This window comes from Apium graveolens, chromosome 3 (genome assembly GCF_009905375.1).
Source record: "Apium graveolens cultivar Ventura chromosome 3, ASM990537v1, whole genome shotgun sequence".
Lineage (NCBI taxonomy): Eukaryota > Viridiplantae > Streptophyta > Magnoliopsida > Apiales > Apiaceae > Apium > Apium graveolens.
In genome coordinates, this window is record NC_133649.1 from 291,266,142 (window position 1) to 291,321,839 (window position 55,698).

Consider the following 55,698-nt stretch of genomic DNA (forward strand, 5'->3'; position numbering starts at 1 on the left):
GAGTGACATAGATGATTGATTCAGATGGGTGAGAGATGGTTGAGATAGATGAGCGAGAGATGGGGGAGAAAGAGACGGTCGAGGGAAAGATGAGCGGCTAAGAGAGAGATGCGATATAGAGATATGTGGTTTTCTAAAATAAAATTTATTTTGAGTAAACAAATATTTGGGGGCAATTATTATCCCGCTCCTTGAAAAATTTCAATTCCCGCCTAAAAATTTTAGTCAATTGTATTAAAAATGTAGCATGTATTGTAACACTTTTTTAATAGTATTGCAATTGTTTGAAATTGTGAAAATAAACTTTTCGTTTGCAACGCTTTCATATTTTTTGTAGCACTTTTTAAAAGTGTTGCAATATACTAGTAACTTCTGTGGCTATAGTAACACTTTATGCAACACAAATGTATATAGGGCTTGCAATATGTCATATATGGTGTAGTGTTAATGTATTGGTGAGTATTGTAAATTTTAATTTAGTTTTCTACTTTTTATAGTAAAAAAATTTTAATAAAAAAAAATTGGGTGAATTTTGGTGTGACTTTTTTAATTTTTTTTATAACTTAATGTTTATTGTGATTTTTGTATTTTTTTTTAGGTAGAGGATTGTAGAGAAGACTTGACCCAAAATAATTTTGGGCATAGTTTTTGAATTTTGAATGATAAGTGGCGGTTGTAGGAATTTTTCACTTACTTCGTAGGAATTATGAAGGTATTATATAAAAAATGTTTGAGAAATTTTTGGTTACATATATGCATTATCCTTATCCAATTATATTCGTTTTTACTTGTTTTACGGTCTTAGAAATTTTTCACTTACTCCGTGGGGATTATTAAGGCATTATAAAAAAAATTGTTTGAGAGAGTTATTTGTGTACGTATATACCTTTCTTTTCACATTTTCATTCATTTTTCCTTCTTTTAGTACACGACAATTTTCTAATCATATGATAGTCTAGAAATGTAATAAATGTTATATCAATTAGACGTAATACGGTCCAATAAAAAAATCCAACTAATGAGTCCCGAGCCCCTAACTTTTTATTAATTTAATAATTAATAAATATGATAAATTAACGGCTCAATAATGTGCCCAATAAAAGACATATATAATTCTGAGAAAAGTAGCTTTCAAGCACCTAAAACAACAATAAATCTGCTTCCTACGTCTTAGGACTCCAATGTTCACTCAAAAACGGAGACTTCACCAAGTCTCCTAACCCTAGTCCAATTCATGAACATTCAACGTCTATATAAAAGGTATTACCCCATCATTCAGAACTACGTTTTGGCTTGATTCTTTAAACTCATAGACATCCTGTGAAGGCAAATTTAAGTTAAGAAACACAAGCGCAACCATTAAAGGCCTTGAGCTCTCGAACCCTTGAATTAAATATCGTAATAATTATAACCTAGTTTTTTACCCATAACATTTGGCGCCATCTATGAGAAAATGACATTAATCATGGTAACCATACGAAGCGGAAACAACACTCCTGAAGAAGCATCAGTCGGAACAACTCAAACAATATCATCGACCATTGAGATATCGCCTCACTCAACCTAGTCTCAAGGGACGGCGAATCCTTTAATTCCCCAATCCGGATCTCAGTCAATCGCGACTTTAGGGGCGAACCCTCAGAAATCGAATCTAAACCCTTCTTTGGGGACACAATCTGCGAGTTTTGAGATGTTAACTGTGGTACACCATATGTCAATAAACCCTTCTATGGAATGCCATTGTACTCTGAGGCTGGAGGAAGTAGGCCGCCCCCACCGCCTCAACCGCAACCGTGGAACGACCCTAATTACATTAAAGGTCTACGACCAATCAATAATGAACGAGATGTCTTTGGACCCTATACAACTGAGAAAAGAGAAGAGTCAATCGACGAGGATGCTCATCACAGGATGAGACGTAAGGAGAAAGAGCCCGTTGGAGGAAGGCGCCTAGATCCCGCTAGAGGTGGGCGCCATGAATTTCAAGAAACTTAAGGGATGGCATCCCAGACTTTTGAAGAAAGGATACGTGCCCATGAAGCAGAAATCCTAAGTCTAAAGAGGGACAAGGAGATTAGTCAAGCTATGCAGCCACCGAGAACCAACCGAGCTAGAGGAGCTAGAGGAGCTACTCAAGTCATCGATGGATGTCCCTCGGGGAAACTCATTTGAGTTTCTCCTCCTCAGAGATCCGGATGATCCAACCCCGCCTTTCACAGTGGAGATTATGAATATCCATATTACAAAAAAGTTCAAGATGCCCGCCATAAAGGCCTTTGATGGGACTGGGGATCTGGCTAATCACGTCAGGACTTTCTCTAATGCACTACTGCTGCAACCCGTGAACGACACTATTAAATGTCAGATTTTTCTTCAAACCCTGTCGGGAATGGCTCAAAGGTGGTATAGCCGTCTGCCCCCAAACTTATTTGGATCTTTCAGAGATTTAAGTCACGCTTTCATCAAATATTTCATCAGCGAAAAAGTACATGAAAAAAGCTCAGCTTCCCTCATGAGCATTGTACTAGGAGCAAAGGAGTCTCTCAAGGATTACCTGAATAATTTCACAAAGGAAGCCTTGAAGAACCTGGATCTTGATGATAAGGTGGCCATGATTACTTTACAATACGGAACCAATGACGAGTTCTTTAAAATGTCTCTAGCAAAACGACCACCAGATAATATGCTATAGCTCCAAAGTAGGGCAAGAAAGTGTTGTACAAGACATGCTTGTGCTATAACAAGACTAAGTCAAATTGACAGCCCTAAGTAAGTTGTATAATAATCTAAGTTTTCATTTTGTATTGTATTACTTGAGTTTGTAAAAATGTAAATAGATTACACTGGAGTATTTTTCTGTAAATAGTCTCAAGCCTAAGAATAAACTCTGAAAGAAGATCATGAAGATCATGCCTCAGAGAAAGGGTGAAGAAGCTTGGAGTTGAATAAATCTGTTTTGGGAAAAATATTCTAAGTCAAGAAATCTACAAGTCACATATCAAGTCATATAAGGAAGTCATTAGAGAACTCCAGAATGACTTCTCGAGAAGTCAAGAAAAGCTACTTGAGAACTCAAAGATATCAATAAGCCACATGAAGTTATGAAGATTGGAGATATCGTCAAGTCAAATTATCATTAGAGATCTCAGATATATCGATAAGTCAAAATATCACTAGAGATCTCTAAGATATCGACAAGTCATTTCTGCACTAGAGAACTCAGAGATATCGACAAGTTAAAATGAAGACATGAAGATTGGAGATATCGACAAGTCAAAGTATAACTAGAGATTTCAGTGATATTGACAAGTCTTTTCTAAATGTAGAAATTCAGAGATCTTGACAAGCCAAATTCTCTTATAGAGAACTCAAAGACTTCGATAAGTCAAAATAACTATAGAGTAATAAGAGATCTCGATAAGTCATTATACTTATCGAGATGTCGAGTTCTCTATACAACAAACTGGAGATCTCGATGTAAAACTCAAGTACAAGATGCAGACCAGTTAAAGATCCAAGATTGTCAATCAACAAACAAATCAATCACTGATTTGCAAAGTCTACAAAAGCAGCTTGAAGAGTACAAGATCAAAGGCCAAGATTAACTGACAAAGTAAAGTCACAGACATGCACGATTTGCAAAGATACACTAAGCCAGAAATAGAAAGTTTTAGTTAACTTAAAGTAGTGTTTAGTACATGTTATTGCATGCTGTGTAAAATCAGTGTTTACTGTTCTATAAAGTAAACACTGGATGCTTTGTTTTAGAAGTAACAAATAAATTTAGAAAATCTTGTAACTCTCAAGAGAGGAGCTGAGTTTTTAACATACCAAGAACCCAGAAATTTGTAGCAAAATACTAGCTTGATTTTTATAAAATTAAGTGAGTTTTGAAATATTGTGTGCATTGTCTTTAGTTTAGTTAGCATAATATTGTTACAGTTCTTATCTACTTTGTTTACCAAGTTTAAGTAAATCAAAAAACCATTAAAATTGTCCAAAACACATTCACCCCCCCCCCTTCTGTGTTGTATTCATTACCTAACAAGTGGTATCCGAGCAAAATCTGAAAGCAAACAAATTAAAGATCTTGGAAGAATGAATACACAAAAGCTTATCAGTATCAAAATTCCTACCTTTGACAGATCTAACTACACACTATGGAAAAAGAAAATGATGTTGTTCATCATGATGGCCAATCCATTATACATTCAGATCCTCAAGAACGGGCCTTTCACCCCATGGTAAGAGTTAAGGAATCTACTAATGGAAACATGGTCATTCCATCACATTATGCTCCTAAAGATCCTTCATAATATAGTGAACCTGAAAAAGAAAAAGTCTCTCTGGATAGTGGCTTGCAGCTGATCTTAATAGAGTCACTGGACAATGTAATGTACAATAACATTATCAATTGTGACACATCCAAACAGATCTGAGAGAAAATAGAGATCTTATGCACAATTCTACGGCTAAAAATGGCAAGCCGGATTGGTTAACTAAGAATATTAATGAGGGGAAAGTGGATTACTTCTACTATTTTATTACAGTTTTAGGAGTTGTTAATATGGTTTATTTTCTGATTGTTTCTCGGACTTATTGCTACACAAGCAGTAATGTTCTTGGTGGAGAAGTTAAGGAGTATGATGTTGAGTTGAATGACGTCAAGAAATGAAGGCCCAAATTTGGTCAAGAAAGTTGTTCCACAGCAAGCGATTGTGATCAACCATTCATCAACTACAATTTTTGCGGAGATCAAAAATATATTAAACACGTATAGATCGAGACCCCTGCATTCACAAAACTTTTTAGTATTATCCGTGATAAATTATAATGATTAGATGATTGCAATAACCGATCCTTGGGGACATGGACCGATTGGTCAATTAGCTGAATGTATTCAGGAATCATATGAACATATAGTAAGTGTATAAATTGTTAATGTTATGTTAGTTCCTAAAAAGAGAAAAGGTGAAGCATTTCGTTTGTTTTTATGAAAGATGCATTGGGTAAGGTGAATAGAAGGTCTTGAGTTGGAATACAACTTGCATGCACATGTATTCATCTAAACTCTTCGACACTTGCTTCCTTCTCATTTTCATTATATATACCGCAGCACTAATTTTATTTCTTAGGCCGGTAAGCTCTTATATAAGTCATAAAAGGAGCTGAGTACACCTGTCAATTCAGCTATAATCTTTTTATTTAGACCAGGAAATTTTCATGGTGAGCCAACTATATTTGTCCATTCATTATTCTTTCAAGGAGTACAATAATTAACAGGATCAAATTCAACAATTCAAATTTAAATAAAGTCGCACATGTATGTAAAGTGATTAAATTATGGCTAACTAGCTGCCAAAAAAAGTCTTAAGAGCATCTCCAACCACACTCATCTGTTAGATATATATGTCAACGTGACATCTATTATAACTATTGTCTTAATTTCAAGCACTCCAACCGTAGCCACCTGTTAGGTAAAATTATAGCTATCCTGTTTTGGTCTTCTATATTTGTTGATGTTCTTCCCCATCCTCTATATTATTCCACGTCATTTCCCTTATTTTTTTAATTTGCTCAAACCCTAAATGTGTATCTATAACTCTTTTTTCATCAACCATATCTTTATATATTATTTTTATTATTTTTATGTAATGTCAATGGTGTGTGAAAATAGGTTTATACAACTAATTGATAAGTAGGTGTGTACATGTATATATTATATAATATTATAATATAAAAATTATTTATACATTTTCATCATTATTTTATTATATGTATAGATGCACTATTTATATTTATATTTAAAACATAATAAATATTATGTAATGTTAAGTATAAAAATTTTATTTTATTATTAAATAAATTTATAAAAATTCTAATATAAAAGATATATTTTTTAAGTATGTTATTATATTTTCAATCAATCTTAATAATTATCTATTTTTATTTTATTAATTTTACTTTAAAATATTGACATAAATATAAAAATGTTCTACTATTAGCATTAAATACATTTATTAAATATTATAATTTTATTTTAACTAATATATATTTGAATTTAATAAAAAAATTGAATATAGCTAATGATTATAGTTAATACCACTGAAGTAAAAGTGCTTACATGTTCAATAAAATTTTAGCTAACAGTTTTAGGTTATACCGTTGGAGATGCTCTAACGAAATTATAAACAAAATTTTAAAATCTACTCAACACCTCTTCATTTAACGGTATTTTAAAGAGATCTTTTACGATGTGTATATAATTTGAACCATATCAAAAATATGACAAGGTGAATGTGTAGAAATATGTATCTTCTACGACAGTGTATAGAATTCGAAAATTGTCAAAAAAACAGGCAAAGGGATACGTAAGTATGTGGAGTTTACACTAGTTGCTTCAAGTACATGATGTAAGTGGAGATTGACAGAATTTAATAATTCTATAAACACATAATTCTCTAAAATAGAGACAAGGACCGTAATCATCATATCTAATTATCGAGATTAAAACCGAAGACGGAAGCGTACCTGAATCCATAAGGCGATAATCGTAACGGTATCTGAATCTGTATAGTGTCCTTGATTATTGTCTTCCTCGACCAAGTACTCCTTAGGGTTTCTCAATGGCTCTCTCTGATGGGTAGAAGATAAGCCGTTACGTGTAGTTGATATATTGGGGAATATAACCCTTTTATATACCACATAATTAAATCTCCCATTATAATTTAATTGGGCCTGATATTAGGTATCCACTTATTAGGTCCATACAATAAATTAAAATCTAATTGGGCTTCTTATTTGATCACTTAATTTAACCCAATATAATAAATAACAAATATAATTGATATATTTATATGTAGCCCATAAAACAATTATTATTATTAAAAATAATAATAACAATCTCCCATTTGGGCTTCATATGAATCCAGAATCAATTATACAAAACTTTAGTGCGCAACTTTATGCTATTCATCGTCCTTAGATTTTACCAAAACAATTCGGTCCGTCTACTATATATGTATGAGATTCTGGCGGCATTCGTCATAAACTTTACGTGACTAAACCTTCCAGGGTCACCACACAAATATATTCAACGACATGAATCAATGCATGGATAAGTGACATGAAAATTGCATGTAATGTGATCCATATAATGTCTATTTCCAACTAGTCCTTAGGCAATCTCTAACGAGATTGATTCAAATTTCCTCAACTCAATGTTAAATCACAATAAGAAAATTGAACAAAAGTAGAGTGACATTTAATAAAATTCCATCAACTGTATTCTGCAAAACATAAACAACTCAATGTTCATTACATAAAACACCAAAATACAAACTCCAACTAAACCAAAGTATCACATAAGGTAACACCCATATGAGCAGTATGCTCGTGAAAGACCTTAGGTGTTAACGCCTTAGTGAGCGGATCCGCAATCATGGAGTTAGTGTCAATGTATTCTATCGAAATCTGTCCACTCTGAATCTTTTCTTTAACAACTAGGAACTTAATATCTATATGTTTTGCATCTGTAGTGCTCCTATTGTTGTTTGAATACTCCACTGTTGATTTATTATCACAAAATATCTTTAATGGTCTTTCAACACCATCAAGGATACACAAACTAGTGACAAAGTTTCGCAGCCATAAAGCTTGATTGGATGCCACAAAACATGCTATATATTCTGCAGCCATGGTGGATGAAGCTATGAGCGTCTTTTTGGCAGACCTCCATGAAATCGCTCCACCAGCCAGTAGATAAACATAGCCCGAAGTAGATTTTCTTTCATCTTTGCATCCTCCAAAGTCATAATCTGAATATCCAATTATTTCTAAATGATCTGATTTCCTGTATGTGAGCATATAGTCTTTTGTTTTCTTCAAATACCGTAAGACTCGTTTCACTGCTTTCCATTGCTCCATTCCAGGATTACTCAAATATCTTCCCAACATTCCAACAATGAATGCTATGTCAGGACGAGAACAAACTTGAGCATACATTAGGCTTCCCACTACCGATGCATATGGTATCCTTTGCATTTCCCTTATCTTAAGTTCATTCTTGGGATACTGTTTGAGACTAAATTTGTCTCCCTTAGACACGGGTGTATCCATTGGTGCACAATCTTTCATGCCATACCTTTCCAGGATCTTTTCGATATAGCTCTTTTGTGACAATCCAAGAATACCTCGAGAGCTATCTCGATGTATTTGAATTCCTAATACAAAAGAGGCGTTACCAAGGTCCTTCATCTCAAATTGACTAGTGAGAAATTTCTTGGTATCGTGCAATAAGCCTATATCATTAGTAGCAAGTAAGATGTCATCAACGTATAAGAGAAGAAAGATAAATTTGCTCCCACTGAACTTGTGATATACACAATGTTCCACCAAGTTCACTTCGAAACCATATGATGTGATTACATGATGAAATTTGTGATACCATTCACGAGAAGCCTGCCTGAGACCATAAATGGACTTCTTTAATTTGCAAACCACAATCTTTGGATCTCCAATGACAAAGTTTTCCGGTTGCACCATATAAATTGTCTCGCCAATGTTTCCATTGAGAAACGCCGTCTTTACGTCAATCTGATGTAGCTCTAGATTATAATGAGCCACAAGTGCCATAAAAATTCTAAATGAGTCTTTCGTGGAAACCGGAGAGAAAGTCTCATTGTAGTCAATACCTTTCTTTTGAGTGAATCATTTAGCAACTAGACGAGCCTTATATCTTTCGATGTTACCTCTCGAATCCCTTTTCGTTTTAAATACCCATTTACAACCAATAGGTTTTGAGCCTTTAGGCAACTCGACAAGATCCCAAACGTCATTATCTTTCATAGATTGCATCTCTTCATTCATGGCATTAATCCACTTTTGAGAGTTAGGACTCTGCATGGCTTGTTGAAGATTTACAGGATCATCTTCCCCAATTCCAATTCCATCTTCATGTTCTTGTAGAAAAACAACATAATCATCTGGAATTGCGCTCTTTCGCTCTCTAGTGGATCTCCTTAGTGACACTTCTTGTGATTCATGAGGTTGTTGAGTTTGCTCAATTGGTTCCTCATGGGGAATTTCAGTGTTGTCTTGAACCGGAGGACCTTGAACAATGATAGGTATCATAATCTGATCATTGCTCTAGGCATAGTCATAAATAGGATCATGACTATCTTCTTCAAAGACAATACTTTTACCTATATCTTCCCTCCCAAAATCAACATCCTCAAAAAATCTTGCATTATCAGTCTCAAAGAAGGATCTAGTAGCGGGATCATAAAATTTAAATCCGTGAGTACGTTCCGTATATCCAACAAAATAGCAACTGACCGTTCTAGAGTCCAGTTTCTTTTCATTTGGCCCATATGACCTTGCCTCAGCTGGACAACCCCAAACATGTAGATGCTTAATACTGAGTATTTTCTTAGTCCAAAGTTTGTAAGGAGTTCCGGCCACTGCTTTAGTTGGAAACCGGTTCAGGATATAAATTGCAGTCTTCAGTGCATCTCCCCAAAGTGATTCAGGCAAGGAAGAATGACTTATCATACTTCTCACCATATCTTTAAGAGTACGGTTTCGCCTCTCAGCAACACCATTCATATTTGGTTTTCCTGGCATAGTGTACTGAGTGACAATTCCACACTCCTTTAGGAAGTTAACAAAGGGTCCTGGACGTTGCTCACCTGATCCATCATATCTACCGTAGTATTCATCACCATGATCAGATCTGACAACTTTAATACTACTGTTTAGCTAAGTTCAACTTCAGCTTTATACTCTTTAAATACGTCCAGAGCTTGCGACTTGTCATGTATCAAGTATAGGTAACCATACCTAGAGTAATCATCTATGAACGTGATAAAGTACCGTTGACCGTTCCAAGAGGCCGCAGGAAATGGTCCACATATATCGGTATGAATCAGTTCCAAGACATTTGTAGCTCTATTGGCACCTAGCTTTCTCGAGTTTGTTTGTTTTCCCTTAATACATTCAACACAAACTTGAAAGTCACTTAAATTTAAGGGATCGAGAATTATATCATTCACAAGCCTCTGAATTCTCTGTTTAGAGATATGACCTAATCGCTTGTGCCACAACATAACAGAATTCTCAGTTAACTTACGCATTGTATCTATTGCACTTGAGTGCAAAATTTCATTATTAAAAGCAACAGTATCAAGCATATAAAGATTATCAATCAAAGAACCAGTGACAACCATATTTGAATTTAAAGAGAAACATACTTTATTATTTTCAAAAGAACAAGTGTAGCCATATTTGTCCAAACAGGAAATAGAAATAAGATTTCGTCTAAAAGACGGTGCAACAAATGTCTCAAATAAATCCAAATAAACACCAGTTTTTAATAATAATCTAAATGTTCCAACAGCTTCAACTGAAACTTTATTGTCGTCACCCACATAGTTGAATCTTTCGGCATCAATTGGCGGTCGGCTCCACAGGCAACCCTGCATAGATACACTTATGTGAGTAGTAGCACCAGAATCTACCCACCAAGTATCCTTAGGTACAGAAGCCAAATTAACTTCAGAACAAACAAAGACAGAAGTCTTGCCCTTCTTCACACGCCAAGCACTATATTTGGAACACTCTTTCTTCATGTGTCCATCCTTCTTACAAAAGTAGCAGGTTGTTCCCTTATCCTGCTTCTCTTGCAACTGATGCTTGGATTTTCCACTTGCAATATTCTTACCTCTCTTTCTTTTCTTATCATGAGAGCTTGATGCCAAGTGAGCACTCTCAGTCTTCTCTCGCAAAACCCTCTCTTCCTCTTGTACACAGTGTGAAATGAGCTCATTAAGAGTCCATTTTTCCTTTTGAGTATTATAACTCACCACAAAGTGTCTGAACTGAAGAGGCAGAGAAAAAAGAACCAAGTGAACAAGTAACTCATCCGAAAGTTCTAACTTGAGTTCCTTGAATTTGCCAGCAAGATTAGACATCCCAATGATGTACTCCTTTATGTTGCCCTTTCCTTTATACTTCATGGTCACGAGTTTTGACAGAAGATTACTCGTTTCCACTTTCTCATTCTTAACAAAATATTGCTCAATCTCGGAGAGGAACTTCTTGGCACTTGTGTTCTCAGCAATAGAGCCCCGAAAGCCAGTTGGAATCGTTCGCTTCATGATCGCCAGACACATGCGATTAGAGCGTTCCCATTTCTCAATTTGATTTGTCTTAGGATCATCAGTAGTGGGAACTGGTTGCTCATTCCTTAGCGCAAGGTCGAGATCCATACACCCAAGAACAATTTCAACATTCTCTTTCCACGTGACATAATTTGTCCCATTCAACATTGGAATCATGCTCAATTGAGCGGAAGCAGAGTTAACAGAAGCAGTAACTGAAAAAGAAAACAAATATACAACATAATGCTCAAAACTAGTATATACAATAATGTGATAAATTTTAAATATTGGCAACACCATCACAAGATACCTAGCACAACATTAAATTTTAGTCTTTGGACAGAAAATTTAATTTACAATTGGTACTCTTCATGCAATAATCAAGTATTAACAATTAATTTCTGTCAAATAATATGCCTTTCTTTGGACCGACTTATTATTCACATGAAAACTTAATATTGTTACATACTTATTATCACAAGAATATATTAATTTTGGCAAAACGATACCTTCCTTTGGGCCGATAAAATTTGCATAAAATTAAATATTCTATCGTCACAATAATATTTTTAAATTAATTAATCTACACAAAAGAGGTCACTTTGGCGACATATTGCTTCAACCAATTAACTTAAAAATATTTGACCACTTAAATAAATAAGTTAATATTTATTTGCCAATAAATAAAAAAAATAACACACAAGCATACATAAATTCTTTATTTTGCAGTCAAACTCGAATAATTATTTTGCCAATAATTAAATTACAATAATGGTTTGACATGTCAAATAGCACACTTACAAGACAAAAAATACCATCTAATGCCAAGACTACAAAATACATGTAATAGGGTTATAAATCATGGATATGAAATATTAACAAAATATGTACAAAGTCCACTAAACTACTTATCGATACTAAAGATATACACGGGGTATAGTACATAGCTCGAATCAAAATTAAGTTACATCTAATAGCAAATCAACCGTGTCATTGGCTAAATCAATCTTTAGTCATGCAATTTAGTGTCCTATCAGATCACACAATTCAATCCGAAATAAGACTGTCAACATTATATTAAATAAGAAGGTTTTAGATGATAACCAAAAAATTGTATCCATTTTGATTCCTCCCAGAACGTAACAATCAACTGAATCCATTATCATGTTCATAATTACGAATCAACGATGTTCAAAAATAATAATCAAATAAATTACATAAACACTACGAATTAATTTCGCAAAAATTAATTCCCAATAATCAAATATGAAGAGGCTCTGATGCCAATTGACAGAATTTTATAATTTTATAAACGCATAATTCTCTAAAATACAGACAAGGACCGTAATCATCATATCTAATTATCGAGATTAAAACCGAAGATGGAAGCGTACCTGAATCCATAAGGCGATAATCGTAACGGTATCTGAATCTGTATATTGTCCTTGATTATTGTCTTCCTCGACCAAGTACTCCTTAGGGTTTCTCAATGACTCTCTCTGATGGGTAGAAGATAAGCCGTTACGTGTACTTGATATATTGGGGACTATAACCCTTTTATATACCACCTAATTAAATCTCCCATTATAATTTAATTGAGCCTGATATTAGGTATCCACTTATTAGGTCATACAATAAATTAAAATCTAATTGGGTTTCTTATTTGATCATTTAATTTAACCCAATATAATAAATAGCAAATATAATTGATATATTTATAACTCGCCCAGAAAACAATTATTATTATTAAAATTAATAATAACAGAGATCACAACTGGTTTATCGGCCATTTACGGATCTATATATATCGATGCACGTCTTATTCAGTAGACGGTAAAAGATAGAGGATAATAATGCCGAAACATTGAGAATGTGAGCATACGGATCAACAGGATTTTCTTTTTCTTTGTATATACTGGGATAAACTCGATCATGTATCTATATAAATTTATCTTTCCATGATTGCACGTATGTTTTCCACTTTTCAGATTTACAAGATTCGGCACCTTTTACTACAATACAAATCGTGGTCTAAAAATCTACTTGGACGCACCACCACCCAAGACCTAAGTGCTGGTGAGTGCCATGGACCAATGTCATATTTCATGCAAGAGTTTCAATCAGATTCCAACTTTACTTTCTCCTAAAACTATATTTTTAATTAGCATAGACATAGGCATAGGCATAGGCATAGTAGGGTGCATGTCTCAGCGCGGCAAGGGTATGCCAACATGGGCAGCCATGACGTCAATTAGTCAGACATGTCTTTTCGTGATTTGGCATGTCTTTTTACTATTTTTTTTTTAATTTTTAAATAATTATTTTAATATTAGAAAATTCCAGAAATAAGAAGTATAATTCTAAAATATTATATTTGAATTTCTAAAAAATTACTAATGTAAAAGAGTATTATGATGGTATTCGGTTTGTTACTATCAACTAACTTTAAATTTATATTCAAGTACGCTGTATATTAGTATAACAATTATATTTTAAATTTTATTATATTTAATTGATAAATGGCATGCCATTTGAGAATGTCTTTTGGCAAAAAGCATGGCTATAGGCACGTCTTCACGTAGTCTCGTGACAGGTACCATAAGGCAAGGCATATGCATGAACACAAAGCCTACTTTCTGGACCATCCTTGTTGAATTTAACCTTGTTTACTTTGATTTGGCGTTTTTGGATTATTCGGCTGTGTAATCATTCGATCCAAAAGATTTAGCACGTCTTATTAATTTTTCAAAATGCATTTTTGAAAAAGTAGAGGATTGTAGTGATGACTTGATCCAAGGTAATTTTGGGTATAGATTTTGAATGATAAATGATAACTGTAGGAATTTTTCGCTTAATCCGTAGTAATTATGAAAGTATTATATAAAAAAATGTTTGGGAGAGTTTTTGTGCATGTAAATACCCCTCTTATCCCTTTTCTGTTAGTTTTTCCTTCTATTATCGTAAAGGACAATTTTCCCAATCATACCTTTTCGCAGGGTGTGATCAAGTTTATATGAATATAACTGTCTGCTTGTGTGATTAGGCTACAAAAAGGCTGATAACTAGGGCTGTCAAAAAAAATTCGAAAAATCCGATATTCGTCTGAAATATCCGCATTCGTATTCGAAAAAATCGGATATTGTCCGTATTCGAAGTTAACCAGATATTATATGTATTCGAAGTTAAATGGATATTATCCGTATCTGAATCCGAAATATGACTATTTAGCTATTGACTATTCGATAAACTAAAGGGAACCCTCAAATCTCAATTAGTCTGTTCACCAGTTTAGTAGTTTACCCTAATTATATTGACTCTCCCCTCCCCGCCGCCTATTCTTCCACTTCGATCTTCAGACTTCAATTGATATTCGATGCAATTATTCCTGCTATATAAAAAAAGGTTTGATTCACAACCCTAATTCAATTCCTTTATTCTACAAGTTAAGATGAATATGGTATATAATTATATAGTTATCGTTTTTGGATACGATATACGAATATTTGAAGATTCTAAAATTAACACGAGGCTTTGATTATTATTTGCAGATCTAACACTTTAATTCAGAAACGATTCGAGCTTCTGTCAAGTTTCAATGGAACAAGGTATATTTGTCTTTCCTGTTCTGTTTCGAATAGCTTTTCTTATGATCAAATTGCAGAAATTACTTGTACACTTCTACAAATTGCAGAAATTACTTGTATACTTCTATGAAATTGCAGGTAATGCTTCAAGTTCAACTCCATGTGCATCATCAAGTTCAGTTGAAATGATATCAACAAAGTGTGCAGAAAATATTTCTAAGAGCGCCGATCTGGATTCCGTATTGCTCTTGCAAGAAGATGATCAGACTGTTAAAATTACTCAAGATACTCAACAGAAGGAGCAACTACCGGCCAAAAGAGAAAAGCCCTTAAAATCTGAAGTTTGGTATCATTTTGATCATATTGAAAGCGAAATAAAAGGTACGAAGAAAGTTGATACCATTTGTAAGTATTGTCACGCTAATTTTAATGGGGAAAGTGACCTGGGAACGACTCATTTAAAAAATCATACAAAAACGTGTAGAATGAAATTAATAAAAGTTCCTGTGTCGCAAATGCTTTTGGGAAAAAAGTCAGTGGTGAGGAATCTACACCGAAATTAGGAGTTCATAAATTTGATCATGCTGTTGAGAGAGCTTTGTTTGCTAAAATGATTGTTAAACATGATTTGCCTTTTTTAATGGCAGAATATGAGTACTTTCGTCATTGGATATCTTATGTAATGCCTGCTTATAAATATCGGTCCCGAAATACTGTAAAAACTGACTTGTTAGGTGTGTATGCGACTGAGAAAGAGCGAATCTATAAGGAAATAGAAAATTTAACTTCTAGGGTTAGTCTCACCACTGATGGGTGGAAGCCGAAATATCAAGCAAGATCTTATTTTTGTGTCACTTGTCACTATATTGATAATGATTGGGTATTGCACAAACGAGTTATATCATTTCGTGTTGTGCCTTACCCTCATTGTGGTGTCAATTTAAGTGTATGGTTAAAAGAAAGGATCTTAGAGTGGAATATTGATAACAAGTTGGCTTCAATTGTTGTTGATAACGCTTCTAATAATTCGGGAATGCTTCTAGGTATTAAAAGTTGGTTAAATGGGAAAAAAGCATTTGTTCACAATGGTGACATGTTTCATATGCGTTGTGTGCCACATATTCTTAATTTGATTGTTAAGAGTGGGTTGGAGATGTTAGACCATTTAATTGAAAAGATTCAAAAAATAGCAAGGTATATTGCATCTTCTGCGCAAAGGGATGAGAAATTTACCCTTGCCTTGTCTCAAACTAAGCTCAATACTAGGAGACAAATCCCTTTAGATGTAGACACTCGTTGAAACTCAACTTATGAAATGATTGTGGCGTCACTTGAACTTCGGCCTGCTATTAATCGCCTAAAAGAATTAGACACTGAATATAAGTGTTTGCCTTCAGAAATAGAGTGGGAAAATGGAAAAAAAGTGTGTGATTGTTTGAATTTTTTTCGGATATAACAAAAAGACATTCAGGTGTGCAATATACAACAGAAAATCTATATTTTATCGATGTAATTCAGATTCGTAAAAGTATAAAAATGTGGGTTGAATCCAATGATGATTGGATTAGAGCAATGAGGGATAAAATGCAACTAAAATTTGATAAATATTGGGAAGAATGCAACAAGTTGTTAACTATCGCTGTTGTTCTTGATCCTAGATACAAAATGACGATTGCCTCTTATGCGTACAAGGGTATGTATGAGCTTCATGCTGACTATTATATAGATGAGATACGTGAGTTTTTAACGCAGGTTTTTAATGAATATTCTGAGAAATATGGTGCTGATTTGGGGCCTGCACAAAAATCTGGTCATGAAAGTTTTGGTAATACAGGTGCAGTTGGTAGAGAATGGTTGGGAGATTTTCAGGACTTCATTGCAAGTAGTAATTTAAGGGAAAATTCAAAAATAAGTGAGCTGGAGGAATATTTAAACGAAGGTCTATTTCCAATGTAAAAAGAAGTGGAATTCGACATTCTTCGTTGGTGGAAACTTAATGGTCCTAAGTTTCCTATACTTGCACGGATGGCTCAAGATATCTTGGCTATACTAACTTCTTCTGTCGCATCTGAGAGTTCTTTTAGTAAGTGTCGTAGAATTATCACGGACACTCGTTCATCTCTAAATGATGACTCGGTCGAAACTTTGATGTGTGTTAAAGATTGGCTCCCAGACTTCAAGGATGGTACTTTAAATTTTCTGTTGTTTGATTATATTATGTTGTACGTGTGTTGTTTGAATTTAGAATGACTTTCATTCTTCAATTTTTAATAGGTCAATGTGGAACAGGAAAAACTTCCGAGGATGGTGGTTCTAAGATGTCTGAATTAAACTCTGATTGGGAAGATGCATGGGATACAGACTTCTGAGCAGTGAAAGTGTATGCTCAATTCTGTTACTATGTGCTACGGTTTTTTTCTCTGTCTTGTTCTCTGATTTTTTTGTTGTTTTGTGAGGGAATGATGAGACTTGCTGTTAGGATATTAACCAGAATGTGCTACTGTTTGCACTATCAGCCTTTCTTGAAAGCAAATGTACCACTGATTAAAGTTCTTATGCCTTGCCGTTGTTTTTATTAATTTTGTTGTAATATAGTTGTTGAGTCCCATATTATTGATAAATTAGAATGGTCCTTTTTGAGTACTTTTGCAAATAAATTAGAATTGATAAGTTATTGATAAATTAGAATGGTCCCATATTTAGATGAAGCTGCTGGATATTGATAGTGAGCATCTAGGAATAAGCTGTTGGAATAAGCTGTTTTATGACATGAAGTATATAGTCTAATTTTTTAAAACTAGCTAGAAGCAGATGAAAAAGTAGCAGTAAACTCTATTTACATGTTTTTTGCCAGGCACCAGTAAGCGCCAAGCAGCATTACAGCATTTGCGTCCCTGCGACTCTGCGAGTTCTTTTTGGCTTACAGCATTCTTCTTCCTGATTTTGTTAATGGTAGCAGGATAGTCAAGATATTTATTCTTGAAATCACTTCCTGATTACATCCTCATTTCTCTAAATTATGGTAGCAACTAGCAAGAGTTTTCTACATTTTGTATTAAGCGACAAGAATTCTTAAAGATGGTGAAATAGTATTTTTTTTGTTAAGGTATATGACTAAATGGCTTTCACATTTTCTGTGTTTGTTAGTAGCATTATACTGCTCTTGAGCCCTGCCTCCTGGTGCAAAAAATTAGTTATCAAATAATTATTATCTCCTTAAAAGAATTATTAAAAATGATGATTGTTTTAGTATTAATAATTTCATTCATTTGCAGAATTTATCATATTATTTTTCTTGTTTTTTTATAGTAGCTACAATTTTTTTAAAATTTTATCAATTTTCAAAAAATCAATTCGGATCCGGATATTATCCGTATCTGGATAATATCCGGCGGATTCGGATACAAATAGTCATTTCTCGGATATTTTCGAATACGGAGCCGGATTCGGATACGGTTTCGGACTTCCGGATTCGAATTCGGATATAGCTATATCCGTATCCTAAATATCCGTTTGACAGCCCTACTGATAACTGATAAGACATGTTCATTTGCTGTTTGACAAGGGGTCTAGAAAAAATGTCAACCTTCCTCTTATTAGAGTTAAATCTCCAAAAAATAATAATTGATAAAATAATAATCTTGTTAAAATAATATATTTTTCCGGAACCGACATAATGAACACATTGTATTTTTACTCTCGGTAAAGTAATAAACTCGCTAAAGTAATATATTTTTTTGATCCCGACCTTATTATTTAAAGAAGTTTAACTGTATATAATGTTTTAAATACGGGTCTACTAGAAAATAAATTTTGAAATGTAAATAACAACTTTTATAGTGACCATCTTAAAAAATTACTGAGACATGAGTATTCAATAAACTGTACAAATGAATTTATAAGCGATATGAATTCAGAAAACAGTTAAAAATCAGAAAATCATCTAAATATAGTATTCAGCCATATGCAATATCGTAAAAATCGGGAATCGGGGAAGGTTGATCGAGATATGGATTTAGGATTAATTGAAAAATTGGGGATTAGTCGGAAAGATTAATCGGAGTAAAAATCGGATGTATTATAATATTAAATTATATTTAATATATTATTATGATTATATTAGTTATTTATTAACAAATATATATTTATTATATCATAATTTCTATAATTATTCTTCATATTTAAATTAATATAGTATTTTAATTTTAATTTTAATAAATAATTATATATATTCCAATAAATGAAAATTTGTAAGGATTAGTCGGATTTCAAAAATCGAATCGGTCGGATATTTTACAGGAGATTAATCGGGGATTAATAAATTGAATCGAAATTTTTTACAACACACTATATGTCTAATCTAAATAAGATCTATCAGGAAACTATATCTTTTTACAAATATTATAAAGAAATGTTGCCGTGAGTTTTATAACATGTTGTAAAAAAAGGAAGAGTTTTTAAATATGTTTAGAAATTGATAACTGATACATACCCATTTATTTTTTTAGGGAAAACTTGTGTATGGGACTATTTAGTATGGGCCTGGATAAATATTAACAAAAGGCCTAGAATATATCACCCGTATTCTCTTGGGCTAAACTTAAATTTGAATATTGACCCGGAGACTCAAACTAGAGTAGCCCCCAGTTCCACAAATTGTATGTGACAGGGTTTTGACAGGAGATTAAGGGGAAAAAAAATAATAAAAATAATAAGAAAACTGTGTAAATATGATGGGAATAATGAAAATTTATATATAAGATGAATGTAACGGAATAAAATAATTGACATATTGATTCTTTTGTTATAAAATTTTTGAATGTATACAACTAAAAGGGATATCCAAAATAAAAATTATATACAAATAAATGGGATAAGAGGAAGTTCTAGCAAAAATCAAAGAAATTTGCCTATCAAAATAAAATTTCAGAGAAATTTGAATCATTTTCAAATTGAATCAATTCTTATTTCAAACTAAAAATGCATCAATTTATATGCTATGCATAATTGGGGGTAAGGAGGTGGTTTGGTCCCAAAGCATATTTGCCATTTTAAAATTCTTATATAGTAAATAACTTTTAAATATAGTAAACATAAATTAGATTACTATTAAATTATATATTTGATTGTAATAATTTTAGTAAAGTTTGAAAATATAATATAATAAAAAGCTAGAGTGAAGCATAATATGAAATATAAAATTTTATTATTGTAAAATTAGAAATTTATAAAATTTCGTGTTAAAAATGCTAAAATAAATTTTAAAAAATTAACAGTATTAAATCAAGTACCTTCATTAAGTTGACAAATAAAATAAAAATTTTTGATAAAAATTTTAAAGCATACCGTCCATCACATTCCATCACATTCCATCCCACATGTATAAAACTAATAAAAACTTGTTCAAATCAAAACTTGTTCCCATGAAAATTATAAAATATGTAATTATTGTAGGTGAAACTAATAATTCTTTGAAAAGTTAAAATTTCAAATTTGGTAATCCGGTAATTTTATGCATACCAAGATTTTTAAATTTTATGAAATAACAAATTTTAAATATGAAAATTTACCAACTAAAAGCCAAAAATATAAATAAAATAAAATGACATAAATCTCAAACATTTCTTGAGATCATTTTTAAAAAAAAAAAAAATCATTTTGTGTAACAAAAAACATACTCAAATAAGCCCAACCAACACAAAAAAGCACCCCTCTAAAGTCTTTCCCCATATTCATCCAAACCTCTCTATCTTCGCCCAATCCCCAAAACCCTAACTTCCCAAACCCTAATCCATGGCAGCAATGGCCGGCTCCGACGTCTCCGACGGTCCAGTTCTCAACCTAATCAACAAACGTCTCCGCGCCCTCCGGAAAAAAATCAACCGCATCACTCAAATGGAAGACTCAATCTCTCAAGGCAAAACACTCAACAAAGAACAAGAAGAAGTGTTCCGTACCAAACCTTCCGTCATTTCCGCTATTGATGAGCTCGAGAAGCTTAAGCAGCCTCTGGCTGTCGCGGTTTCCGAAGAAATCGATCTAGCTATTAAGATTAAGCATGAAAAAGTAAGTGATGAGATTAAGTGTGATAAAGTAAGTGATGAAGGGGGAAAGAGTGGTATGGATTTTTCGGTTATCGAAAAGTTGTTGGAGGTGTTGTATTTTGGGAGTATGTTTGATGTGAGGAGTGAGGTTGATTTTACGAGAAGTGTGTTGACGAAGACTCACGAGAGGAATTGTTGTTTGAGTTATGATTATGTATCGGATGATGAGAGTGAGTTGTTGGCGGAGAGGGATTTGGATTTGATTTCCAAAGTTGGGAGTTTGTTGGTTTCGAGACCGGTGGATACGAGTTTGTCGCATAAGAATGCGTTGGAGAAGTGTGTGGAGCGGGCTAGGCTTTGGATTGAGAGTTCCGAGCAGCTGATTGACGGGGAGTCCAATGTGACTTGTATGTGTGAAGGACTGATTAAGTGATTTGTTTTTTTAGTAGGTGTTGATTTTTTTTTTTTTGTTATTTAATGTTTGTGATGAAATGTGATGTATTTGCAGATTCTTTGTTGAAGGAAAAGCTTGCAAAGATTATGGCTTCTCCGTACTTTACAACATTGCCGGAAATGAAAGCGCCGGTTGAAGTTGTGGCTGCTGCTGCTGGCAACTTTGGGTCTTTTCAAGATCAAGTGGATGTGCAGTATCAACACAAGGTGAAAACTTGACTTTGTTTTTTGAATTAAACTTATTGTCTTGGTTAGTCTTCTAATTCATGTTATTACCCTTGCAATGCCTGTGCATTGAGATAAAATATTTGTAGTTTCTGGTTGTGTCTAAAAAATGCAACACAGTTTTTGTATCAGAATATTGGTTTGCTGATGAAATATTTTGGATGAAAGAGTTTGTTGTTTGTCGTATGCTGAATAAAGCGTTTAGTGTTTAATGTTTATGACATGTAATAAATTGTTTCAAATATCTTATTTTAGGTAGCTCATGTAGAAATACTTTAATTAGACAAATAATTTGACCTTGCCTTCAGTCGAAAGTTTGTTTTGATGATTTGGGTTCTTGTGCATTGGCACTTGCTAGTCATGAGTCATGACCCATTATTTTTTCTACTACCTATCCTAAATTTCTGTTGTACCCCGGCCGCCCGGCGAACGCATAACACACATGTTAATATGTTCTCTCATTAACATACACTGGATCCATCAAGTACATAGAAACATTTGATTGAAATATACAAAATTGGTCATATCTGGCCATGATGTTTTGGAAATAATTAATAGATCCATCAATTTTTATGGATGTTTAATCTAAAGTGGTTTTGAGAATGTAATAGATGGATCATGCTATCAGTATCTGAACTCATTTTTTACCAGAAGAAATTTGTTATGTTATGCTTGGTCTGCAAATTTTAGTTATATCACTTTTTGGTACTAAAGTGTCACCATGTGCATCCTACCATGTATATGGTGCATTTTGGGAAGTCTCATTGTTTCACTACTTACAATTAATGCTTATGGAAGCAATAAGAGCATCCCTTCGAGGCTTATACCGAATTAAGTGAATAATGGATTATCGTTCATGGCCTTTAAATATTTTTTTCAAGGTGTCAAGCTGATGCATTATTCTGGTGAACCTGGACAGACTTTTTTAGTTTCATTTTTGTTCTCTATTACTTCTCGAGTTCATAGTTCGTTGTTCTATTTCTCCTCGTAATTTTTCAGCGCTAATTTGTCTTGTGTGACAGCACTAAATAATATCACAAAGAAGTTGACTTTTTGTTCTCATGGTCATATATTATTTTAATTTTAATTTTATAATCTTGACATGTTGGATAATTTAACTTACCAAATTTCTATTTCCTTTCTGGTCAATGTTCCCAGGATGACGAGTTAGCAAACACTGAAGGGAATGAATCTTCTGATAATCAGGCCCAGCCTGTTGACGAATCGCAAAACGTATGATTGTTGTTTGAGCATTAATTTGTATGAAAAGAACTAAGGTGTTATGCTTGATGACAAAATATGTTCACACTTTTGCTTTTGCAGGGTCAGTACAAGGTTGAGAACTCTACAGAGCTACCAACTCATTCAGAGTCTGTCACACCACAGCCTGATAGGGAGCACACATTTGGAGATGTGGAAGCAAAGGAGCAACAGTATAACCGGAGGCCGTTCCAGAACCAAAGGGGTGGACGTGGTGGTGGTGGTCGTAGGGGATATTCTAATGGGCGTGGAGGTCGAAATGGCAATAGCCGGGGAGGTGGGCCATACCAGAATGGTCGCAACCAGTACTATGATCAGCCTGGAAACTACTATCCCAGAAACAACTATTATAGCAATAGAGGCAGGGGAGGTGGTAGGGGTGCTGCTGGGAACAACCATGGTTCTGCTTCTGCAGTTCCAACAGAGTCATGACCTTGTTACTAGCTCTTCTGGTTGATGGGGAAAATGTTCTGCTTTTGCTTGAAACATGGATTGAACCTGGTTTGTTGTAAGATGAGTGGCACACTCAGGACCCTATTTTGTAGTTCAATCAATCGAGGACTTGTTGGTAAAAATCTTCTTTTAACAATAACTTTATTGAACTACAATGATGGTATTGGTATCTTGGTTATAAAATGTTTAGAACAAGGTTAGAATTTCCTTGTCCTCTTTTTGGAAAAAATACAGATTAAAATCGTGCAAGAATTGTTACTTGGCCTTGTGTAAATTAGTGTGACATGAGTTTAAATGTACCTACCCCTTTTCAGATAGAAAAAGGGCATCAGCCCCCTTCTAGATTAATGGTTCATGGTGCTTCTCCTTTAAGCACTTTTTGGGATGGGGGGGGGGGGGGACTAGCATCACCCTTTTAGCCGTTGGTTGTGCTTGCATTTGCTTGATCCTGGCCCATATCAGATTCCTAACAAGCAGGATTAGACAGCAAGTTTGCACTTCTTAATTGTGGATTTATTTGGATGCAATATAGTAATATGTTTTTCTGGTTGATGTCGTAATGTAGTTATGTTACAAGCCTTAAGTGCTTCACTTCCGGGAAGAAATCACCGGGACATAAGGACATTCGGGTCTCTTAGAGGAAGCAATTGGGTTATACCTGTTTGTCCTTTTGGTGTTCGTCAGATAGATGAAACTGAAGGGGGTCTATTCTATTTGGAATAGTGAATATGCTGCATTCATTCTATTTTGATTAAAAGTGCGTGTAGCAGTCCGGGGACCGTATTGCAGGTCTACATTTTTATGCGCCGCAATTCTAAAGCACATGAATATAATGTATAATTTGTAAGCGAATAACAGTCTGTCCCTTATATCATCAATCGTTCAGTCTAGAGAGCCATTGTGTCTTTTAAGAAAAGAATCATATACAGAACAGACGATAGTAGTTTACCTAGCGTCGGAAACTTATTACTGAAGTCCATAATATTACTCAAAGAAAGCATACAGTTGTATTTTGATTATTATAAAACATTGCCATGAAAGGATATTGGAATAAGAAGAAACTTGAACAATGGGATTTGTTTTTTTACCACCGTTTATTGTTAGGTTGTGGGGCAAAAAACAAGTTTGATCTGTCATAGATTACAGATAAAAAAAACAGCATATAAACACGCCTGGATCTTTGTATCACGATATAAAGCTTTAATTTCATTTTGTATCACTTGTTCCCAGAAATATTTTACTTTGGCTTCACTTATCTCCCAAAAATCGATATGGTAGTAGATATACCACAGTAGATTTTCCACAGCGGTCCATAGATGTAACATTCATGTGAATTTTGCGGGGTATTTAGATTAGAACCTTTTCTACTTAATTGTAGAAAAAAGTTCTAGCTGTACGAGCAATTCCAGTTTATTAGGAAATCCAGTTAAATGCAAGGAAAAGTTTATATGCTGCATATCTTTACAAGTTTTGACTTCGACGGTTCAAATAATGAAAGCATCGAATCAAATTCTCTATTATACATTTTTTATGTTTACCCACTAGCAGTTTGCCTATAAAAACAGATTTATGTTTCTATTTTTTATCATCATCAAAGCGGGAAGAAGAAGACTTGTTTCAAAATTTGAGTTTATTCTTCTTTTTCAGTTCACTAATTTCATCAGAACAAAGAAAAGAAAGATGGGAGCTAATCAGTCTGCTGTGTATGCATCAAATGGTTCCAATGAAGTGATCATGCCGAAAAAGGCTGGCCGTGTTTTATCATTCCATTCCTCTGCTAAATGGAGAAGCCATTTTCAGGTTTCTAAAGAAACAACTAAACTGGTAAGTTAATTCAAACATGACTTCCTGGAAACCAAGCTACATATCTTTAGCTTATCGATTTTTCTTTCTTGTATTAATGCATTGACTGTTTTTAATTGATCTAATGTTTACAATGGATTTGAAGATGGTTATTCATTTCACGGCTGCATGGTGTGGACCTTGTCGGACAATGGACCCTGTTCTTCGTGACTTTGCTGCTACCTATGCAGATGTAGAGTTCATCAAGATCGACGTAGATGAGCTGGAAGTATGTTAAAGCTAAAACACATCTCTCTATATAAACTGATCGCGGAATTTACTTCCTTGACAGATGTTTTAGACTGTATATTGATGATAAGCTGTATGTCTTATGTAGGATGTGGCTCGGGAGTATGCAGTGCAGGCATTGCCAGCATTTATTCTGATAAAGAAAGGAAAAGCAGTTGACAAGGTTGTTGGAGCAGAAAAGATAGCACTCCAGAAGAAGATTGAGAAATACATGAACTAATATATGAATTTCATGTCATGCATCACAAGAAATCACAATAAGCACACGAGTATGATCTATGCTATATATTCCAATAAGACCCTATGCTGATCATAGCTAATAAAGAGTCTATGCTCAGAGACAATAGTTTTCATACACTAGAATCGCAATAGTGGATAACCTTTTGTAACATTTTTTTAAAATTTTCTTGATGTGAATTGTAATATCGACCTCAATAAAATATGAGTAATTGTAGGTGTTCAGCAATTTTGGTGCATGTAATAAAATCTTTAGATGATTCAAAGTGAGCAACTATTGTTAATTACAGTACTCTTATCTGAAAGGACAAGGCCTGTTGAAGACTTGCAACCTTCAATAGTTAGAAAAATCTGAGGAACAAATTCCGATATAACAGATTAAATTAAAATTTCCAGTTGCAAAATAATTTATGTTGTTCAGAAACCTTCACATAGAGTATATGGTATGGCTAATATATCACTGTCTACACAGATAGAACTTAAATTTGTGAAATTTCAAATCCATACGCTTCTTAATGTGCATCATTCCAGTCTGCAGTAGCTAATAGGTTGGATGAGGTTGGTTCGATATGGAAATGGAGGGCTGATAGGCGAGTGGGGATAGAGCCTGGTTGTAGCTCAGGAGATGGATGAAACTTCTCACGAGTGATTTTAGAGAACTAAAAAAATGGTACCAGCTGGCCATTTGAGATCCTAGACTATAATTTAAGACATTTTGTATGAATTACCACTCCAACATCATCCATAGTACTTTTTTAAAAAACTAGGAGGAAAACTAGCATCCTCCGCTCAAAGTAAATTCAACATCCTCCGCTCAAATTAAAATCTCTTTTGTATATAATAATAGAATAAAAGTATAATTTCATAAGATTAAAAATTCTCATTAAAAATACTAAATTACCCATGTTTTTAATATTTATATAAAAAATATGGTTTGTGCGAATCGAACTAAAGTTATTTCATTCAACTATACAACTTCTTACCACTTCATCATATTGTCACATGTGCTTTTTATCATACACATAATATGTAAGTGTGCTAAATGAATATTTTATTTAACTTTAAATATACTTATTTGAATTCCGAAAAAAAAAGATAGTTATTTGAATATTTGTACAACTAATTTTAAAGAATTGAATTCCAGATATAAAATTAGGCATAGTACATAAATAGATCATTATCTTATTTATTAATCATTTTTTAGTTTCAAAATATATCTCATATACTTTTAACATATTTCTTATTATAAAAAGTAATTAAAATGTACATATATAATTTTTAAAAAAATATTGAAAATAGAATCGCTTATATATAAATAATCTATATTGGTATTACATATTAAGATAAGTTTGAATTATAATGAGTAAATGCATTTTAGAACTTGGCACATTGTTCAAAAAATACTCGAAATTTGACTACATGACCCGACCGAAAAACATCGTCACATTCTATGTTTAGTAAATTTAAATTCGAGAATATTTTACCAATAATGTGAAATTTTTTAACATCTTATGTTAATATAAATTAATCTGTTTGAGGTCTTTAAAGAATCAAGTCAATTGATTATTTATATTAAAATTAGTGACTTCACTGGTAACACATTATTATTTTTGGGATTTGTCCCAATTTTAAGAATATTTGAAATTTGAAATGAGATCTCAGTAGATTTGTTAAGACTACGATGATATATTAAATCGATTTATTTTTCATTTTTCACTTAAAAAAACTAACTTTTTAAAAAGAATTATTTTAGATCAACAATATTCATTGATCAAGATAATATTGTACAAATATTTTGAATTATTTTAATATTTTGAATTATTCAAATAAAAGTTTATTGTAGCATTTGATTCAATGCATTTTATATTATTTTAGGAAAAAAACATATATTGTTCAATAATTTGAATAAATTAACCAGTTCAACTGATATTTATAAAACTTTATCGAACTGAAAATTTTTAATTTTAGAAAAATAGTATAAAATGTTATCAAATTATTATATGAAGAAATATTAGAGTTGTAATGAAAGAAACTTAAAAATGGTTTAAATAACTATATAAATACAATTTTTCTTTCGAATTCTTGAAAAAAATCATGAATATCAATAATAAATCTTAAAAATACATAATTCATTTTTATGTTACAACCATGATTGATACCCGGATGCATAAAAAATAGATATGGATTGTTTGTCAGTGACAATGTGAATACCGTATATAAAATATAGCAATTTATTTATTATATAATTTTAATTTTTGAATAATTATAAATGCATGTTATTTAAGTGATCAATTATCTCACTAGATGTTAATAATGATTATACATGTACATAAATCAGATATTTAGCATATAAATAATTGAAACCATCATAATTTACTAAGATATATAACATACAATAATTTACATGTTAACACACACATACATATAACTTAATTTTACTTTGTTAACAGTAGTGTAAATAAAAAACTAACATTTTCCCATACATACATACGTTGAATTTCAAAAACTAATATTTTTCATTAAAATCAACTTTAATATTAACAATAATATAAATTTTACATTATTGTATATTATGATTGCAAGTCATTCTGACTTCAGTTATGCATTTTTTATCTTTTAAAATGAGTAAATTAATTGTAAGTTAATAGTGAACTGAGTAATAATATAGAGCAGTACATATAGTTTATTTAAATAAAATTCAAGATTTTGGTCAACTCTTTATTAAATATATATGTTAATTTGTAGTTTTTTATTTGTAAACATATTAACGACATTATAAAGATTAAGTTTAATCGTTTCATTTTAAACGTACACTTACTACCATGTTTATATTCATTCATTAAATATAAAATAACGGATAAGAAAAATATAATATAATAATAGTTGAGGGGATATTCACTCCTAAAAGTGAGGAAGCATTCGAAGCTCCTAATATTATAGACAAGTACCGATGACGTCACCTTTAGTAAATCCTGATATTAACTCCTGATAGTTTATCTTATGGTATCATCAATTATATCTAACAATAAATATTGGTCAAACTAATTTTGATTGATAAATCCTGACAATAGTTGTCAAAATTCTGATATTGGTCAAACTTGTGTTGACTGATAAATCCGGATAGTTGTTGATTAAATACTGATAATGGTCATACTCTGATTGACCATTATATTCTGATGGTAATTTTTAAATTTATTCAAATATTGTTTTGATTAGTATTTTAAATACAGGTGCGAATAAATTTGCAAGTGGGTCATTTATGCGTGATAATGGTTGTTTATTGATTGTGTGAGGATATGAAAAGCGTTTTTCTAGGGAACTGTGCACGGAGTAACTACCATTATTACACGTTTACATTATTATTTTTACAGTCAATAATATGTTGCCACATGTCCCACTACTTTGAAACGTTTCTGAGTTAGTGGAGTGATTTGTTAAACAAACAGTCTTTGATTTTAACTAACACTTTACCAATTCATTATTATCTTCTTCTCTGCTAACTCTCTTTTTCTCTCATCCATAATCTCTTAAACCCTAATTTCTGTATGGAAACTTTTTCTTGCAAATTCATCATGACTTCACCAGTTGCTTCCAAACCTTTTACCTACGGCAGTGCGAAGTTTGTAACTAATAATTATTTTGCTATTTTGGATAATGACAGTGTGGATATCGATTTTCACATCTTTCAGGATTTTCTTAGCTCCAGTGAGATTGGATTTGCTCTTACAGCTCCACCCACTATCTCAGGTGACCAAGTGCTCTCCATCTGGAGTACAGGGGTGTATGATGATGGAGGTGCAAATGGAACTCCAAGTTTGGTGTTTAAGTTCAACAATGAGAAAAGAGTAGTTACTCTTTAGACTATAAGAGATGCTTTACAGTTGCCTACTCATAACTCCTACACTACCTTTGTGGGAGATGTTGAAATGAGGAGATTCTTTACTGAGATAGGTTATGACAAGGATTTGAAGAACCGTGGTCAGTTGAAAAGAAATGGGCTTAGGAAGGAATATAATTTCTTCCTTGATTGCATCGCAAAGGCCTTCAACAACAAGTCTACTAATTTTAATGCTCTGTCCATCATCACACAACAGATTGGGTACTCTCTAATTCATGGTACCAATTATGATTTTGGTAGATTAGTTTATATTTCATAGGTGATAGATTATCAGCTGATAGGTATACTGTGTATTATGCTAGATTCTGTCAGTTGATTTTCAATATCCGTTTTCTTGATATCCCTATCCCCAATAATCAAAATGTGTCTGTATTTAAGCTAACCAAGAGGGCTTTCTCTGATTTAATTTTGTAAGATGAAACGAAAATGAATTTAGCTCCTTTGAGGTTGCCTTTGGTTGCTAGGAACTTGCTCATTGCAAGACTCCCTGTAACTTATGGCTTACCTAACAGACAGAGTGCTCAGTTGCAGACCATAACTATTGGAAACCCCCATGTAGGTCACCCCATCACAACAACCCAAACACAACCACAAACACAGTCTCAAACACAAACTTAACCACCACCACCACAACATCAAGCACAAGTCACCTCAGGTGTTTCTCAAAAGACACATTTTTTAAAAAGGAAGAAATATTTGGCTAAAAGGACTACAATTCCTGATGTAGTAAACACAAAACTGAAGCAATACAAGTTCCTCATTCTTCTAAATCTTCAAAATCTGTCAGGAGGAAACTTGTACTTGCAGGATTAGAATCAGATTCAGATGAGGACAATGTTACCTTATCTTCTAAATTTCCAAACCTTTCATCTGATTCTTCTTCAAGACCATTTTTTCTACCAACTGAACAGGGCACAACTACGTATGCAGTTCATAGTGCCAGAAATCCTGATGCTGGTACAAGCCTAAGTCCAAAAAGAAGGAAACTGGTTAAAGCATACTATAATCAAAACTTGCTCAAAATCAAACAGGAAATTGTTGAGGAGACACAGGGTGCATTTACACCAAATCCAGATTTTCAATCTCATCCTGATGCACCTGTGGAACTGTCTGATTCTCCAGTGAAGCAACCAAGGACAAAAGTAATAGAGGTTACTCATGAGCAAGTTGAAGCAACTGTCAAGAGGCTACAAGGGAAAGGTTTTTTCCCTGGATCAAGCACACAAGAACCTGTATCTCAAAAGGATATAGCAGCTGCAACTCCTGATCCAATCCCACAAGAACCTGCATCCTATAGTGATGTAGCAGATGTTGAAAGAATTGAGCCTCTTGCTTAAAAATCATCTCAAAAATGGCATGATGCTGCAACTGCCAGAATTCATGCAGAAGTGTCTCAGATCAAAGAATTTTATAGATAATTTGATCCTGAAAGATTCGGCCAGACAACTTTTTTTGAAGAAGAGCATGCTCAGGAGTTTTAAGCACTTTACCAGAAGAACAAGAGAAACTAAATCATGTAAAAATAAATTTGTTGACTAAGTTTGACATACGAAATTTGAATATTTTGATGAGTATATTTTCATAAAATAAACTCATATTTCTTTCATACTACGAGTGATCAAACACCATGATTAAATTCTAATTCTTTTTAACTAACATTGAAATATTTTTTATAAAATTAATTTAAAATGAAATTAAACGTTTAAGTTGTTTGAAAAATGTGATACAAAAATTAGTAACTTTTCAATGTAATATGATTTAAAGGTGTTAGATATAAGTGATACTAAAATATAATATGAAGTGAGGATGTATAGTTATTTTTTCTTGATTTTAAGCTTGTTTTATTGATTATAAAAATTGTATGTTCCCTTAAATATTTTCGTCTTTCGTATGTCGCACATGTTTAAGAATTTAGTTCTTATATTTTTCAAGATATCTTACTTTTCAAATATTAATACTTAAAAATCACGTACAATACAATAAAAAATCTCAAAATTAGTCGAACACTTTAAAAATATAAATAAGTTTAATTATTTGTAAATGATAATATTGATTAATAAAATATCAACATAAATATATACAAATAATTTATGAAATAAAAATAATATTTAAGTTATCAAGGTCCAGTAATAAAAATTAAAAAGTGAAATTATTAATGTCTGCTAAAATTTTTGATGGACTATAATTATTTCTTAAAAACAAATAATAATCGAGTAATGAAATGATAACAATTATAAAATAAATATGTTTGTGCAAAATAATAATTAACCCTAATAATTAACCCGTGCTCCGGTAGCTAATCGGGTCCTTAAATACGCCAATAAAAAAACACCTCTCTTTAATCTTCCCTGTTTCATCCAAACCTCTCTATTTTCCCCAATCCCCAAAACCCTAACTTCCCAAACCCTAATCCATGGCGACAACAGCCGGCTCCGACGTCTCCGACGGCCCAGTCCTCAGCCTGATCAACAAACGTCTCCGCGCCCTCCGAAAAAAAATCAACCGCATCACTCAAATGGAAGACTCAATCTCCCAAGGCAAAACACTCAACAAAGAACAAGAAGAAGTGTTCCGTACCAAACCTTCCGTCATTTCCGCTATTGATGAGCTCGAGAAGCTTAAGCAGCCTCTGGCTATTGCGGTGTCCGAAGAAATCGATCTTGCGATTAAGATTAAGCGTGAAAAAGAAAGTGATGATTCCGCAATTAAGATTAATGGTGGTGAAAAAGTTAGTGATGAAGGGGGAAAGAGTGGGGATGACTCTTCGATTATTGAAAAGTTGTTGGAATTGTTGTATTTTGGGGGTATGTTTGATGTGAGGAGTGAGGTTGATTTTACGAGAAGTGTGTTGACGAAGACGCATGAGAGGAATTGTTGTTTGAGTTATGATTATGTTTCGGATGATGAGAGTGAGTTGTTGGCGGAAAGGGATTTGGATTTGATTTCCAAAGTTGGGAGTTTATTGGTTACGAGACCGGTGGATACCAGTTTGTCGCATAAGAATGCTTTGGAGAAGTGTGTGGAGCGGGCTAAGCTTTGGATTGAGAGTTCGGAGCAGCCGATTGATGGGGAGTCCAATGTGACTTGTATGTGTGAAAGAATGGACTTGGGTTTTTTAGTTGGTGTTTATTTGGCTTGTTGTTTAATGTCTGTGATAAATGTGATTTTTTTGCAGATTCTTTGTTGAAGCAAAAGCTTGCAAAGATTATGGCTTCTCCGTACTTTACAACATTGCCGGAAATGAAAGCACCTGTTGAAGTTGTGGCTGCTGCTGGAAACTTTGGGTCTTTTCAAGCTCAAGTGGATGTGCAGTATGAACAAAAGGTGAAAACTTGACTGTGTTACTCTGATTAAACTTGTTTCTAGGTTAATCTTTTAATTCATGTTAATACCCTTGCAATGCATGTGAATTGAGATTAAATATTGGTGGTTTGCGGTTGGGTTTTACCAAGTGCGAGAATGCAACATGGTTTTTGTATTGAAATTGTTTTTTAGGTTTTAACTTATAATTCTTACTCATATTAGTAAAAGTATCCTTGGAATGTTTGGGCAATGAGATGGATTATTGGTAATTGTTTGTGACTTGCTGATGAAGTATTTTGACTAAAAGAGTTTGTTGTTTGTCGTATGCTGAATAAATTTGATGTTCATAGCATGTGATAAATTGTTTGAGATATCTTATTTGGCTTCTGATTATTGGTAGCTCATGTACAAATACTTCAATAAGACAAATAATTTGACCTTGCCTTTGTCGAAAGTTTATGTTGATGGTTTCGGTTCGTGTGCATTATGACCGATTAATTTTTCTGCCACCTTGCCTGAACATCTGGTCTACCCCTGCTAGTGCACATCCCACATGTTATATGTTCTCTCGTTAAAAACACTGGATCCATCAAGTACATACCAACATTTGATTTAAATCTTGTCATATCTGCCTATTATGTTCCTGTAATAATCAATAGATCTATAAATTTTTGTGGATATTTAATCTCAAGTCGTTTTGAAACGTTGCAATGTAATAGATTGATTGTGCTATCAGTATGTGAACTCAATTTATTGCTAGAAAAAAAATTATGTTATGCTTGGTCTGCAAATTTTTACTATTTCGCTTTTTAGTTCTAAGGTTGTCACAATGTGCATTTTATTTCTATCTTGTTCGACCATTATATGGTGCATATTTGGGGACTCTCATTGTTTCACTACTTACAGTTAATATAATGAAGGCAAGAAGAGCAATATCATATTATTGTCCCTTCGAGGCTTATATCGAGTTATGTGAACAATGGATGATCGTTCTTAGCCTTTTAAATATTTTTTTCAAAGTGTCAGGCTGAGGCATTTTTTTAATGAACTAGGACAGACCTTTTTTACTCTTATCTTTGTTCTCCCTTATTCTCGAGTTTTTAGTTTGTTGTTCAATTTCTCCTCATAGTATTTTAGAGCTAATTTGTCTTGTGTGACACTACTAAATTAGTATCACAGGTCACCAAGTCAGTTGACAATTTATGTCACGGTCCTAATATATGTTTTTATTTCCCAATCTTGACATGTTAGATAATTTTGCTTACCAAATTTCTATTTCCTTGCCTGTCATTGTTCCCAGGATGACGAGTTAGCAAACACTGAAGGGAATGAATCTTCTGATAATCAGAACGGGCCTGTTGATGAATTGCAAAACGTATGATTGTTGTTTGGCATTAATTTGTATGAAAAAAACTTTAGTTTTGTGCTTGGAGACAAAACATGCTCACACTTTTGCTTTTGCAGGGTGAATACAAGGTTGAGAACTACACAGAGCTACCAGCTCATTCAGAGTCTGTCAAACCACAGCCTGATAGGGAGCAAGCATATGGAGATGTGGAAACAAAGGAGCAACAGTATAATTGGAGGCCGTTCCAGAACCAAAGGGGTGGTCGTGGTGCAGGTGGTCGTAGGGGATATTCCAATGGGCGTGGAGGTCGAAATGGAAATAGCCGGGGAGGTGGGCCATACCAGAACGGTCGCAACCAGTACTATGATCAGCCTGGAAACTACTATCCCAGAAACAACTATTATAGCAATAGAGGCAGGGGAGGTGGTAGGGGTGCTGCTGGGAACAACAACCATGGTTCTGCAGTTCAAACAGAGTCATGACCTTGTTACTAGCTCTTCTGGTGGTTGGGAAAGATGTTTTGCTTTTGCTTGAAACATGGATTGAACGTGGGTTGTAAGATGAGTGGCACACTCAGGGGACCCTATTTTGTAGTTGATCAATGAAGGACTAGTTGGTAAAAATCTTCTTTTAGCAATGACTTTATTGAACTGCAATGATGGTATCTTGGTTATAAAATGTGTAAAACAAGGTTAGAATTTCCCTGTCCTTTTGAAAAAATATAAATTAAAATCGTGCAAGAATCGTAACTTGGCCTTGTGTAGAATAGTGTGACATGAGTTTAAATGTACCTATCCCTTCTCAGAAAAAAGGGGTCAGATCTGAGATCACCCCCTTCTAGATTAATGGTTCATGGTGCTTCTCCTTTAAGCACTTTTTTTATGGGATGGGGTATGAGTGACAGGCATCACCCTTTTAGCCGTTGGTTGTGCTTGCATATGCTTGATCCATGTCAGATTCCTAACAGACAGGATTAGACAGCAAATTTTGTAATTCTAAATTGTCGATTCATTTAAATGTGACGTAGTTGATATATTCTGGTAATCTGGTCGATATTATAGTGTACTCATTGTTACAAGCTTTAAATGCTTCACTTCCGGGAAGAAATCGCCGGAACTTGAGAAAATAAAATGCTAAGGGCATTTTTAGGATATAAGAGCAAGTCATAAGAGATGCCTTACAAATATTATAAAATATGATGTTCTAGTAATTTATGACAATATTCTCATGTATGCACTTCAACAATAATGTCTTATAGTTGTGTCTTATCATTAAAATAATATTATATTTGAATTATACTGAGAGAATAGAAAAGATGAGAGAGAAGATAAGGGTAAAAAAGGAGGGAAGTAAATTTTTTATTGAAAAAATTGAATTAAGGCATGCCTAGTAGAGCATTAAAAATGATGCATGTGATGGATGTCCTAGTGTTTTAATGCACCATTAGGATAATTATTCAAAATGACTCAAATTATAATTTAGGATAACAAGGCACTATTGGATTTGATCTAATGCAACTCGATAACTTTTTAGGTGTCCTTGAGTATCTCTAACCATGAAGAGTCCTTAGTTAAAAACTGAGTTGGCATAAAAAAATAAAAAATATAGTCAATCTCTTTAAAAAATCACACTCCAACCATACCCACCCCTTGTCGATAATTATAGCCAATCTCCTGTGGATGGTTATATTTGTCGATCCACTGCAGGTCTGTAAGAAATTTGTTCGGAAAATTACACATCAGTTATTACCATATTAAAGTGATATATTCTATTTATAACAATCTAAAATATTAATAACAATATTAATAACATACTAATTTTAAATTATAACCAACCAATATAGCCAATACAATCGAAGCAAAATGTCTTACAGGTTCAGCAAATTTTACATAATGTGTTACATGTCCAATTTAGCCGATCATTATAGTCAACCTCATTGGAGATGCTATTAAATAAGTAATTGTGTTAGGTAAAACTGATGAAGGTCTATTCTATTTGATATAGGGACTATACAATAGTCTGGGGACCATATTGCAAGTAGAGGTGGCCATCCGCGCGGGTCGTGCGTGTCGGGCCGGGTTTGTAGCGGCTGGGACCGAGAAATATCAACACTGAACCGACACTAGAAGGCGAACGAATCGGGTCGGGCTGGTTTGAGCTGTCAGAAGGTAACCCGGATTCGGCACTGAGTTTGTGTGCGTGTCAGGCGGTTCACGGGCGGGCACGCGGGCTGGTTCACGGGCCGGCACGGGCTGACACGCGGTTCAGTGTTGCATAATTTGAGTGGAGTTGTGTCATGTTGTGTCAGACTCTGTTTGTTTAAAATGGTGCTATTGTATTTTAATTTTCAATGCTAATATTCGAATTTTATTCTAATTTAAATTCATGTATTGAAATTGTATAATAAATATTTTTTACTATATAAAATTCGAAATTTAATGTTTATTAAAAAATAATTAATAAAATGTAACATTATTTTCTATTATGTCACATAATTTATTCGAAATATTATAATTGTAATCAGTTAATTTTATTATTTTAACTTTTTGGTTAAAAAGAGGACGGTACCTCTTATAAATTTTATTAATTTAAAAAAATTACAAATGATATTAGAGGACTCCTCTCTAAAAAAACGGAATAAACCACATCAAACATTAAAAAATTATAAATCAAATAATATTAAAACTTTAAATAAAATTACATTTGGGTAATTTTGCATCCAGTTTGTGTATGGTCTTCCATTTTTTACTTGGCATTTTATATTGTATGAATTATGTTTGCACATGTTTTTGTAGTACCTGATTTTCCAGCTTATAGGCACTAACCTGCGGGCCTGTGTGGGCTGCATAGTGCGTGCGGCTCATGTGCGGGCTCGTGCGGGTTAGTGAACTAAATTCGTATTCGGTTCGCTTCTTTTGATGGGTTGTGCGGGTTTGAACCGGCCAGAATCGGGCCGAATATTTTACGGTTTCCGTACGAACCGATCCCGAATGAGCGGTTCAAGCCCGCCCATTTGGCCTGCTCTAATTGCAGGTCCACATTTTCATGCGCCGCAATTATAAAGCGCATTAATTTAACATGTAAAATTTGCAAGCGAATGACACACTCTGTCCATTGTATCATCAATCGTTCAGTCTTGAGAGCACTGTATTCGGTTAACATACTTCATTTACCTATACAATCTCCACCACTGCACCATATTATCACATGTATTTTATATTACAGATAATATTTAAGTATGCTAAATTAATATTTTAATATTTCATATATAAGTTATGCATAATACATAAATGAATTATTATCTTATTTATTAATCATTTTTTAGTTTGAAAATATATCCTATATATTTTTAACATATTTTTTTATTATAAAAAGTAATTGAAATGTATATATATAATTGTTTTAAAAAATATTGAAATAGAATCGCTTATATATATAAATAATCTATATTAGTATTATATATTTAGATAAGTTCGAAGTATAATGAATCAATGCATTTTAGTTTATTTTGAATTTGAAATCAAAACGTGGCCTATAGTTAAAAAAATACACAAAATTTGACTACACGACCCGGCCGAGAAACATCGTCACATTTTACGTTTAGTAAAATTTAAATTACAAGCTCGGCGAGAATATCTTAACAATAATGTGAAATATTTTAATATCTTATGTTAATATAAATTAATGTATTTGAGGTCTTTATATGATAAAATCAATTGATTATTTGTATTAAAATTACTAACTTCACTGGTAGCGTATTATTGTTTTTGGAAGTTGTCCCGGTTTTAAAAATATCGAAATTTGATATAAGATCTCACGAGATTGGTTAAAACTACGATGATATATTAAATCTATTTATTATTCATTTTTCACTTGAAAAAGACTAGCCTTTTAAAAAGAATTATTTTCGATAAGCAATATTCATTGATCAAAAAATATTGTACACATATTTTTAATTATTTTAATATTTTTAATTTTTCAAATAAAAGTTAATCTATACTATATTATAACACTTGATTCAATGCATTTTATACTATTTAAAGAAAAAATATATATATTGTTCAATAATTTGAAGGAATTAACCAGTTCAACTGATATTTATAAAACTTTATCGAATTAAAAAATATTTAATTTTAGAAGAATAGTATAAAATTTTATCAAATTATTATATGAAGAAATATTAGAGTCGTAATAAAAGAAATTTAAAAAACAGTTTAAATAACGATATAATTACAATTTTTCCTTTGAATTCTTGAAAAAAATCATGAATATCAATAACAAGTCTTTACAATTTATAATTTAATTTTATGTTATAACCATGATTGGTACTTGATTGCGTAAAAAATAGTTATGAATTTTTTGTTAGTGATAATGTGAATACCATATATAAATTATGGCAATTTATTTATTACATGATTTTAATTTTTGAATAATTATAAATGCATGTTATTTAAGTAATCAATTATCTCACTAGATGTTAATAATGTATATACATGTACATAAATCAGATATTTAGCATATAAATAATTGAAACTATCGTAAAATACTAAGAAATGTAACATACGATAATTTACATGCTAACACACATATAACTTAATCTTACTTTGTTAACAGTAGTGTAAATAAAAAACTAACATTTTTTCATACATGCATACGTTGAATTTTAAAAAAGTAACATTTTTCATTAAAATCAACTTTTATATTAACAGTAATGTAAATTTTACATTATTATATATTATGATTGCAAGTCATTCTGACTTCAGTTATGCATTTTTTATTTTTTTAAACTGAGTAAGTTAATTGTAAGTTAGTCGTGAACTCAGTAATAATACAGAGCAGTACATATAGTTTATTTAAATAAAATTCAAAATTTTTGGCCAACTCTATATTGAACATATATGTTAATTTTTAGATTTTTCTTTGTAAACATAGTAACGACATTCTACAGATTAAGTTTAATTGTTTCATTTTAAACGTACACCGATTATCCTGTTTATATTCATTCATTAAATACAAATTACACAACACAACATAAACAATAATATATATTTTGCTTAATGAGCTATATTAGAAACGTTATATAATTTAGTAATGTCTTGTATGAAAATAATATATGTTGATAAACAATCAATTTGTATTTAATATACATTAGATATTGTACAACATTTACAAATAAGAAAATAACTAAGAATTGCATAAAAAAATTATAGAAAATGACTCGTGGCTCGTACGAGTTATTATGCTAGTTTGATTATTATAAAACAATGCCAGAAAAAAAGACATTGGAATAAAAAAATGTTGAAAGATGGGATTTGTGTTTATGTTAAACGAACTGAGCCGTACGAGAGCCGTACGAGTTATTAACGAGTCGAATCCGAACTTGTTCGCGAATAATTCGGTTCGTGAACACCTCCGTCCGCGAATAACTCTACTTTTAACAATCTTTAGTTCTTTACCGTTTAGGTTGTGCGACAAAAACAAGTTTGACCTATCATTTAGATTAGAGTTAAAAAAACATAACTCTATATCACGAGAAAAAAACTCTTAATTCTATTTGACCACTAGTCTCGCAAAAATCGATATTCGGGAGAGAAATATGTATGCGAAAGATGTGTACGTGGGAGTACCGTTCAGGCGGATTTTACCTGTTAGGATTTCACGTGGCATTTAGAACCTTCTCTACTTTATATAGAATTTAGAAATTAATTCAAGGTACGAGACCTAGCAAAGAAAAATTCTAGCTGCACGAGCAATTCCAGTTTAACAGGAAATTCAGTTAAATGCAAAGAAAAGTTTATATGCTGCATATTTTTGCAAATTTTGACTTTTAACGGTTCAAATAATGAAAGCATCGAATCAAATGCTCCATTTTACAATTTTTACGTTTACCCACTAGCAGTTTGCCTATAAAAACAGATTTGTATTTCTATTCTTATTATAATCAAGCTAAAGCGGGAAGAAGAGAACTTGTTTCAAAATTTGAGTTTATTCTTGTCTTTCAGTTTCCTAATTTCATCAGAACAAAGAAAAGAAAGATGGGAGCTAATCAGTCTACTGTGTATGCATCATATGGATCCAAAGAAGTGATCATTGAAGAGATCATGCCGAAAAAGCCTGGTCGTGTTTTATCATTCCATTCCTCTGCTAAATGGAGAAGCCATTTTCAGGTTTCTAAAGAAACAACTAAACTGGTTAGTTAATTCAAACATGACTTCCTGGAAACCAAGCTACATATCTTTAGTATATCGATTTTTCGTTCTTGCATCAATGCATTGACTGTTTTTAATTCATCGTTTAATGTTTATTATGGATTTGAAGATGGTTATTCATTTCACGGCTGCATGGTGTGGACCTTGTCGGACAATGGACCCTGTTCTTCGTGACTTTGCTGCTACCTATGCAGATGTAGAGTTCATCAAGATCGACGTAGATGAGCTACAAGTATGCTGAACCTAACACTCATCTCGGCCCTTAATATATATAAACTGATTGCCAATTTTACATCCTTGACAGATGTTTTATTATTTTATGTTGATGATAAAGTGGGTTTCTTATGTAGGATGTAGCTCGGGAGTATGCAGTGCATGCATTGCCAGCATTTATTCTGATAAAGAAAGGAAAAACAATTGACAAGGTTGTTGGAGCAGAAAAGTTAGCACTCCAGAAGAAGATTGAGAAATACATGAACTAATATATGAATTTCATGTCATGCATCACAACAAATCACAATAACCACACGAGTATGATCTATGCTATTCAAATAAGGCCCTCTGCAGATCATAGCTAATATATAGCCTAATATTCTATGATCCGAGATAATATTTTTCATACACCAGAACCGCAATAGTGTAGCCCGTTTGTAACATTATTTAAAATTTCTTGATGAGAATTGTAATTTCGACTTCAAATAAACTGTGAGTAATTTGTTGGTGATCAGACAACTTCGGTGCATGTAATCTAAACTTAAGATAATTTCAAATGACTAAATGAGCAACTACTGTTAATTACACTACTCTTCTCAGAAAGGACAAGGAAACGGTTGAAGACTTGCAACCTACAATTTTAAAAGAATCTGAGGAACAAATTCTGTTTTGAATCTAGAAATGCTGATATAATTAGGTAGAAGTAATTATGTTTACTGAGTTCTACTTATTGAGGATTCAGCTGATAAACTGATTGGATTTATGTTGTTCAGAAACCTTCACAATTAGAGTACATGGCTAATATGTCATCTGTCTACATAGATAAATTTAAAATTTGTGAATTTCAAATATATACGCTTCTTATACGATTCTAAACAAGCTTCACATTCCAAACATACGCTGTGTGTACAGTATATCTGGCACTGGATTGTCTTAACAAATGATCATATGAGAGCTTGATCTTATCCAAAAAATACCCATGAAACCCGACCTGTGATCTGGAAGTGTATCGTATATGCTTGTTCCAAGGAAACTGGTAGTCTAGAGCTAATTTGAAGAAAGCAGAGATCTGAAGGTAGTGCTTAACTGCTTATGCGCATCTTTTCAGAGTCTGCAGTAGCTAATGGGTGGGATGAGGTTGCTTTGATATGAAAATGGAGGGCTGATACGCGAGTGGAGAAAGAGCCTTGTCGTAGCTCAAAAGAGATAGATGAAACTTCTCACGAGTTCTTCACTGAAGACATCTTCAGAGAGATCTAAGAAAAAAATGAGCTACCAATTGGCATGTACTCAAGGGAGGATCTAATAAGGGGTACGGGAGACACGTGTCTCCCTTAAATAACTTTTTTACCATTAAAACTTTTGAAAATTATAGAAGTGCCCCGTAAAAATAAAAATATAAGAGGGTGTCTCTCAGAATTTACTCGGTGCCCTCCTAAGTAAAAGTTCATGCTTCCGCCCCTGCATGTATTCCAACGGTATAATAATGGCAAAAGCCAAGACACATGCACTTAGGCTGCATGGTAAAAGCCTCCCCAGGGCTTTTGGGAGCTTCAACTTGCAAGCTGGAGGGCTAATACGTGTATCTAAAAACCTTGAGTTTGCAACCATTGTCACAAGTCACAATGCTACCCAACTAACTTTTTGATTTCAAAGTGGATATAAGTGTCAGAGTCTGTACTCGACTGTCATCATTTTGTGGATGGGGTCATGCTCCTGAATGGACTACTGGCGAGCAACTACTGTTAGCAAGTTGTAATTATGTATAAGAAGTAGTCACTTCTCACCTTCTAACTGTTCTGAAAATGAACAAGGGTGAGCTGAATCACATCAAGTAATAAGGCCAGATTCATCTTACTATTCATTCTGTTGTCCTAAAATAAGTTTAACCAGTTAGTAATTTTTATCCGACATCTGCATATTTACTCAGGAACTCGTTAGCGCTTGAATGCTGGAAAGTGGTAACTATGAAATGTGGTCGGGTTAAGAGGGCTACGCTAACTTACAGAAGCAAGGAAGAACATATATTATATCAAAAAGTATGTCTATGTGTATTGAAGGTGCTCCAAAATAATCTACACAAAAACCAAATGCCATTTTGCAACATTCTTCTTTAAAGGAAGAAAAAAAACTGTTACAGGCAAGAGAAGAATAGAGGCCATCATAAGTAAAGTTCTTGCTATTTTTGATCTTCACATTTCATCATGGAAGTTATTACCTCATACACAAACGATGCTAGATGTAAGCTCCTGAAACTGATCGTCCATTTCCACTACAGAGAATAAGCCAGCTGTAAAATAGTCTGAGAATTATCTTGTTGCAATGGCAAGATACTAACTCTAACCCAATGCATCTTATAAGGCCTTGCGCTTATCGCCTAGCCATAAGCCCCTGATACACCAGAGATCAGGATGAGAAACATTAGCTAGCGAAAGCACTGATAGATTGTGAAATCACGCTTTTATGTACTTTTATTTGCATCCCTTGTTAGAACATTATATTGCACCAGTGAGATAGTCTGAACAAAGTGACAAATCGACAAGCATAACATGAGAGTTCCAAAGATATTTACAAGCTAAAACCAAGTCCCTACTAAACTATGGTCCTTCAGTGCTACAAATATTATACCACTGACACTGAGCCCTTAATATTTTGTTTTGCATTAGTAACAGGACAGCTTTTAACACTGAAAAACACAATAAATAACCAGTTTAAGTAATGGATTAATCAATTTAAAAGCTCACCTATTGAGAGGATTGAACTACGACAACATTCATAACCACGTTATTGGGAGGAAGCTGCAATCTTAGAGGGTAAAGCTTCCCATTCAATGGACTCCGCGAGCACACAGTGATATCAGTCAGTCCAGTCTCATCCTCCAACCTCTTGGTTAACTCATCAATCCCATTCCCCTTAAAGGAAATCACAAGCTCATCCAAATCTTCATCCACTTCCCCATATTCATTACAAACTTGATAATAAATAAGCCTGCCATCTCCTTTCTTTCCTGGCAATCTTGCAGGCGAATTAGCTGACTGCATTTCCATGAAAATTAGATGTCAGTCTTTGGTACTAATCCAACTCATCGCTAAATTAAAATGGGAATTTTACTAAAGAAAATCAAGAATAATTTCCTGGCTCCAATACCCCCTTTCTTCTTAGTACAAAAAGGTTTATGGTTCATTTTACGAGTTAACAAAATTTCAAGATTAAGAAATGAATGCTTCTGTTTATGAAACTTGAATGATCAAACCTCAGGTCCGGATAAACTGGCAGGAGTAGAAGGCGTGCTAGATTCAGAAGAACCGAAAGAATCAGAGTGAGTAATCAGCTGCTGCACTGGCTTCAACGAAACAGTCTCAATCTCAACAGCGTCAACGTACCAAAAAATCCAATCCTGAGTAGCAGTCCTGCGAGGAATGTCATGAGTAACCGAGTTTCTCCACGGTGGAAGTCCCCTATTAGCCCGAAGAAATTCCCCGTATCGAGTTCTGAGCTTCACTTGACTCTTACCATCTCTAACAGGCTCCCATTCAACAGAAGAGTCCAGCCTGTCAGGTACAGTTTGCAGAACTTTTCGACCTGTCATTCCAAATAGGAACGGTAAGTTAGAGGCCGTGAGATACTTATCATAACAACTCTTGAGCCGAATAATATTATGATTGGTGTGATCAGCTGGGAGAATTTCAACTGTCCACCGTGCAGCCTTAGAGGAACCATGCCGGCCTTGTGTGACAGACTCTTCGTCGTCGTGCGCGATTAAATACTTCCCGTGACAGCTCCTGAGTCGAACCACATTGACATCACGAAAGAATTCCATTACACGAAAACGATGGAATGAAATTTAACAGTTCTGATGCGAAGTCGAAAATGTATAGAAATTGTAGTACTGGTCGTAAAAGAGTGAGTTGCTATTTATTGGTTCGGACAAAAAGGTAGAATTTATGAACACGCGTACAAACAAATACAAATACTCCTTAGTCCCAATTTACGTGTGCGGTTTAACTTCTGCACGTAATTTAAGATGCCTTGGTCGCATATATACGTTAATTATTTTTTAATTTTCTTTTTATGAATTAAAATATAGTTCTTAAATTTTTATTCACAATAAGAAAATTTGAAAAATAATAAAATAATTATACGGTCAATGTAACTTCAATTACGTGCAAAAATCAAAGTGAACAAGTAAATTGAAACGGAGGGAGCAACCGAAGGAAAGGACATTGGGGAGGAGTGACCAATAAGAAAATTACGCGTAAGAAATGTAAAGGTGTCGGCAATCATAGCTACAATAATAGCTATAAAGACAATAACAACACGGCTTTGTGAATTGTGATACGAGGGCGTGTGGCTCGTATGTGGATTGCGTGGGAATTTAGTGGATACGATATTGGTAATGTTATTAGGCAGAAGCAGCCATGAAAGTCACGAATTGTTGATTGTGATTTGTAACAGATGTTACTTGGCTAATTTGGAAATTAGTATTTATTATTAGGGATTTCAATTTTTAATAATTTAACGTGTTTGTGATGTAGTGTGATTACGTATGAGTATGGCGTTAATTTCTTTCCTCTTTCCTTGCTTGTTATGGTTATGTGATCAATCGTTAAGAATTAGTTTGTTTCCATTCAAATTTATTTGCATTCAAATTTTTGGATTCGATTTACAAAATGAGTCTATTAAAATCGGTCCAAAATCTGAATATATATAATAAATATTTTACATAAAAGATATTCAAATATAGCTCATATAAAATTTGAAGCACATTACACATTTTAAGGAAAGAATAAAATGATAACTTGAACGGGTAAATTTTGTAATTCTAGAGATATTAAATTAGGTACTAATAATTTGCTACCAAAAAATGCGTTATTATTGATAACTTGATAATTTGAGAAAATTTTCATATATTATTAATTGCATTGTTGATATATGTCTTTAGTATCAATTTGGAATATTTAGAATTGAGAAATGTTAGAGTTTAAAAAATGGTTTTCAAAATCATTCTCCAATGATGAATTGTCAACGTGATTTTGGATGTTGATTCATAAATAAAATAAGTTTCTCGTGTAATAATATGAATCCCGCGAATTAAAAGATGACACGTGTTATTTTGGAAATATTTTTGGAATTTTTTTGGATATATAGTTTTGAGATAAGTTACAAATATTATTTGTTTAGAAAAAGATGTTGTCAGTAATACCTTTCTATTTAGCCAAAAAAGAAGAAGTAGTTTCTACCTTCTTGAGTCCAAACCATCAGCATGGCCCATTTAAGCTATCAACCAGCCCAGCCCAATCATTTTCAGGCTAGAAAACTAATGCATGCTAGGTACATCTCCCGGATATAAATACAGATTGTTGGTTGGTTGTATTGATGGATTCTCAAACTCTTGAGTTGGACTTTGATAAAAATGTATGTTGAACATAAGAATTACAGAGGATAATAAAAATAAACTCACAGCTTGCTTAGAGTCATGGTCATAGAAATCGGAAATCGGACCAAATTGGTTGAGCTGTCAATTTACGATCTATTGGGAATCGGGAATTTATCGGAAAAAAAATTAGATATAATTTAATATTATTTTTAAATTTATATGTCAAATATATATGTTATGTGACATAGTATCGTCCATCCTGACCTGATTAAACAAAAATTGGGCCCATGTAATATGGTCTGTAAATATAATGGCCCCTACCATATTAAAATATGTTATACTTCTAAGTTGTACCAGACACAAACAAACTTGTAATGTTGTACTCCATCTTTAGATAATAAAATTGAATCTTACGCCCCCTATATTCTCCTTCTTTTCTTTTTCGGCCTTCTGGTCCCCTGCATACTCTCAACTGAGCTGCCGAACTAGGTTCTTCATTTTCAAATTTATTATTTTCCTCGTCCAACTTGCACGTTGCTCTACCAAATCTTGCTAAATCACACTTTTACCTCTCCGATTTCTTCGAAGTTGACCCGATTTTCAGCGATTTTGACCCATTTGATCGGAAAATATTTTTTCTGGCGATTTTATCTTATCAGATCGGTAGCTCTCATATCAGTGATTTATCGGGCAAATCGCCGATTTTTTGAACCCTGCTTAGATTATGAAGAGAGAGAACATTTTTGTAAAGACTACGAGCTTTGACATCGCTAAACCCATAATACAATACAGGAGAAAGGTGATTCATCAAGGCGTACTTTAAGTGAAGGCTACAATTATTTCGACAACATCCCCGACCAAGTCCTGAAGATTATTTTGAAAAAACTGATGAATGGTTTTGTTGAAGTAGAATTTAAATTTCTAGTGTAGTGTTATGTGGTGTGCAAGCTATTAGACTATATGTGATATGTCATATCACTTATCACGTTATTACTTCATGATTAGATAGTTAAATTAGTTTATTATAACATAATTCAGTTAGTTATATCTATATAAACTAAACCATATTTCACTGTATGAATTCAATTCACTTTCTCTGTATTCTACTATCTGAAAACTGTAAACTTCTTCTTCACTAAACATGTAAATATCCTTTATTCAATCTTGATGGTATCCGAGCTCATTATTTGATTGATCTAAGTTCACGCAATTTATTATTTATGAAAATTTGATTTTGGTCAATCGCTATGTTCCACAAATGTTCTTCATTTCACCTTGTTTTTGTTTTTAATTGATTGAGATCTTAATTGTAAATGCAAGAAGTCAATTTCAGGATGAAGATTATTTGTAACAAAGTAGAGATCGAGATCGAAGATTGAAAATCAGAATCATAATTCAAGATCGAAGATTGAAGATCATCATAATTCGATCATTTACACACTTTTTTCTGCAATCATCTGAGTTTGTTTCTCATCTTCCTTATCGTTTAATCTCGTTCAATCACCGCCGTTCATTTTTCTTTGAACTAGTCTTAATCTAGGGTTTGATAATTGCTTGAATGTCATAAAATCGCTTTATTTCTGGAAGAGTCAATCCGAACAATTCTTATGCTAACGCAGTACTAGGTGTGATGGTAAATTAGAACAATTCTAGAACGGTCAGTCTCTCGATACATCTACAATTTCTTCAATTGATAATAATGCACATCCTTTGTTTTTGCATCAATCTACAATGATCTTAATTTCTAAGAAATTAACTAGATCCGAGAACTATACGTCTTGGAAACGTTCTATGCAAATTTCCTTGTCCTCTAAGAGTAGGCTTGTAATTGTTACCGGAGAGTTTGTAGCTCCATCTGAAGTTTCACCTCTTAATTCTCATTGGAAACGAGTCAATGGCATGGTGATAACTTGGATCTTAAACACTGTTTCTGATGAAATTAGTTCTAGTATGAATTACATGGATAGTGTACTCAATGTATGGACTGAATTAAGTGAACGCTTTGCTGCTGTTAGCGGTCATAAGTATTATGAAACACAAAGGAGTTTGTTCGGGCTTGAGCAAGGAAATGAATCCATTGAGTTTTACTTTCACAAATTGAAAGGACATTGGGATGAGATTAAGGCCTTGGAACATGCAGTCAAATGTTCATGTGGTGCTATTAAGAGCTGGGAACACCAAATTGAGAAAACCAGGCTAATTCAATTCCTGATGGGGTTAAACTCTAGTTTCACAGTTGCTAGAGGGCAGCTTTTGATGATGAATCCTTGGTCTTCTGTGAATCATGCATTTATGTTGCTTAAACATGAAGAGGGACAAAGACAATTTCAGAGTTCTTCAGTTATTCCCATTTTCATGATGGTGAATTTACCAAATGCACCTAATTCTGGAAGTACTCACAAGTACACTGGTAATGTTCCATAATGCAGTCATTGTCACGTCAAATGCCACACTAGAGAGAAATGTTATAAGTTTGTTGGTTACCCCTTGGATCATCCTTTTCATCCAAACAATAAAGGAAAAAGAAGTTTCTCTAACAACAACAAAACTCCTCAACAACCACAACATTTTGGTAACAAGGTTATGCAAGTCTCAAGTCTACCTTCTGATTCTCCTTGTCAAGATTCAGACACTACCAAGTTCACTACTCAACTAGAAGCTCTGCAACTTCAAATGAACAATCTTATGCAATCATTCAACAACAAAGGCTCAGGCATAAATTCTCAGAATCAGACCAACCAACAACTTCAGACTCATTCGACTCCATATCAGTTTTCTGTAAATATTGCAGGTACTACTTTTTCATTGTCTTTTATCACTCATATACCTGATAATATATGGATTCTTGATACTGGTGCAAAAAACCACATGTGCTGCAATAGAAATGTTATGCATAATGTGTATAGTTTAGATACACCAATCACATTGCAATTTCCTGATGGTACTCATATCATTGTCACTCACATAGGTTCAGTTTTCCTACATCTTATTTCAGTAGTTATTATTGATGTTCTCTTTATCCATTCTTTCACTTTCAGTCTGCTATCCATTAGTAAGTTGTCTACACAATTACATTCAGCCATTTATTTTACTCCAACTGAGTGTTATGTGCAGGACCAAATGCAGAATAAGGCATTGGTTCTTGGTAATACTGTTGGAGGCCTTTTTTAACTTTTCAATCAACCAATCTCTTCATCTCAAGCTTATTCATCTGCTTTCACTGTTACTCAACCTGTTCATGTCTCTACTTGGCACAAAATATTAGGCCATATTCCTTTACATGTTATATCCAAGATTTCTAGTTTAGATTTGCATAAGACTTCAAATGTAAATCCTTGTACTAGATGTCCAGTTTGTCCACTTGCTAAACGATGAAAATTGCCTTTTCAATCAAGTCATTCTCAAGCTACTAGTGCTTTTGAACTCATTCATTATGACATATGGGGTCCCTATAGAGTATCTACTTGTCATGGTTGTCAATTTTTTCTTACAGTTGTAGATGATTTTTCCAGGGTTGTTTGGACAATTTTAATTCCTACTAAACATCATGATATTCAGTCAATTAAGGATTTTTTTCTCGTATGTCACTACTCAATTTTATACTTTTTTTCAATACATAAAAAGAGATAATTGAGGTGAGTTTATGAACAATGATTTAACAGTTTTTTTCTCTACTCAAGGCACTTTACACCAGACTACTTGCCCTTGCACTCCCCAGCAAAATGGGTGAGTAGAAAGAAAATATAGAAATTTATTATAAATGAATAGAACACTTAGATTTCAGGCTCATCTTCATGTGTCATTCAATGGTGATTGTCTTTTAACCTCAACATACCTAGTAAATAGGATTCTTACTTATGTTTTAGGCTTCATCAGCTCTTATGAAGAGTTGTTCAATAAACCTCCTTCTTATGGGAGTCTTAAAGTTTTTAGTTGTTTAGCTTACATGCCAGTTTATTCTACAGACGAACTTGCACCAAGAGTTGTAAAAACTATTTTTTAGGGTATCACATGCATCAGAAAGGTTACAAACTGTATGATCCTGTCACTAAACCTATTCATTTTTCTAGAAATGTGGTTTTTCATGAATCCGTTTTTCCTTATTCTTCTAATTTTCCTAATGCTAATATTCCTTCACCACCTTTGTTTTCACCCCCTGAGTTTTTCCAAGAAGATTTTGTTTTTCCTTTAGAATATGTTACTCCAATCCCTACATTACTACTTGCATATTATGTTCCTGTTTCTCCAGTTGCTTCACCGTTTATATCTCCCTTTCTGATCATGACACTTCGGATAATGAAGAAGCCAGTTTAGTTCCTGCTTTATTACCTCAAACCAGAATTTCCCTAAGAAGAAAAGTCCAACCATCTTGGTTTAAAGACTATATTACACCTACTTTACCTTCCACTACTTCTTCTAAATCTCAGGTCAATTCTGTCATGTTATAGTGTCCAATAGATAGTGTTAAATACAATTTTCATAATGTTTCTCCTCCAAACACCATTTATGCTTGTGTTGTTCACCCTACTATTGTAATCAAGGAACCATATACATACAATCAGGCTTTATCCGACTTTCGTTGGGTGGAAGCTATGAACAGAGAACTTCAAGCTCTAGAATCCAATCAGACTTGGGATGTGGTTCCATTACCTCACGGTAAGAAAATTCTAGGTTGCAAGTGGGTCTATAAGGCCAAGTACCTCGCTGATGGTTTTTAGAAAAATTCAAGGCACGTTTAGTTGCCAAGGGTTATACACAGACAGAAGGTGAGGACTACCATAATACCTTTGCACCAGTTGCAAAGATGTCTACAGTGAAAGTTCGTTTGGCTCTCTCTGCTATTCGAAACTAGGATGTTCATCATCTATACATTAATAATGTTTTTTACACGAAGACCTTCTTGAAGAGGTGTATATGGAATTTCCGAGGGTCATCCCCTTTATGGTACTCCTGGTCTGGTCTGGTCTGCAGATTACTCAAATCATTATATGGTTTGAAACAGGCTTCACGCCAATGGTTTGAAAAATTAGATGCTCTTAATCGCTCTTGGTTTTACTCAAGCCATAGCAGATTATTCACCTTTTATACGTTTTCATGATGGTCGTTTTACTGTGGCTCTTGTTTACATTGATGATATTCCTCTTACTGGAGATGATGCTGAGTTAATTTCTCATGTTAAACATCAACTTCATGTTTCTTTTACCATTAAGGATTTAGGACTCATCAAATATTATCTGGATCTTGAAATTCATCGGACTTCTGAAGGCATTTTTCTTCATCAACACAAATTTGTCTATGATTTATTGGTTGATGTTGGACTCGAACATGTCAAACCTTTGTCTCTCCCTATTGATACTTCCAAAAAATTATCAGCTACTGATGGGGAACTATTGTCAGATCCTTCTATTTATAAGAAGTATGTTGGTAAACTTTTGTATCTGACTGTGTCTAGGCCTGATATTGCTTTTGCGGTTCATCATTTAAGCCAGTTCATTCAGTCTCCACGTTTGCCTCATTTGTGTGATGTTCAATGGGTTTTACGATATCTTAAGGCACCCCGTTTTAGGACATCTTCTATCCAGTCACTTCTGATCTTCAATTGAAAACTTATTGCGATAACGGTTGGGGCAATTATCTTGATACATCATGAAGTGTAACTGGAATGTGTCTTTTATTGGGCTCTTCTCTTGTAAACCGGTCTTCCCGAAAACAAAAGGTGGTTTCCCGATCCACTGCCGAAGCTGAATTACGTGCTATTGCTAAAACTACTTGTGAGTTATCCTGGATGCATTTTTTGCTTTCTAAATTACGTGTCCCTCAGTCTTTGCCTATTGTTGTTTATTCAGACAACCAAACTACACTTAATATTGCTGAGGACCCTGTGTTTCACACTAAAACCAAACATTTTATCTTGGATTGTCATTTCGTTCGTGAACAGGTTCAACTCAAGTGTATTCATCCTATTTTCATTCCTAGCCATATGCAGCTGGCTGACATTCTCACCAAGGGTCTTTCCAGACAATCTCATTGGCGTATACAATCCATCTTGAATGTGAAGCAAACACTTTCAATTTAAAGGGGGGTTATTAGACTATACGTGATGTGTCATATCACTTATCACGTTATTACTTCATGATTAGATAGTTAGATTAGCTTATTATAACATAATTCAGTTAGTAAGATCTATATAAACTAGACCATATTTCTCTGTATGAATTCAATTCACTTTCTCTGTATTCTATTATCTGAAAACTCAGAAATATAAAATTCTTCTTCATTAAACATGTAAATATCCTTTTATTCAATCTTGGCAAGCAATTTAAAACTAGTGTCTTTGATATTATTCCCACGCTTCCAGCATCGTTTTGTATGGGGGCGTAGATGCGGTGGACCAAGAGTTATGGACGCTTTGGATCAAGATCATATATTGAGGCGTCCGTTAGAGGACTGGAAATCTAGCTATCATTCATGCTTTATTCAATTATATGTTATGTGCTTTTCATAATGAATATGTTAAGCTGGTAAGTTAGTGATATCACCAGTGCTTTCATGTATGTGTGGACAAAAAGGTGAACGTAGATGATTCAACAATTTGAAAATTTGTGAGTTTTTATGTATAAATAAAGAAATTTATATATATGATACTAGCTTAAGACCCAATCAATATAAATCACAGATGTTACAAGCACTCAAAACCTATACTTGCGCTTACTGAAGGAGTGCAGGTACTGCATCTAAGATATCTTAATGTTCCGGACATAAGGAATATGCCTAATTCACTTTTCAAATCAAGTTCACAATTTACATGTTACAAGGATCATCAACCGTTCATCATTCTTAAGTTGAAACCTAGCAGCAGCAACATCTGTCCCTTTTATAGACTTCCAATCCTCGCATTTTCTTTTATAGATTATAGAGGACATAAGTGAATAACACATAGTTTGGTTTAATAGATAAATGCGGGGTTTCAGCTGCCGAAACCCTTGGTTCCAAGACGAAACTTTGAGTTCTATAGATTTTTTAATTAAGGTTGTTGATCCATGTACTTTGGTCATCTTCGCAAAGCTCTAATGGTTTAGTGGGAAAGAATTTATGGAGGCGTCAATCAGCAGTGATAGTCTATCAGTTAAATGAAGTCTCCTCTAAGGTGTGTACATGAGTAATTACTTTTTCAAAGAGTTAATCACAATTTATTCCTTGTTGGTAGTAGAATACTGTGTTTCTTTTGAATCTACAATAGCTGTTATGACATATCTCTTTTTTTGAACCAGTATCATCACAAAGATACTATTAAAAACATTTTCAAGATCTCTCTAATAAACATGATAAGGTTTAACAACCTCGGTTAATGCAGATATGATTTGGAAAATGAACCTCCTGATAATCTGCAATAACCTGATCTCTTTAGTCATATCTAAGGCTTGTTTAATTATGTATTATTTATCTTAAAACTCTCATGTACTATATATAGTCATGTAATCCTAATGATTAATATAAGGGACTTCAAGTTTCTTTATGGTATCAGAGCCTTAAACTCTAACGACTGTCAACTATTCTTAAATCTATTTACCTTTATTTACTTTCTTTTCAATTGGCTGGACAATCTTCGCCTAAATACCTATATCCTGCAAATCTTAATGTTGCTAATTTTGTTTCTTTAAAACTTTCTGCTTCCAACAATCTCTTACGGGAAACGCAAGTTCTATCATTGATTGAAAGTCAAGATTTACTAAGTTTCATCACTGGAAACACACCATAACCTAAGCATGTTGCTGGTGGTGACAATGGCGTAGTACCACATCCAGATTTGGCGGACTGGACACGCACATATAGATTGCTAAAAGCTTGGAATACAACAACCATTTCAGAATAAGCTCTCAGAACTGTTGTTGGTCTTACCACTTCAGCCGAAGTCTGGAAAGCTTTATCTAATACCTGTTCATAGGATTCCGAGTCTCGTGAGTTTGAATTACTTCTCAAACTTCAACAAAAGAAAAAGGAGTATGCTTCACTTGATGAGCACATCCGAGATTTCAAATTAACTTGTGATCACCTTAATGCCATTTAAAAACCCGTGCCTGATCGAAAAAAGGTATTTTGGCTTTTAAACGGTCTTGGCCCACAATATGAATCTTTTTCTACAGCTATGCTTAAGCCTCCTGTTCCGACGTATAATGATTTAATTCCCCTATTGCATAGTCATGAACTGATCCGTGCATCTTCTTTGTATGAGCATCCAAATCCTACTCTTGTATTTGTCGGTGAATGTTCCAGTTCACGCAATCACTTTAAGCGTTGTTCTGGTTCATCATTCAATTCAAGAGGTCGAGGTTTTTCTCCTGCTAGTTCACGACCCTCTAATAATATGAATCATTCTACTCTTACAGAAACAGGGTTCATGGAACAACTTCCAGGCTTTGCGAATGATAAATTTCATGATCATGTTTGTCTCTTAAAGCGTTCTTTGTATGGACTGAGGCAAGGTCCACACACTTGGTTTGATCGATTTAGTTTGTTCATTCTTGATTATGGTTTTCAATGCAGTGTGGCAGATCCATTCATGCTCGTATACAGAAATGATAACTCTATCAGGATCTTGTTGGTGTACGTTGATGACATCATTTAAACATGAAGTAATACAAAAATGCTTGATGAATTTGTCACTCAACTGGGCAATCAGTTTGCAATCAAAGACCTTGGTAATTTACATTATTTCTTGGGCATACAGGTTCAAAAATGTAATGATGGAATATTTCGCTCGCAGTCCCAATATGTGGCTGATTTGTTTCATACCACTGACATGGTTGATTGTAAACCTGTTTCAACTCCCATGTCAACAAAACCAACTACTTCTGCTCAGGGAGATGATTTGTATCCTGATATTACGAATTATAGAAAGATTGTTGGCATGCTGCAATATCTTACTCTTACTCGACCTGACTTAGTTTATGCAGTGAATGTTGTGTGTCAACATATGCATGCTCCAATATATTCCCATTTTATGATGGTTAAGCGCATTCTTCGATATCTAAAAGTGACAATATCCATGGGGTTGCGTATTCTGAAAGATAGTTCTTTAGAACTCTATGCATTTTGGATGCTGATTGGGCTGGTTGCCCAACTACAAGATGATCGACGACTAGATATTGCACCTTCTTAGGTTCAAATTGTATTTCCCAGAGTGCTAAGAAGCAGCCAATTGTTTCTCGGTCGAGTGCTGAAGCCGAATATAGGGAGCTTGCTTCTACAACCGCTAAATTGACTTGGGTGTCCTTCATACTTTGTGTTATTGGTATCTACCAGAAAAGGCCTCAAATTTTATTTTGTGATAATATATTTGCTCTTCATATGACTATCAATCATGTCTTTCACTCTCGAACTAAACACATTGCTATTGATTATCACTTCGTTCGGGAGAAGGTTGTACTCGACACGCTTACAACAAAGTTTGTTCCATCATCTCAGCAAGTTGCTGATATTTTTACCAAACCGCTTGCACGCTCTCATTTCGATGGTTTGAAGTGTAAACTTGGACTTTAGCTTACCTCACGTCCATGAGGGTAATAAACATGATAAGGTTTAACAACCTCGGTCAATGCAGATATGATTTGAAAAATGAACCTCCTGATAATCTGCAACAACCTGATCTCTTTAGTTATATCTAAGGCTTATCTAATTATATATTACTTATCTTAAAACTCTCCTGTACTATATATAGTCTTGTAATCCTAATATTTAATACAAGGGACTTCAAGTTTCTTTACTCTCTGCTAATCTTTTTCCAAATGTTATATCTTCACTAATATTTCTCTTTAGCTGCCGCCTTTGCCTCCTCTCCTTGTGT

The 55,698-nt window shown here is 33.6% G+C and overlaps 5 protein-coding genes across 9 annotated transcripts; 4 read left to right on the forward strand and 1 right to left on the reverse strand.

Moving 5' to 3' along the window:
* Positions 1-14,426: 14,426 nt before the first annotated feature.
* On the forward strand, positions 14,427-17,854 carry LOC141713547 (uncharacterized). 4 transcript variants are annotated; one of them, XM_074517014.1, is made up of 6 exons: positions 14,427-14,561; positions 14,708-14,764; positions 14,882-15,124; positions 16,402-16,928; positions 17,018-17,123; positions 17,598-17,854. In XM_074517014.1, the coding sequence occupies exons 2-4, from the start codon at positions 14,755-14,757 to the stop codon at positions 16,410-16,412; spliced, it is 264 nt and encodes an 87-aa protein (XP_074373115.1). In that variant the 5' UTR covers positions 14,427-14,561; positions 14,708-14,754; the 3' UTR covers positions 16,413-16,928; positions 17,018-17,123; positions 17,598-17,854. The 4 variants fall into 4 exon arrangements, 3 of the variants coding, with proteins under 3 accessions (XP_074373115.1, XP_074373116.1, XP_074373114.1); XM_074517015.1 differs by having other exon boundaries at positions 16,496-16,928; XM_074517013.1 differs by having other exon boundaries at positions 16,578-16,928.
* Positions 17,855-20,439: 2,585 nt separating this feature from the next.
* On the forward strand, positions 20,440-23,385 carry LOC141713549 (uncharacterized). Its single transcript, XM_074517016.1, has 4 exons — positions 20,440-21,194; positions 21,296-21,447; positions 22,624-22,698; positions 22,789-23,385. Exons 1-4 carry the CDS (start codon positions 20,537-20,539, stop codon positions 23,155-23,157), a joined length of 1,254 nt encoding a protein of 417 aa, XP_074373117.1. The 5' UTR covers positions 20,440-20,536; the 3' UTR covers positions 23,158-23,385.
* Positions 23,386-24,756: 1,371 nt separating this feature from the next.
* LOC141711123 (thioredoxin H2-like) lies at positions 24,757-25,795 on the forward strand. Its single transcript, XM_074513552.1, has 3 exons — positions 24,757-25,002; positions 25,127-25,249; positions 25,358-25,795. The coding sequence occupies exons 1-3, from the start codon at positions 24,859-24,861 to the stop codon at positions 25,487-25,489; spliced, it is 399 nt and encodes a 132-aa protein (XP_074369653.1). The 5' UTR covers positions 24,757-24,858; the 3' UTR covers positions 25,490-25,795.
* Positions 25,796-31,738: 5,943 nt separating this feature from the next.
* LOC141713550 (uncharacterized) lies at positions 31,739-34,804 on the forward strand. The gene is made up of 4 exons (XM_074517017.1): positions 31,739-32,490; positions 32,580-32,728; positions 34,008-34,082; positions 34,172-34,804. The coding sequence occupies exons 1-4, from the start codon at positions 31,818-31,820 to the stop codon at positions 34,535-34,537; spliced, it is 1,263 nt and encodes a 420-aa protein (XP_074373118.1). The 5' UTR covers positions 31,739-31,817; the 3' UTR covers positions 34,538-34,804.
* A 7,744-nt stretch (positions 34,805-42,548) lies between these two features.
* On the reverse strand, positions 42,549-44,401 carry LOC141713551 (uncharacterized). Of its 2 annotated transcripts, none has more exons than XM_074517018.1 (3): positions 43,731-44,397; positions 43,222-43,512; positions 42,549-42,868 (listed from the first exon to the last, which is right to left on the reverse strand). In XM_074517018.1, exons 1-2 carry the CDS (start codon positions 44,295-44,297, stop codon positions 43,222-43,224), a joined length of 858 nt encoding a protein of 285 aa, XP_074373119.1. In that variant the 5' UTR covers positions 44,298-44,397; the 3' UTR covers positions 42,549-42,868. The 2 variants fall into 2 exon arrangements, with proteins under 2 accessions (XP_074373119.1, XP_074373121.1); XM_074517020.1 differs by lacking the exon at positions 42,549-42,868 and adding an exon at positions 42,882-42,995 and having other exon boundaries at positions 43,731-44,401.
* Between the last annotated feature and the right edge of the window lie 11,297 nt (positions 44,402-55,698).

Excerpts from the sequence above, each read along its gene's own strand:
- LOC141711123 (XM_074513552.1), top strand. The coding sequence starts at position 24,859 with ATGGGAGCTAATCAGTCTGCTGTGTATGCATCAAATGGTTCCAATGAA. Across the intron at positions 25,003-25,126 it reads CTAAAGAAACAACTAAACTG|ATGGTTATTCATTTCACGGC; the intron begins GTAAGTTAATTC and ends ATGGATTTGAAG. Across the intron at positions 25,250-25,357 it reads TCGACGTAGATGAGCTGGAA|GATGTGGCTCGGGAGTATGC; the intron begins GTATGTTAAAGC and ends TGTCTTATGTAG.
- LOC141713550 (XM_074517017.1), top strand. The coding sequence starts at position 31,818 with ATGGCGACAACAGCCGGCTCCGACGTCTCCGACGGCCCAGTCCTCAGC. Across the intron at positions 32,729-34,007 it reads ATGTGCAGTATGAACAAAAG|GATGACGAGTTAGCAAACAC; the intron begins GTGAAAACTTGA and ends CATTGTTCCCAG. Across the intron at positions 34,083-34,171 it reads CTGTTGATGAATTGCAAAAC|GGTGAATACAAGGTTGAGAA; the intron begins GTATGATTGTTG and ends TTGCTTTTGCAG.
- LOC141713551 (XM_074517018.1), bottom strand. The coding sequence starts at position 44,297 with ATGGAATTCTTTCGTGATGTCAATGTGGTTCGACTCAGGAGCTGTCAC. Across the intron at positions 43,513-43,730 it reads CCAGTTTATCCGGACCTGAG|TCAGCTAATTCGCCTGCAAG; the intron begins GTTTGATCATTC and ends ATGGAAATGCAG.
- LOC141713549 (XM_074517016.1), top strand. The coding sequence starts at position 20,537 with ATGGCAGCAATGGCCGGCTCCGACGTCTCCGACGGTCCAGTTCTCAAC. Across the intron at positions 21,448-22,623 it reads ATGTGCAGTATCAACACAAG|GATGACGAGTTAGCAAACAC; the intron begins GTGAAAACTTGA and ends CAATGTTCCCAG. Across the intron at positions 22,699-22,788 it reads CTGTTGACGAATCGCAAAAC|GGTCAGTACAAGGTTGAGAA; the intron begins GTATGATTGTTG and ends TTGCTTTTGCAG.
- LOC141713547 (XM_074517013.1), top strand. Across the intron at positions 15,125-16,577 it reads TATTGAAAGCGAAATAAAAG|GTGCAGTTGGTAGAGAATGG; the intron begins GTACGAAGAAAG and ends TTGGTAATACAG.